The sequence below is a fragment of the Sturnus vulgaris genome, chromosome 3 (genome assembly GCF_052056855.1).
Source record: "Sturnus vulgaris isolate bStuVul1 chromosome 3, bStuVul1.hap1, whole genome shotgun sequence".
Lineage (NCBI taxonomy): Eukaryota > Metazoa > Chordata > Aves > Passeriformes > Sturnidae > Sturnus > Sturnus vulgaris.
In genome coordinates, this window is record NC_142245.1 from 39,954,941 (window position 1) to 40,027,029 (window position 72,089).

Sequence of the window (72,089 nt, forward strand, 5' to 3'; positions counted from 1 at the left end):
AGTGGATGGAGTTGTATGCAAACATGGAGATATAAACAGCACGTAAGCAAACCAAAAAGCATGTGGATGCTGACATTTCTGTTTGCTGGGATGTTTTTGGGTGACTCTCCTAATTTTGCTAAACCTGATATACGGAACAGAACTTTCCTGCTGACAGTCCCTCCCCTGTTTGTGTGTCTCTTTCGGATATCCTCCTTCTGTACCCTCCTTCATCCTGTCATCAGCTTCAGAAGGAATTTTCAGGGTGCTCTGTTCAGATCAGCAGCTTGGGTGGGTTTGGGGAAGTCTGCCAGCCTTCTGTAGAAGAGCTCACATCAGATGCTTTCATTACATTTCTCTCTTCAAAGTCCTTACCTTGTAAGAAAGTTCTCTCCAGCTCTGTGCCTTTCCTTTCTTTCCAGACCTTCTGCTACCCTGTCTCATCTTTCAGACAGGCTGTGGGACTTCCTTCTTCGAGCCACCAAAATGTCTATAGTGGTCTGCTTAGAAAGGCTTGTCAAGACACTAATAAAGTACAATTATTCAGGCCTGAGTCTCTGCTGACAAATGTACAGCCTAAAATTGTGGCAGCAATGATGGAGATTGAGCAGCAATGCAGAGGTGTGGTAATCAGATGTGTTTATCACTGTGGGGTAAGGGCTGTGTGTCAAAGCACCACTCAATCCTAGCAGAAGCAGGACAGACCTACCTGCTTTCCCTAAGCAGCCTAAGACTTGCTCAGTGTGCACTTTGTGATGAGGAGATCTTGACTTCACTTGGTTTCTGCCAGCTTGAGACTGGAGTTTTTACTTGCCCTGTAGTGCAGACTGTAGCAAACAATAAGTCTGACTCCCCATGAACATGAGCTTGTTCCAGGCAAACCCACACCACAGGCTCCCACGACAAAGGTGGTGGCTCATGCTGACTGGGAGGGAGGAACCCCAGGAACGAGCCCTCCTGTCAGCTGTCCTGTCAATTGTGATCGGTCAGCTGCTGCTTATGATGAAATGGGTCTTTGGGAGATTTCATTCTGCATGGCTGGCCAGCTGGTATGTGTTTCTGTCTGGGGTCTGACAGCCCTGGCCCTCATTTCAGGAGGGAGGGCCCTCCTCAAATGTTTGTTCTGTATCAGGCTTCAAATAGTTTGGCATCTGTTGGTTTGCGTTGTCTGCTCAACCATTTGTTGCACTAGCAAGCTTCCTTCTAATCACAGCTCCTAAACAGTCTGTCCCCCTGAATGGTTTCTGCTCTCAAAAATAAGAGTAGATGTGTTCTGGCTGTAAACACCCAAACCTGCTCTGGTTGGAGAGGTGAGGATACCTACACACAGGAGATTGAAACCAGGTACGAGGCTTTGCTTCTGATTAACTGTTTGGTCACACAACAATTTCTTACCACCAGGGCATGTTAGTGATGAAAAGTACAAGTTGTGTAATCCATACTTCCACTGCTTTGCAGGCAGCAGAGCTGATGGACAGAAAAGACTGGTAGTGATTAGATCTGCAGCAGTGATTCACAGCCCAGGATTATAGTTGTTGCAATTTGCTTGAGTTTGTACAACCCAAGTATCAGATAACATTGCAATTTACATTTTCCATGGAATGCTGTCTCAAAAACATATTGATTTATACTGCATCAGATTACTCAGGGGTTGGAGAAAGCCAAAAGGAAAATTTTACTTTTTTCCTCCTGACATTTGAAAAACAGGATTACACATCTTCACACCTAGCCCTGTGTAACCTTCAGCAACTAGCCTTGGAAAGTTGCATAAGAGTTACAATTTTTTAAGCTTTCCTTGAACAGTTAAGAACTCTCTTCAAATCCCTTGAAGGCAAGGATTAGTCTTTTCCTGCCACCTTTGCTGCAAGCACTGTGTGGAGTGAGGTGGGGGAAAAGATGGAAAATTGACCTTTTGGGTTCAGCATCACTGTCTGCCTCAGATGGATCCAGGTTTGCTCATTTGCATTCCTGGACTCCTGGATGACCAAACCTGACTAGAAAAGCTGCCATTTTTAGTGTCAGCGAGCTGCCTGGAGAAGTGAGGGTACTGCTCACACAGGGTTTCTGAGGTTTGGGTGTGATCAGCCATGCTTTGCCCTCCCTACTGGTACTATCTGTAGTAACACTTGGTTTGTGCCACATTGATGGGAAAGTGGTCCTGCCATTGCTCAGCCTGCTGCTCCCTCCCCCTCAGTGGTACTCAGTGTGGTAAATGCTACAGAAACTAGACTTTGATTTTTTAAATGATTTTTATTCAGTATTCATTTGCCTTTACTCTCAAATGAAACAATTTCCAGGAGAACAAATTAAATTGAGTCACTAAAAGCCTTAATGTTAAGGCGCCTTCTTGAATGTATCCAATTTTTAGAGGAACTGAGCCTCTGTGTTCCCCAAGTAACATAGTTTTGAAGCAGTGAAGTCCCTGGGTAGCACCAGTGCTCAGTAACTCCCCAGAATCAGGTCACTCTTGGTTGTATGCCTAGTTTTAGTCATTGGATTTTGGCCTTGAATCTAACATGTGTGTGGAGAGGAGTGGGGAGGGGGAAGCTGAGATATATATTTTTTTTAACTTCTCAGCTGCTTTGCTTAGAAGCCACAGACTACTCTTTGTAAGCGTGCAGCTGTGGCTAGTCCGTCACACAGTATTTTATTTTAGGATGAGACAAGCACCGAGCCAACGTAGCTCCTATTGTTACTTGTCTGTCACCCCATGTTAGCAGGATTCAATGCACGCACTGTTCACCAAGGAGATGTGGCATTAGAGACGCATATGCAGATGAAGGCTCTCCAGATGTGTTGCACTGAAAAGTTCAGAGCCCGGAGCACGCAGCAGTTACTTTTCCTCCCCTTGGACTCTGTATAATTCGATGAGGCACCACAGACTCGATAATCTCAAAAGAAGTAATAGCCTTTGCCACAGCAGGTCACTCTCTGATGCAATGGGAGGAGACATCTTTGCAGTGCTGTGCCAGGAGTTATGCAATCTGAAATGTCAACTTGAAACATGTCCAAGCAGTACTCAAGAAATAGCTGCAGCATTGGACACTCAGGTGCTAGAGATGCTTGGGTACTTGGAGAGTATGGATGCTCAGAAAAATTACTTTTGTCGTGCCTGAGAAAACAATGGCACTTGAAGAAATTGAGCTATTGAGAGATTCAATTTGCAAGGAAGGAGATGGAAATTACCTAATTGTATCAATGTACTAGAAGAGGAATCTATTTCTTGGTAGAGAGAACTCTTTTCTTCTTGTAATTGTGTTGTTAAGTCCCAAATCTCTCTTCAAGGAGGGATGCCATGGGTCTATCTGGGATTAGTGAGCTTTCTGCTCAGTTCCCAATGTTATTGTGGGGTACATATGCCATCTTTCAAGAAGTATGGTGATGTATGAGTTCTTGTAGCATTAATCTCGTGTCCTATGTTGCTTCCCAGTTTCATCCCCTTAACATACTCCATTGCAAGAGCCAAGCATTGGAACTCTGTGTGGAGAATGATTTTGGGGTAAGATGTAGATTGTAACAAGCCCAGATTTGATGCTCTCATAATATCAGTCTCAGTTTTGCAGCATAGGCATTTTCCTGGTTACAAAGGATTTGGCAGGGTAATGAAACTGCTCCATGGGGAAAAATGTTTCTGTGATACTTGCTTCTATATACCAGATATTACAGCAACATCTCTCACTGAAGTAACTATATCCAAATATTTCATCTCAGGCATTTGTTACCCTTCACCAGTTCTTTTACAGGGTGCACAGAACTACAGGCAACATTGAATTGCTAGAGAGGAGGGCATGGACAAAAGTCACTATAAAGTCAGCAAAAAACAAGAATTAAAGATTAATCCCAAGCTAAGCTGGGTACAGCTGGCTCAGGAAGCCAGAGGAAAAGCCTGGACTATGGAGGCCATTTAGGAGGTGCAATGGTGAATCCCAAATATGGTGCAATGAATCTTAGAAATAGTCACCAACTGTGGCAGCTACTTCATACACTGCCACCTGATTCTTGGTAATAATAGCTATAGCAGAAAGTCTGATTTTCCGTCGCTTATTCACAGAAAAATCAGAGAAAGGTGCTTCAGCCTGCTCCTGACAGTCTTGCAGCCAGGGAGTTGCCCATCTTTGGAGGAGGTCTCTGTAGTATTGCCTCACATTCAACAGCTCCTTGTCCAAGCTTGTTAAAGAACTAAAGGGAACTCCAGCTATGACAAACCAATTACTAGAGGATTTCTGGACATGGTAGATGGTGGAGGAGGCAGACCATCCAGGATAGTTTATTCATGGATGGGTATGTGAATTGGTCTGTGGCACTGCATGGACAGGCAGAGGGAGGTCTCCTAATTTTCTTCCAAAGCTTTGGCACAGGAACTTGGGCAATTAAGCATGCCAGAGTAGTTAGGTTGCATCATTGGCAGACTGCGCTTACCAACACAAATGACTTGAGAGGAAAAGAGAGGTAAAAGACACAAGTCCATAAATGTGATGTGCCTCTTCTCCCATGATGAGTTATAAAGGGATGCACTACTTGGGGATTGGACTGCAGGTAACAGGCTGCGTGACAAGGGGCTTTGTGTGGAAGGACATAAAAACCATGAAATGACATTTAATTCCTCAACTCTTCTCATCCCTTTTCATTATCCAAAGTGAACTTGAGAGATTCAAAACTCTGGTGGATACTTTTTTTACTTTGCGATTCAGGGAGTGAATTACCAAGTTGAGGTAATAATACATATGATTTTTAATTCCAATTGATTGGCAACTCATAGGAGCTAAGCTTTTGGAATGATTAGTGTATAAATGCATTGTCTAAATTTGTTTTCAGAAACAATCCCTGAGGCGATTAGAAACACAGGAATAAATTCATCGTTAGAACGACCTATTTGCAAATAATTTCTTTAAATAAAAAAAAAAGGACTTGATTTAAAGAGAAAACAACTCTCCTGTAGTGAATTATTTGCTCCTATCTGTTTCGAGGTTTCTCATCTCCTTCCATAGATTTCTAAGCCTTTATGCATGAGTCACTAGTGATATGATGAAACAAGGGATTTGCATTAAATAAAAATTTCCTCCATCTTTTAAAGACACGTTTCATCGCTTCTGTGCTTCTATCTTTTCTTTCTACAACAAATCAGAATAGAAAAAATATGTATGCACTATATACCTAATGATATCCTCTGCAGTTGTTTGTTCCCACCAGACATCCGTATTATTCATACTGTTACATTTGAAGGTGTTACTGATCAAGAGATTTTTAAATAATTTTTTTCATCAGCAACATGCACACTGTTTTAGGGACATATTTTGGAGACTTAGCTTTCTGTGACAAGGTTCCTCATCAGCAGATCTTTTAAAAAACTATAACGTGTGATTTTTATTCTTTGTCCAAGTGTCTTTTTTTTTATTTCATAGAAGACTGACAGTAACTCGGTCTCCAGTTATCTTTTTATATAGTTTCTAACTGCATTACTTTCATAATGATGTGCTCTATGTGCTATGCATGGATCCAAAAATACAACAATACAATAAATTAGAGAAAGATGATTGATTTAAGAGACCTACTATTTTTATCATGCTCTGCTACTGGCATACCAGGAATGCAGCTTTAACCAGGCATTCCACTGCTATCAATATCTTTTAGATAAGCTTTAAATAACCACTGGAAAAACACTCCGGACAGCTTTATGGAGATAATAACAGCAATTAAATCATGATTCTTTGGGGAGAAACCCTTAGCAAACCACAGATGAAAATTTCTCCATGAGCTCTCCTCAGCCACATGTGCAGAGGCAGAGAAACCCACCCCACCGGGGCAGGATCAATAGGGCCCCTTGTTGGGCTGCAGCTGGCATCACACCCCAGCAGGTGTGCAGGATTTGGGCCACGTGCCTCTGTCAGATCCCCGTGCTCCTGCCTGCCTCTCACCCCATCCTTCTGGCAGCTGGGGGGACTGCCCGAGGCATCTGCAGCTGTGCAAAGGCTGCAATGAACCCCACTCCCCCCACACACACGGATTGATCTTAATGGTAAAGGCTGCTTGAGCATGGACAGCATCCATGTGCCAAATGCTCTGGGCTGGGGCTTGGGAGCACCCCTGACTGTCCAGCCAAACAGGGTACAGAGCCTTCCCCAGGTACTGCCTCGCTGAGTGCCAGGGTGGTTTTTTTGCAGTTTCTTTAATTTAGGGATGGATTACAAGACAAACAGGTACATATGTCCCACTGCAGGGGTGCACCACTTGTTTTCTAGTGGATTATGCTGGGTTTAAGGCATGAGCAGCTCTGACTTGCAGGCTTGAGGACTGTAGTGGGACCCACAGCTTTGCGGGAGGCTCTTTCTTCACAAAATGTGAGGATGAGCACGAATGTTTAGCACCTTTGGGTTTGTCCCCTCTGTCCTCTTTGCCCCTACTCAGAGCTGCTAGCAGCAATATGTGGTGGTTCCACCGCAGTGACAGAGAGTGGACCAGCCACAGGGGTCTGTGCTAGCACTGGCTGGCACAATGGCTGCGAGAGAGGCGACATCTCCCTACCCTCCACACACAGTCCCAGGGGAAGAGTGTTGCTGTAAACAGTAGGTGCTGCATGTATCCTAAAATGCCTGTTGGACTGCCAGTGATGAGGCATGGTGGAGTCCTGTCTTTGCCTGGGACTAACGACCTGAGAGCTTTTCCTTTGGTAAAGTACTTGGCACTGTTCCTCCAGTGATGGGTGAATCCTGCCATTTGCTCTTTATTCTCCCTAGGACAGCAGTGAAAGAAGGACTCATCATCCGGTAATCCACAGGTTTCTTAATCCCCTGCTATCCCTTGCAGCCATCATTTGAGTCCCAAGACCAATCCACATTTCTTTTGGAGACTTCCAAATATGTGTCCTGCTGGCAAAACTTGATGGGCCTTGTTGGCTTGGACTTTTTACTGAGAGGCGCTGCCTATTGCAGCCTGGGCTGCAGACCACTTTCTCACTGCTGCCAGTCAGTGGCTACTGAATGGCTGGAATTTGCACAGAGAGCAAGTAACAGCTCTGGGAGCGACCCCCTGACTTTCCCTGCTCTGGACACTGCAGAAACAGGGAAAGCAATGATAAGTTGCAATCTTGTTTCAGGCCTTATGTGAACACTGAGAACTGTGGAAAGAGAATTTGTGAACCAGAAAAGCTTGGGTCGAGAAAGGAGAGAACATCACGAGCAGAGTGGGAATACCCCAAAAGCATGAATAGCTGTTCCTGATGGGTACAATTACCTAAGTCATTGCTTCATTTATATTCCGTCCATACCTAGCTGAGTGCTCACCACTTCATGGTGGCCTCCCAAATGTCCTAAAAGTTGTCACTTTGCTAGCTTCCTCCAGAAATAAATAAGCCAAGCAGTTAACATGGATTTGTGGCTATCCGAGGACTGCTATTTTTGTGGGAAAAAGCTCCGCATTATGCATGTAGACATCGAGCCAGCAGCAAGCCAAAGTGAAGAATAATGGTGCCTTTAGAGCTTCTTTTCCAAATGCCTGCCATTAGGGTTTTAAGTTCTGAAAGGAGCTTATTGCTTTCAGGCAGGACTGTTTTACCACAAGAAAATTGGAAAAAGGAGGAAAAAAGAAGAGGGAGGGGAGAGGAAAAAAGGAGTCTTGTATTGTATAAAAACAATTGAGACAGTGGAAAGTGGAATTGGTTACTAATGATCTGTGGCTAAGAAAGCATTAAACACATTCAGACTCCAGCCTCTGTGATGATAATACTCAGTGGGTGAGAGGAAGGCAACGTGAATGTCAGTGGAGTAGGAAAGAGCTATAGTCCTGCTGCAGCGTGGTGTGACTGACACCCTGGTTTCCTCGCTCAGCTGGAGCCTGGCTGCCTCATGCCCGCTGGGTACCAGTGATGGAGTCCTACATCAGCCATTAGCAACTGCTTTCCTGGCTGCTCCTTTTGGAAAAGCAAACAAACAAGATTTTGTCTAATATCTGCCCGTTTCCTCTGGAGTCCTGCCGAGGGTTCATTTGGGTTGTAAGGAGCCTCATTGCAGCAGGGAAGAGTAGGTGTTAGTGCTGCAGGAGCTGCTGGGTGAAATTCTATGGCTTGCATTATACAAGGGGTCAGGCTACGTGATATTGTAGTAATTCTTGCTGCCCTTAAGATCCACAACATTGTCTGCTTTGGCAGGGCTGGCTTACAGACTAGGGCCTGTAACACAGGTTCTTTTTTTGTGAGATGCTGACGTTTTGTGCTTCCTGCTGCCCACTGCCTGTGACTTTAATTTATGCTGCTCAGAAGTCTAACTTATGCACTGGTTTAATACGAACTGCTTTATTTAAATCTTGTTTTAAATATTTTTGACGACAATACTTTTGTGGCCACAGCCTCTGTGGACACAGAACATCTGTGACATGGGTCTTTGCACTTCATGTCTGTGGGACATGTCCCTCATCCTCTCAGTAGACCCTTTGCCCTGTACAGCTCTTCTGAGTAGTCTGTTCTGACAGTGTCCCTGCCTATCCCCAGTGTCCCTGCACTGCTCACCCCTGCAGCCAATAGCAGGGCAGTGGGAAGAGCAATCTTTCTGGGGTATTTATGTTTCCTGCCTGCAAATGTGTCAGACAGCAGTGAGGAAGGTGAAGGCAGGGGTGTCTGCTTTCCCAGCTCTGCAGACAGGCATGGCTGCCCTGGAGTTGCACAGGGACAAGTGCAAAATCTGGCTCACATTGCCATGTCAGCCACTGCATCCTCAGGTAGGAGATAAACTCATGAATAGGTCCCAGTAACACTTCAAAGTTCACACAGTGAGGTGCTGCCAGACAGACAGGTTTTGTGTTAAATCCTCAATCCAGTCCCAAAACCTGAGAACATCTGGATGATTTCTTGTACAGGGCTCAACTCTGCAAGCTGGCCAGGCTGGCTATATTTCATAAGCCAAATGTGAAAGAATACAGTGGTTAGGTAACCAGGCTCCATTTGGCGATTCTAATTTTATTATTTTGCTAAAATATCCTCTAGTTTGATGACTTCAGTCACAGGCTGCCTTGTTTATTTGCTCTGCTGCTAAACTGTGATTTCTGAAATCACTCCCTGTTGGGCCTTTTATAATTCCCAGCTTCCCTAATAACCTTAATTTTCTGTCACAATTTTCTTTTTCAGTGTTAACACCTGCTATTTTATTCTTCTTTGTTAACTGGAAATTCTTATGGCAAGCCTCTCTTTACTAAAAGTGGTTATGCTGAACTGACATATCCTAATAAAATACTGTGCTCATATGGAGCTCAGATACTGAGGAAATTTGAAAGATGTGCAAAACACATTTCTATTAAAACAATGAAAAATCATGTGTCTTCAGTAATTTTGTATAGGAAATTTAACAGTATAAAATGGTATGGTCATTCCAGTTAAACTACAGCTTTTGACCTTGCTTGTATATCTGAATATAAGGAAGAAAAGAAAGAATCCATTATATACAATTTTAATGTAATTAATATAAAACTTTATTTAATTTTTTAGGTGTAAATACTACAACTATATGATCCAGTAGACAGTGGCCTGTTCTTCCCTCACTAGGAAAGCACTTTTGCTGGGAAATCTCCTTATGCTGTCTCAGATACGTGAGGCCTAGCTGTGCTAGTTCTCACCATCACACCAGAATAAAAATTAGTTTTCCTTTAACAGACCTGACACTTTTTCTGTTACAGCTAAAACCAGCTGCAGTTTATGTACCATACTGTGCTTCTGCATGAAATTGTCACCATCTTGGTCTCATTTGTTCCTATTTAAATGTAATGAAAACTGCCTGACAGTCCCAGGCATCACTCATTTTATAGTGTGGATGCATCAGTCAGAACTGGCTCCCGAGATGGAATACTGCATCAGTGTAAATCTTGGCATGACATCAGTGGCATGACTGAATCTGCATCTGGAGGCTAGAGGGCATTTCCTTCTTCTTTGGAGAGTTCTCCCAGTCTTCAACAGAAGCACCATCCCAAGGGGCACTTGTTTAACTTCTTTTGCTAGCTCTGAATTAGAAAAATTATTTCCTTTAGACAGGGATTTTATTGTGAGTGGATTCCCGCTTCCAGTTGTTTTGTATCATAACCAATAGAGGAAGCAACTTTCCATGATATCTTCCATAATAGAAAGATGATACGAGAAATTGGAGTGCAGAGGATAACGCAAAAACAAGACATAATGAAAGTAGAAAGAAGCAACTTTCATCCTGTACAAAGACTAAGCAGGCATCCTGGAAATAGCTACTTTCAGCAAAGCTGAAACGCTTCATGTGTCTCTTCTACATGTTCACAGGTCCATCACTGATGTGCATGCATTGTGATATAAGAATTTACAATGATTTATGGCTCATCTTTTTATCATTTGTTTCTACCTTTGCCATTCCTTTTCTAAACTGAGACCAATATGTTATGATGACTTTGAATTTGTGCAAAGAGGGAACAGGAAGCTATGACTGGTCTAGTGCTTTGCTCAAGTGAATTTCCCTACTACGAGCTGACTCCTAAGAGTGCAATCAACCCAGTCATGAGGTAAGCTGAATGTGTACAATTAATTGTCCAGGAAGTCCAGTTCAAGGACTCTGCACATGAAGATGTAGATACAGAACAACATGAAGTCCTTGCTCTACAAAACAAACTCTTTAGATATCAAACAAGATATGCTAAGTGGTACAGATCCCTGTTCTGAAAAGGTCATCTCTTTTTATTTAAGTTTATCTCTAATAACTTTTATTTGACACTATCTGCTCCTTGCAGTGGATGGACAGTGAACAGTCATTTCCTATCCACTGACTCCACACCATCAGGAATTTTCAGAACCGTATAAACCACACCATAGTTTATCATAGTTTGTCTTTCTCTGAGATTTTGCCACCTCAAATATGTCCTTTGTGTCCTTTTGTTGAGATGAGGCGACCCTTACTGAAAAAAATATTCAAGATGCACATGAACAGAGCCACCATTATGTCTTGTGTTTTGTTACTGCCATTTGAGTTGTTTTTTTAACTGCTGCTGAACAGAACTGATGCTTCTGTGGAGCTGTCTATTGTAACCTTGAGCATTGCTCCCGAATGGTAATCATCACCTCAGAGTCCATAATTTTATTTCACTGTGAAGGGTATTTGTTCTATTGTAAGTGCTGTTTCATGTCTTTTGGCCCTTTATCTGTTCCTGCCAGGTCCTTACCACTTATGCTATGGCTGCTGAGTTTCTTTAAAAATTATTAATGGGAGACTTTACCCAAAGAATTTTGAATATCCAGTTGTATTTTATTTGATTGCCTCACCTGACCCATATATTAGTTAATGTCAAAAAACTCAAATGGATTTTACAAAGCATAATGTCCCACTACAGAACTGACATTGCCTCTTCCATATAAGTTGCATTCAGACACATATTTGTGTGTTATTGTATTTGTATTTATTTACAAGTTTGTGCACTAGTGTTACAAGCTTTCACATCTGTAGTTCTCCAGATCCTCACTGGTGTCACATTTGCTAACCCTCAATGTTCAGTGCCTAAATGTCAACATGGAAAGTTAGGTACCTCTATCGGTGATTCAGCTCTTACTTCCTTGAGTTTTCTCAGAACTCTTGATAAATACCATCCAGTCCAGACAAGTCATAGCACTTGTGTTAACATTACAACAAGCCTCTCCACAGCCAGTTATGTTTCAGATGGATCCTCTGTAGTATTGCCTTCAAAAAAAGCTTCTAGTGGAAATACCAGCAGTTTCTTCTACAGTGATCCTAGAAACAGAATCATAGAATGATTTGGATTTAGATGTTAGAAATTATCTAGTCCCAAACCCCCCCCCCCCCCCCCGCCATGGGCAGCAGTATGTGTCACTAGAGCAGAAGGTTCAGAGCCCCATCCAACCTGACCTTGAACACTTCCATGAATGGGGCACCCACAGCATCTCTGGATAACCTGCTTCAGTGCCTCACCATCCTCACAGCAAATAATTTTTTCCCAATATTTAATCTTAACCTGACATCTCTCCGTTTGAAGCCATCCCCCCTTGTCCTGTCATCACACACTTGTAAAAAGCCTCCATCTTTCTTGTAGGCTCCTTTCAGGTACTGGAAGGCCACAGTAATGCAGGTATTCACTCTGCTTTTCTGCAACAGCCTTATACCCTGAGAATTCAGCCTGTCAGTGGGCTCCACAGATTGCCTGGAGGGCTTTTTTGCTCTGATGCTGATGATTTCTGTGGAAAAGGAATTTAGTATTATGTTTGATTGCTCCAGCCAAATGTTCTTCAAACTTTTTTTTTTTTTTTTCCCTGGTCTGCCTAATTATATTTTTGCATTTAATCTGCCAGGTTTTATGATCCTTTTTATTTTCTTCATTTGGATACAGCTTCTGCTTTTTGAATGATGCCTTCTCAATTCTAATAAACTTTTTTACTACCCAAATCTTTAGCTCACTGCTCCATCATGCCTGCTTTTCTTTTATTGTTTCTCAAGTTTTCCTAACAGACAGCGTGCACTGGAGCTGTGCTTTGATAGTCCCTGTGCTAAGGATTTTGCTCTCTCGGATAATTCTTTTCTTTTCTTTTTAAATAAGTTTCCTCATTTTCACATATTTCCATTTCTTGAAGTTTAGCCCAGTTGTAGTGGCTTTTGGATCTTTGATGCTCCAAAGAGTATATTTGATCTAAGTACGTTATGGTCATTGCTTTTCAATGGTGGCTTTTCTTTGAACTTTTGAACCAGAACCTACATAGTCTTTACTGTCCTGTCACAAAGTATTTTGAAATCCTGATATGACAAGATTTTAAGGTGATAAGGAGACAGCGCAGGTACACGTAGCAGTGTCAATGGGATTGATTTAAAGGCAAAATGGTAGAAGAGGTTTAAAAATATATTTTGAAGTATTTAACTGTTATGGAATTTATCAGGGATCAGGAAAGAAGGTAGTGTGGAAATGGAATAACTTAAGCTAATATCACTGGAGGAACAGAGCTGGAGTCAATAAGATACCACAGAGTGACATCAAGCAGTATTGAGAAGAAGGAGAGGAGAGGAAATGATGGACCAGGAAGGTAATTTTTGGTAGCAGCACTCACACTGGATTTGAAGAGTAGTCAAGCAATATTTTGGTTGGATGGTATGGCATAAGAAGATAATATGCCTTTCTCCATACTAATTTGTTTATGCAAACAAAGCTGCCTCTATGTAAGCTAGGTCAATATCTTGAAGGCATTTGGGCAACTGGGCCCCTGTCTGAAGGAGTTCATATATTGAAAAAAGATGCAAGCCTCAGAAAAAGTTAATGGACTACTGCATGAGAGAAATTAAGCATTAGAAGTTGTGAGCAGTGCTGATGGTCTTGAAAATAGACCAGAGTCCTGCAATGCCATATTACTTGTGCCATACTGCTTAGAAGATTCTCTCAGAAAATTAGCAGAAGAACCTCAGGTCAAAATTGTGGCAAAAGGCTAATCCTTCAATTAATCAAATCATTGCGGATGAACTTTTTCATGCAAAGGGAGCAGGTAATTTTGCATTACTGTTTTGCACATGTAGGCTTTATTCACTGAGGAAATGTAATCATCAGTCCAGGCAATGCTTTTCTCCTTGCCTCCCAGCTGCTAGCTTAGAAATAAATGTGTGCAGAATGGATGTGTGTGGTAGTAGCTATATTCTTTCCCCCTGATTTATTTGGTCCCATACACGCTGAATACATCAGGCATTTGTTTAAGTGTATCTTTCTGGGTAACTGTGGACTGGAGGAATATTGAACTTGGTATAATACGAATCTCTCAATAAATAAAAAGTCTCCCACTAAATCTCCCTTTATAAAGGCTGAGAAGAGAGATCTGTAGCATTCCACCTGCGTATGAATCGATTTCAATCAGCCTTTAGGAGGTTTCAGGCTGTGTTAGCTGTAGGATAGCACAGCACAGCAGCAAAACTGCCCTCACATCCCTTATTGACAGATTTGTTATGAAACATGGAATATTTAGATTGAGGAGATTCATCCCAGTACTGCAGATGCTCAGCCCTGTTATCTTCATTTCGAGTCTGCCCTGATGCTATCCATAAGCACACCAGCTTCCCCATCATATGCAACTGGACACTAACTTCTCCAGACAGGCTTTTTCTGCAATTGTAAGAGCTCTTAGCTCTTTAAGGGAGAGAGACTGAGGGGGTTATTTGCTAGTTACTTTTTTTAAGGGCAATTTCTGTATTTAGGAAAATGGGCCAACTTTCCCATTTCAAAATCCTCTGATTCAGACATAGGCAAGGTGAGAGGTTAGAGGCCTCGTTGTTAATGAGTGAGGCAGCCTCTGATTTTTACACTAATTGAAGCATTTACATTTTTCAGCAGAACTAAAATGCAAAACTAACACATTCCTTGGAGATTTATAACCCCACAATGGATTCTCCTATCCTCTCTCCCTTAATTATCCCAAATTATCTGAACTCTCATGAAGAAGAAAGAAATTAATATTAATATTCCATTTAGAATATACTCTAAAATGCAGTGGAAAATGGAGGCAATAATAATGATAAAGAGGGTAGCTAAAATGATTTGGAATATATAATCTTTCTTCTCTTCATTGCAGCTTTCTTATACTAGAGTAAGCTAGGAAAACTTGGTCTTGCATTCATTTAGCAAAGCAATTTTTTTCTGCATTAACTTCCAGTATATAAGTAAAAGCTTAGTAAAATATTGTTCTGTCTGTTAAATGTAGTATTTTGGCTTTGTGCCTTGGTCAGAAAAAAAAATAGGGGTAAAAGAAATTGGATAACCCTTTTTGAATAGTGTTTGTACATGGGGGGCAAATATACAGATGTGACTCATCACTGGAAGGTAGACAGGAAAAATAGTTAGAAGAAAAGAGCAGCTATAAACAGGACATGAACTGAAGCAGAAATTAGAGTTTAAGTTGAAGGAAAGGAGGAAATTACAGTTACCAGAAGAGGAAAGAGTGGGGTCAAACTAATCAAAACCTGCAAATGTTGAATTTGTGTCTATGGACCGTCGGTCAGAGAGAGAGAGTTTACTTGCATGAAATTGGCAGAGAGGTGCCACAGAGACGGGTGAACGTGAGAAAGGAAGAATGTCTCTTCATTTGGGTGGGGAGACCAAAGTACCAGGTAAATGTCCAGCTGGCCACTGACTGACTCCTGTTGTGACCACAGGTTTGTAATTGGCCTTTGCTGCTCCGAGGTGGCCGCCAGCTGCTGTGCCAAGCTCCTCTCTCCCAGCTCTAGGGCATTGACTACAGGGCTCCCACTGCCCTGGAAGTTTGTAGTTACAAGACATGAGTGGAGGATTGGTTTACTTTAGCCTTACAAGTGTCCTTAGATGAAAAACATCCTTGAGAAATGGTCCTTGATGGTGGGATACCATTCACACTGAACACAAAAGTATGCCCAAGTTCAATTTTAAAATTGAGAGCAGATTATAGGTCTGAGTCCCATTACCACTTCTACATTTTGTTCTGTGTAAATTTGTTCAGTGTTCTCACTCACTGAGTGAAGTCAGGGACTTTGAAAAGACCCACCACTTGTGAGGATGTTGGCTTACATACTCTGCCTTGGTGTTGCATTGCGAACTATGATTAAAACTATGTTATCCCATGAAGTAATGTTTGATTTCTCAGACAATATTTTGTGTCAAAACTCTTAACTTTTTATAAGTGGGAGGGATATGGAGTAACTCTACTCTCCTAAGCTTCTAAACCCTTTTTTTTCTCACTGTCTTAGTACAATGTTAGCAAGTTGCTGTAAGGGTAGAAGACATCATCTACTGTGAAGCCTATTTGCAAAGCTATTGCATAGGACATCACATATTGGGCCTGAGGATTTTGGGTGAAAAGACTGACATATTAAAAAAAAAAAAACCAAAACCCCACCAACAGCAGAGAATGATACTAAAAATAGTGAACAGACTTGAGCTCAGCTGTGAATTAAAAAAAATTTTACTGTTTCTTTTTAGCTTGAAAAGAGCCTTTACTGTTTTTGTAACAATTTACCTGCTCTCTTCTGTTTGGTCAGCTTTCAGAGACTCAAGACATGTTTGTAAGAAGTATTAAGGCATGGAGAAATGTATAGAAACTGGTCATGGTCAACATGCAATCCAGTTGCTCAGGACTGTGCATTGCTGCACAGAGTGGTAGTGCTGTGTGTATATACAATTGTAGCGTAGCTGGGACATACTGTGGGTTGGATATTTTGGGTTAATTTTCAGTATAGAGCTTCTGTGAAAGGAATTTGTGTTTCTCAGCCTTCTCCAACAAGACAAAATATTTGGGAAGGAACACTAGGTCCCAAAGAAGTGTTTTGCTGTTTTGTTCAATATAGCAACATTCAGTCTCAGGAAAAGCAATTTTATGATCCTGCCTCCTTGATTTTATTTAAAAGTCAGAAAAAAACCCAAATCAAACCAAAACCCATAGCTCAAGATGTTAGTAGTAGCTACAGGTTTTTGGTGTGAATGTGTGTTTTGAATAGTTAAATAGTGGATATGTGACCTTTAAACATAATGGAATGGGGAAACTTCATTTATCCAGATGTAACAATCAAGAACTCTTGCAATCCACCATTGAGAAACAGTAACATGATAGATAAAGCACTGGACTGGGATTTTAATCTAGGCATTGCTATAGAATTGCTACACCAATTTGAAGAAAATATACCAGAATACTTAGCCAGGGCTTTCTTATCTGTGAAATGAATATGATAATCCCACATTACCAGTCTGTGACAAATCCATGAATATTACTTGTATTTACTGAAGAGTTTCAGATTAATGTTTTCTCTTCCTCAATTATTTCAAAAAATAACTTTCAAAAAAACCTGACTAAAGATATGAAAGATATTACATTCCATGCCTAATATAAATTGGTTGACACATGCTAGACTGTTGAATGTCTTTGGATGAGAAATTAAAATAATTTTTTAAAATAATTTTTTAAAATTATTGAACAACCAGTTGCCCAAACTATCATATGACCAGAGACATCTCTTAGTGACTTCATGATCACTGAAAATTTCTGCAGCAGTCAAAAAAAAATTATGCATCTTAGTTACATTCCTCATTAATTTTTTTTCATTAAGTAAGAGATAAGGGACTAAAATGACACAATTTTATTATTAAAACTAGAGTTTGATTTCTAAATATATTTTTATACAGCAAAAAGTTTATGGGCTGTTTTCTTGTTCATCATTTAATGAGCAGCAAAATATTCTGCAAACCGCCATAGAAGAAAATAACACATACAAAAGGATGAAGAAGGAAATAGAATAGCACATGCTATAAATTGAACAAAATAAATACAAGGTATCTCTGCATGCTTTTTATTACATGCCTTTTTCTCTATTAGTTTGGGTAAAAATACTCTACATTTCTTTATGGGAATTAGGATAAGACACTGAATTCCAGATGCTGCTTGGTACCTTTTCTTAATTTGGAGAAACAAGAAATGTGGGGTTTTTCCATTCTTGTTTCCATTTCCTTACAGTTGTCTCCTGTGCATCACATATCAAACCTGCAGTGGTGCTCATTTGCAAGAAGAGTGCCAAGTGTGTGCACGATGGTCTGATTGTGAAAGACTTGCCTTCCTTCCCTTTTCTGGAGACCCCAAAAGCCACATTTGTCTTATAGGCTCTTTGCTATGGGTGTAACTAAATGTACAGCACTTTGGGATGTTCAGCTGTATAAAGTATTGCCATTGAAATGCAACCTGTTTTTCTGCAGAAAAATACAAAAGGAAAAAAACCCAAACAAACAGCAACAGAAAGCAAATTAAAAGGTTTCCAGGGATAGAAATGTGAACACTATTAGATAAATAAAACATCAGAAAGAAGGGAAAATACTTCCGGAAAACAAATCAATAAGATTAAAAAAAAAGAAAATTATTTGAGAAAGTTGACAGGCTTGCAGAAATTTCTAGCTTACAAGGTATTTGCAGAGAGAAAATACGATGAATCAAGACACTATCATCAAGGTAAAAAACCCTAAGTATTAAAATTTTAACTCGAACTTGTAGAGAGTCCAAATCTTTTACTCTGTGACATAAATTTGCACAGGCAGTAGAAGCTTCCAATTACAGAGTTTCTTCTGTATTTTACATCCTTGGAGATAGTGTTTGTCCTTTTGTAAAATGAGTATGAGATTCTGTCCTTCCCAATTTATGACTTCTACATGACACATTAGGAACTGGAATTATTTATAAAAATAGAAAAAAAAAAGCTTAACAAGCTCATTAATGGATAGTCCTATTTATTCACTGCAAAAAGATACTTTTGCCATGGTGAAACAGTGACAGGACTTACCCTGAGTTGTTATTCAGCCACGGACTAAACCCAGGTATTCAATCTTTCAGGTAAATGCCCTGATAACAAGGGTGTAGAACTATAGGCATAAGCACCTATTTTTTTCTCTCCATTGAGTCTAGTGTTTTGTGCCCAACACAACAGAATAGGGAGCCAGATGCCCTTCTGGGGCAGCCCCCCAACCCTCACATTGCTAAGTAGCAGTCCAATAACACCATACTGAACTCCTCTTTGCTCTTTTTGAAAAGGTAGCCTCTCGCTAAATCCAGGAACACTCACCTGCTCCTCCTTTCATCCAGGTTGTTTTAGAAAGTCATGGCTCTACCTCCTTGTAGCCTTCCTCATAAGAGGCTCCCATCCCCACATGATCTTCTGGAGGAACTTCTCTGTTGGGAAGGCAGTGCTTGAAGCAGGGCAGAGGCGCACATTGTCTTCTGGCTCCAGTTGTGCTGAGCAGCTCTTTTTAGAATTTTTTTCAATTGAAAGTTTCTGGAAAGTAAGTGAGACTCTGACCAAAACAGTTTTGCTTTGCTAGACATCTGATATTTGCTGTACACATATTCTCCTGATAACTTAATAGCCCTACAAAAAAAAAAAAAAAAATCAATAAATGTTCTCTATTGTAATTCTAACTTTGTTTCAGTCTCCAATGATGGCTTCTCATCAAAATTCATGTTCTGAAGGTCCTGGGTTTGAGTTAGCTTTTATAGCTTTCCCATACCAGACCATATTAACTCCTGTTATAATCTACCAGTCTATGCTGAACTGAAACTAACGTGTTGATGGCTCTCTCTTTATAAAATGTTCATGCTTCTCAGGCTTGGATCGTTATATGTTGAGGAGCAAGGAATAACAGACGTGTGAATTGCCTTTTAAGGTTGCAGTTATCATCTGTATTTTAATAATTTATGTTAAAATGTTTTGAAGGCGTCAATTCATTTTGTTTTAGAAGTGTAATTTGATGAAAATTGGGTCTTCTCCCTGGTTTAAAGGATACATGTCAACAAAAATTTCCATGCCAGACGTACTTCAGAGTGAGAAGTTGGACCACTCTTAAAGTTGGACTATTTATTCATGTTTTTCCTAAACTAATTCAGTTTGCTTCAGTAATGCCATGCACTCCCACTTTTTTAGTGGATGTGTGAAATGGTTTAGGTAAGACTCGACAAATTCTGAATGTTAGTTTTACATTTCCCTTTGTTTGGAGAAGTAACCTAGTGTATTTGATTTTCTGAAATATATATCTATATGTTAAGAAAACATGCCTTGCACAGTTGCTTTTCTTCTGCCCTAGACTGAAATGCAGTAGGAAGGTGGGAGAAGGCCTCAGCTGAGTTGAAACAAAAGAGAAAAAAAGAAATGCACCATTGAAATCTGGATCCATAGAAGTTAGTTTTTATGGCAGCTTTATTTTTATGGGTTTCTAACAACCATCTTATTTAATCTGATTGTGAATAAGGGGAGAGGATGTACTGCTATGAATGCTAGTGCATGGTCTAAGCTCCAGCTTTCTTTATTACTTCCATTATCACAATGGATCTTCATTGGCCTGAATTGCTAACATCCTTATAAGAATGATAAGACTAAGATGGTTCTGCCTGTCATTCACTGATGTGTGAATCGACAATCAAATGATTGATCAATTTCTCTGTGCTTCAATAGCTACTTTCATCCTGATTTGCTGTATAAAATGCTGCAGTTTCAGCTAAGTTTTCTAAGGGGTAGGTAAAGTAAATTAGGCAATTATACATAATCTTAGATTTAAAAATTGAAAATCCATCAGCATCTCTGTCTTGCAAAGAAAATACATTTCAAAATCTGAAAATACAAAATCTTTTGTAAGGAAGAAATATCCTTACAAAAGAAAACTCCTGTAGTCCTGGCAGTCTGCGTGTGAATGGCTTTCATGAATTTCTAATATAGTTTTCTTTTGTTCATTTTTTCAAAAAAACTTTGGACTCTAGAAGCTTTTAAGAAAGAGAAGTTTTTAAAGTGGAGCAATAGGAAGTGCTAAATATTTTATTAGTGATTTGTGATAACATGCTTTTCCTTTATTCCTTTAATAGAAAAAAATCATGACAGTTAGTAAAATGATGAGGATTAATGTATGAAAATGTATTGCATGGCAGCCTCTGAGTAAGGTATTTATAAACAGTTTCTTTGGAAAAGAAAGTATGTCAAAATAGATTACAAGAAGACTAGGAAATTACTGTAGTCAGATCAAACAGAATACACAGTCCATGAGTTTTTTTCTGTAATATCTGCTGCATCCTGACTGAGATCACCCAGTCTTCATCTGCTTCCCTCTCTCACAGGAATGTCATGGTGCTTTTGTTCACCTCCTTGGTTTAAAACCGAGTAAAGTGAGTGACTCTCTCAGGAATTTAACGTAGGAAAAATGCTTCGTGATTTAAGTGAGGTTTCATCCCAAATCACTTTTCAGTTTATTTAGTCCTTTTTGCTGTTGTTGGTGAACCTGTGCCCTTCATGGTCTGTAAGTAATCATTCACTTTTAAACATTAATATGACCAGAGTTGTATGTTCTACATAATCTATCAAAACTAAGCAACAATGAATAGCTGCAGAAACAAAGAGACTCCAAAACAAAACACACAAATATAAAGACTAAAAACTGAGACAGAAACCATAAAAATAGAAAAGGTGAGGCAGACAAAGGCTGAGTAATAGTTTTGACAGGCTGACTGGAAGCCACTGTGCTTTAGGCTGCGAGAGCTTCATCCAAGTTTTACTGGTGGCAGTAGAATGGCTTCAGCAGGCTTTGATTCAAACCCAATTCAGCCAATTTATTGAATGATTTCTTCATTTTTGTCACACCAGTCTTGTTGCTGAGCAGGAATGAGGAGGAAGGGGACAAGGGGAGGCCAAAGGAAAGTTGACCACACAAATGTAATGTTGGAAGCATTAGACTGCATGGGGTTGTTCAGCCTCCACAAAGAACCAAACTTATTCCCATGGAAACCAATGTTCAAAGATGAATAAGTAGCCTGGCTCTCAGCAGCTCCTTTTCCTTTTTTCTCTTTTTTTCTCTCTTGGGATGTTTTGTTGTTGTTTTTGGTAAAGGGAAAGAAAGAGTCTCTTCACCTCCAAGCAGCTTGAGAAAAGACTGGCAACATTCATTCCACTAATAAGGTGTCAATTAATGCAAAGAGGAATGTCCTGGATTTCTCAAAGAGATGTATTTTTCAATAGGAGCTAGTCAAGATGTTGATGAGGTTTTGTTTCTCTCTCTTTTTTTTTGTTTTGTTTTGTTTAAATGGAACATACACTTTCTCGAAAAAGGGGGCTGCTAAACTGGTGTTGTAAGTCTGCCCTCACGTGTTGGATTTTAACTCTTCAGGAGAGAAAGTGTAAGTGAGCTCAAAGGAATCCACCAGATTTATTGTGGCACCACCCAGTACAGATACTCAGGTCTGCTTTTTTTAGTATTGAGGTTTAGATACTGATGTAGGTGTAGCAGTGGGTTACATATGCAGGAAATACACAGAGGTATGCACCATCCATTTAATGTAGCAGATATGGGTCATTGTAATTCCTACAGAAAGTATATAATTAATTCAAAGGGAATGTTACAGAGCTCTTACTGATGGTATCAGTGTTTTTAATGTGTTGCAACTATTGACTGTTATAAAAAAAGATGAAAGGTGGGCTGAAAAACATGAGAATGATCAACCAACTTTTAATAAGTAAGGAAGATAGTCTCAGAAATCTGAAGGGAGTCCTTTGCATTTGGCTCCTTGCGAGGAGGGTTTCTGAGAATAGGAAATGCCGTGGATATGGGAAATGTCTAGTGTGAGTCAGCATGAATCAGTGCTTAGATGGGGCACAAGTGATTCTTCGGTCTTTGGAATCAATGAAGCCAGGTCTCCTGCAGGCTTCCACCTGGGTCAATTGAGCCTGATGTCTCTGAAAGTGTCAGTGCCCACTTAATTTTAGGTATCATAAGCATCTGCAGAAGAGCTTTTCTGTCCAAAGGAGGACCTCTTTTGTGTGGATCCTCTAATACCTAAATGATGATCTCATGCTCCAGACTTTTCTTTAGAAGGGAATAAATTTTGGTTGCTCTCCCTTTCTCCTCTCCAGACATTTGTTTCTGTAAAATTTATGACAGCATAATGTCTGTCCGTCTATTCCACTTGGCTGACATCAGCCAGTAGGCTCAAAATTGCTGGCGAAACCAGCCAGAAAAAATGATTGCCTAAGCCTCATTTCCTTAGGAAACTCAGCTAAAAAGTTAATATTAGCAATAACTTGTGGATTGGAGCTACCACTGGGGGAATGCAGCGTGGCACTGAAGCTGTGTATGCCCTAGTGCAGTCTGGTGCGTTGCTCCTATTGCACTTTTGCTGTAACCTTTCTCCTGGGCCCTGTTGGCAAACAAACCTTCCTCCAGCTGCTGTGTGGGTGAACAGTCACAGCAGAGTCTTTGGCAGGGGGGAGTCAGAGCCTCACTGCTTTGCCCGCTGGTTTTTTGGGGTGTGGACACCTGCTCACCAGAAAGGGATAGAGACCACACATCCATTTAATCTGGATATTCCCTGGCCTTCTGCACATTGGGGATCTGCACTCAAATCAGCAGTTTGCAGTGGGTTTCAACTCCTGTTACTGAGTAATTAATTTCCATGGCATATTTTAAAAAGACCTTTGAAAAGACCTGCATGTTCTTCTGCTCCTGAATAGGAGAGTGTCAATTTGGTTTAATGAATCTATCTGGAGTCCTTAAATTGTTTTTTAATTTACTCTTTTAAAGTTTCATCTTTTCTTTCTAGATAGTGATTCATGGATGTGGAGTGTGAGAATTGTTTTCTGTTGCAATTGGTAGAAACCTGGGTGTCCATTCCTTCACTGCTGTCTAGGGTCTTCATTTTTACCTGCATGATGTTGTTCTTGCTGCATATCCTCCCTTACTTACTTTCCCTTTCTCAGAGTAGTGCTTATTAAATTGCATTTATATTTTCATAACACTGAAATTATAATCTCCATTAAAAAAAAAATCCTTAAAACCCCACCACATTTCACAGCATTTCACAGCAGACTCATCCATCTCCATCACATATGGTCAGTGATAGTTACTTCACTGTGATCCCTTCAGCTCCCAGTGTGTCAAGAAGTTCCTTATATGCTAAGAAGGGCACACAGCCAAAGCTGCTTGTGCTGAGATTTTTTTCTGTGTGGATATGAAGCAGAGCAATGGCATTGTAACTGCTTTGCAGCATGAGCTCATTTTCAGTATTCTCTTTTATCCTGAGGCAATGACCTTTCTATTACCAGCTCTCTGAAAGGAAGGAGTAAACCACGTCTTGTCTGTGTCTTCCTGTTTATGGTTCATATGTGGCTCAAAGTTCTGCCAGAAACGTAATGCCATTTTACTGCCTGGTTTTACATTCTGTCTGTGATGTACTAATTATCAGGGTGTGACAGAGCACTTATTTCCTATCATAAACCAGGGCTGTTACCCAGGAAGGAAATTTTGTTTGACTCATGAAAGGATGTAACAATATGAAATATTCTCTGAGGACCATATTCTGATGCTGTTGACATTGATGGGAATGTTGGTTTTGTCTTCACTGTGAGAGCCACATAATGAAAGACAAGGTATTTCTATGCCTGCTTCTATTTTATTTTTTTGAGAGCCAATTCCCCACAGTATTGTCAGCACTGGACAGTTGTATATCTCAGCTGAATACCTGGTGGAGCACTAGCATGGGATACTCAGTATGCTAGAGAGCCACAGTCTTTGTGGATGCAAATTAGTGTAACTCCTTTCACATCAGGGCAGTGCACTGTTTTATATTATGTGGAAGTCTTGCTCTCAGCTTCAAGCTGACATTTCCTCCTGTTTTTAGAAGGGGAAAAGCAAAGAGTCTGCACTTTTAATCCTTTTTTACTAAGGGGAGGATGGAAGGAAAGAAATAAAACAATTTGGAGACTGTGTAGCAGTTTCCTAGTTCCCTACTTGTAATACACAGTTAATGCCCATGACTTAATGGGAATACGCTTGCACCCAGCCACACTTGCCTACGGCAAAAGAGACAATGAAGTATTTCTGCTTATACCATCACAAGGCTTCACTTGAACAGCAGAAGCACAAGTAGAAACCAGATTCAGACCAAGGGCAAGGGTGAACAGAGGGCAGTCTCCAGCCTGGCCAGGGCTCTGAATGCCATGCTCAGCAACACTGGTTGTTGGGCACTTGTGCATCAAGATGAAGCCTTGTGCTGCTGTTGCTATCAGTTTTTCATACATTCAGTGCCTGATGGCTATTTCTTCCTCCTCTCTGGAAGAGATGGTAAATTTAAACACAAGTAAGAAAGCGGTCTTTTTAGACAATTACAGCAGATTATACAACCCAGGGTGTTCGAATATGTGCAATATTATATTATAGACATTTCAGGTTGTAAGAGCAGAATTCAGCCCTGAACTAATTTACGTGATTAACATGGAGACAGAATGTCCCACCATACTTTTATAGCACTGGAATGCAAATTTTAATTCACATTCCAACTCAGTTTCTTTTCTGACTGATATCCTGCCCCTTACCCTCCTCCTGAAAAAAAAAAGGACAAAAAAAGAAAAAGAAGCATTTTCATCTTTTAACTTTTATCTTAGGTATCTTCTTCTGATCTTCTACAGACTGAACCTTGACAGTTTGCAAGGAAATAGATAGCCCCTTCTGTTCCACATATCCCATAATTTATTGGCGTCTTGCACCTGTCAAATGCCACATTTCCTCCCTCTGGGAACATGCCCCTGTTCACATAACCCTTCTTTCCTTGTAACTAGAGAGAGAGGTACAGGTGTCAGTTAAGCCATGAGTATTTCTTTGATCTTTCCTAGATATTTTTAATTGGACTTTTTCTTCCTAAGGATTTTTCCTGTGTAACTCTACTTTCAAATAGAGCAGCATTTGTTTTGTTTTCAGTAAGCCTGGAGCCCAAATTCTGCTGGTGCATCAGTGAAAAACGGAAGTGATTCCCCTCATTTTGGCAGATCACTCTGCATTAAACCCTATCCACAAAATAGTTTTGGTCTCCCTTTCATCTTTCATTTCTTGTTCAGAAACAAGATCCCTATTTATGAATAGCCCTTCAATGAGTGCTTCAAATCCACCCCTTATTTAAGAAAGCACTCAGATAGTTTCCCAAATCAGGAGTGTAGAAAATATTCACTCATATAGAAAATACTCACTTCTCCATCTGGAAAATTTCATGATAGAAGAAAAAATCAGGTATACTGAAGGAAAAACAGACACTAATTTTCTTTGGAATTGATTTACCCTTTGTCAGGACAACAACTCTTTCTAACTGGTGTTCTGCAGCTGAAATGGAAGATGAGAGTCTAAAGCACATATTACTCGAGAGACCATTTCCTTGTGCTATCCAAGAGACTGGATGTAGTCACTGCTGGCTTTCTCTGCACCACTGATATTCAAACTGAAATTGTCCTCATCTCTGTGTCTTCTTTCAGAGATTTTAATAGTAATAAATCCTAAAAACCGCGTTTTAAAAACTAACACCATCAGCCATAGCTGGCATTTTAAACAGCTCAGTCTGGATATCTAACCTGACCACTTTCGTTTTTGATTCTGACCCTTCCTTCTCCCTCTGGTTCTCCTGTCTTCGCAAAAAGACTCTGCTGCCTGTGTGAAATGGTTGGAGAGTGTCTGTGTTTCTAAAATAATCCAGTACCTGTGAGGATTCCAAAAACTCTGAAACCATTTTATTTCTTGGTGATGCTTTCCTTTCTGTCGGAGCATTCATGTTGGGGCAGAGCCCAGACCATCCTGTTTCAGACTTTCTTGTACTGCAGCTAGCGATCCTTTTACTGTCTGCCCTGCCTAAAATGCCCCTGAACAATACTGCAGACCCAGAACAAATCTCTTAGGCTCCCCCAGCCCCCAGTCCCACATCCCTTACCCACCCCACTCCAGCTTCTGTGCTTCCACGGGTCAGGGGGACCACACAGCACCTTCTGCTTCTGCCTACAGGAGCCATTCAAGGTGTATATATATGTATGTGTGTGTCTATATGTATGCATGTATGTTTTAACCCTCTGTATAACAAATTTCTGTGTCCTTCCAGTGTGACATGATAGAATTTAGAAAAGTTAGAAATTAGTTCAACTGTATTTTCCTATACTTTAATACCTCTCATCCATCAGGCAAGGTTCCTGTAGTGTATGTTTTCTCATCTCAGCCTATTGAACTATTGTCTTTAATATATTTCTTGCAACATCTCTTTGGAAGTACATGTTTTAAAAATGTAAGGCGGATGCGTGAGCTTTCTGCTATGTTTATTCAATTCTCAACTCTCCAAACACTTGAGAATTCAAATTATTCAGCTAGGCTTAATGAGGCTGACTTGGAGTGAAGTTATGTGCATAAAAGTCAAGGATAGGAGGCCTTGATGTTGTGCATTTTTAGGTGGTTATGGGGTTTTCAATATTAATGTTTATTACTGAATAGTCTGAAGGAGAACTCAGGCTGTACCTTTTCATCAGTGTTTGCTACTTGTTACCTTGCTGCAAAGGAGCTCCTTGGGGGCATCTGAAATGCAGAAGTTTGTTTGTGGAAGCACTGCCATCTGCCAGTGCAGATCTGAGGGCTTCATGTCAGCCACTCCAACCTCAAACCTTGCCAACAGCTAAAGCTGCAAGCTCTGTCTAGGTTTGTGATACTCACCTCTAAGCTCTTAGACCGATGGCTTTCCCTTTGCCTCCATTTCCCAGCTAGTAAAATGGGAAAAACAATTTTGGTTGTTCAAAATGACTAGCACGAAGCATCACTGTGCTGTACTGTGTTCCCTAACACAAACCACAAAGAAATGGTTAAGAAAATTGGACTAGTCTAAAAGCCTGGCCATTTTCCCATCCCAGCTTGTTTGGGCATTGAAGGTTGGTTTGAGTTTTTTTTTTGGGTTTTTTTTTTTGTTTTTTTTTTTTTTTTGTTTGTTTGTTTGTTTGGTTGGTTTTTTTTCTTGAATTGTCTTTGACCCTCTTTTTTTATGATCCTGGAGAATGTGATAAGGTCAATTTGCTTGTGGCCTTTGCAGTTTTGGGCAATGGCACTGCAGGATGGACTTCTGGTCTCACGCTGGAGACCTGGAGAAGACAGGTTCCCATAAAGCTCTGGAGAAGAGATTGTTCAGATAGTCTGGCAAAGATGCACATGAGCATGGGGACATTTTAGTGCTGGTCTGCATTAAACAGCCAGGGACCCCTCACAACTAATCCAACAAGCTTCTCTGAGGTTTTATCCTGACCTCATCTCTGCTCCCATTCATAAGTAAAGTAACAAAAATTGCTGTTGAGTCACTCTAAGGAAATGTTTAAAAGAAAACTCATCTTTTTTTTCCTAGATGTGCCCTTTGCTCTGCTAAAGCAGCTGCTGGGTAAGACCAAATACCATCCTAGCCTAAGTAGTAGATTTTTCTGAATGCAGCTGTGAGAGCAGTGGAGCAGGTACCTTTTATTTTTGTAATGATTTTTATTCTGACTTTACTCAGACTTTCAGATATGCATATTTGCATATCTGTCTTTACAATTTTGAGCTGGTACAGGGATTTGGTCAGAAGATGCTGACTGCAGGAAATGGAAGACTTTTTCAGGAATATCTCACTTTAATGAAGTAAATATCATGTTATACTCAGATCACTCCCACAAAGTTGAGTATTTGTCCTCTACAGCACAGTTTTGGGTTTTACACCATGTTGCAATATTCATACTACAATTATAAAAAATGCATAGCCATAGAATTGCTTTTAGAATATTCTATTTCACAGTAAAAGTATGAAATTTTTGATTTTTTTTCCTCATTCTACTTGAAGGAATATTGAAGAATTTGAGAATTCCCCACAAAATAAAAATTCCAACTTTTAATTAGCTTTACTAAAATAAATGTCATCCACACTTAGCACTATGGGATTTTGGAAATAATGTCCCACCTGTTTCTTCAGAGCATTTTGGGGAAGAATGAAAATTGGAAGTACAGGAGAGGGAAGTATGCCTGTTGGTGATTTGAAACGTAAGCAGGACTTTCCATTCCAATTTTATCTATAAAACCCTCCCTAGTGTGAGACAGCTGTTTCCTCTGAAGCCTTCTACATATCTCTCAAAATCCCAAGGGTCCTTCTTTTTTTAACCTGTATTGTATCCCCACTGCCCTTGAGATCTTATATTACACTGCTTTCCTCAAAATGATTTGATAAGAATATCTGTTTTAGACCATGTCAGTGTTAGAGAATTGCTGTCAAGCATCAAGAGATGCTCTCTCTCTCTCTCTCCCCGTGGGGCTTTAAAGATGCTATTCTAAAATTAAAGTGTTTGGTATAGATAAGATGCTTAGGGTTATAATGAGGTCAAGTGTTGCTGGTAGTTTCCAGCAAGATATTTTTAAAAATAAGTTGATCAGATCTCATTTTGTGGTTATTTCCCTTTTTCAACAGAGAAATATAGACAGATCAGGTAGAGAAACAGGAGCAGAAAAGTTCAGAAAGATATTTGGAATTTATTCTGATTGCATTGTCTAATTCAAGTTGCCCCATTTTATTATGCTGGCGTCCTCTGCAATGCAATGTGACATGGAATATGTGATGTAATGAGATATGCCCACCAAATGCAATGTGCTTTGTTTTAGTCAGAATATATTAATCCACTTACTGAATAATTGACCCAAAGAGATTCTGTCAAACAGTATTAAATTATTCACTGGATTTCTAAACCAGCAGGCAGTGTCCTTTAAATATTTAAGAATAATGTCAAATAATTTTCCACACCAAAATTATTCTTTTTTTTTGTGTTTGTTGAGGTTCCCTGGCTGTTCTCTGTTGTTTAAGGAGGGCAGGATAATTAAACAAAAGCCAGTGTGCCCTTCAGGTTCTTTCTCACCTACCAGCACCCCAGAAGGGGAAGGAAATGCTCACCTGGTTCAGCTGTCAGACCCAGCCAGATCCATTAGCACTTTTTATACCTCATCCATGAGTTTTTAAGGAAATCCCAAACTCTCCACATACCCATACGTATTCCTATACCTATACCAGTACCTAGTTGCCTCGGCAGTGAGTTCCCCCAGAGAGGGTGCAGCACAGAGGCTGTGAAGTGTCCTCCTATTTCCTACCCTCAGGCCTCATAGAACCTCTCTAGGTGTGCATTATGAGATAACAACCTTGCCGGATCAATTTTGGTGTGGAAAATAGGTTTCCTTAAAAAAGGGGCACCAGTACAGCAGCATTCAAGTTCTACCAATTACAGTGTCTGACACCTTTCCCCTTGAAGGTTGCATGCTGAACGAGTGCAGGGTATATTTCTGGCTTGTTTAAAAAGGATGAGGACAGGCATCTGATAGCTTACCTTAATTATTCCATTTCCTCCTCCCTATATACATTTCCAAAATCTAATTATTGTGCTCATGGCCCCTGCTATCAGCCAGTACCCAGATTAATATAAAGCCACGGGAAGGACGGCTACCTCCCTTCACGCTTTCCACAACATTGCAAATCTATTCCAGCAGTCTTTTGATACCAATATTTTGATACATTCATCATTGTGTTAGCATCAGCAGTGAGCAATATTTACAGTCTATAAGCTCTTCCAGGACCAACTGTTCATATTACTCCTGTTAAGTCCATTCAATTTTCCACCTGAAATACCACATTTATCTAGTCAGAGTTTGACATCTATTTTCGGGGGGGAAGGGGGCTGCTTTTAATAGCAAGTTTTATTTAATTGTATGTTTTGCTTCTCCTAAAGAATATTCTAAGGCAATCTGTTACGTATTGTCAATCGGGAAGATGCACTTGGCTGCATCCTCGGGTTTATTATCTAGGTCCTGATATAGGGACATTTTTGTGCATATGCATCAGTGTGTGTTGTGGTGGAATTGCTTATCTGTTCTGTAGCTTTATTTGTACTGGAATTTGTTGCAATGTCCTCACAAGTGCAGGAATGTTATCCAGGGTTATGGTCTGTGTGCATTGGGGGACAGTGGGCAGCCCTGCTTGATAAGATTGCTATTGCAAGCCACAAGTATTGTCACACTCTGCTTCTTTTAGTAAACAATCAGACTCCAAACACACCAAATATTCTTTATTTGTCAAAATTAATTAATGATTATTTTTCAACTGGTCTACCTTAAAGGCATTTAAATCTGACTTTAGGAGACAGAAAACCCTATGACTCTGCTCAGCCGCAGTGGAAATAAAGCCCAAATGGAACAAAAATATATAGGAAATTCTTACCATCATCATCTTCTTCTTCTTTGGACAAAGGAGAAAATTGTATCAGCATTAAAAATAAACTTTGCACCTCCTGCAAAGACTTACATAGCTCCAAGACTGCCACGGACATCATGGATTTCAATGTTCTGGCACTTTGGAACAGCAACAGCAAACCAAAACTTGGCTAAAGAATGCACTGCTCCATTATTTTGCCTGATGGACTCCCCTGCTATAATCCCGACTCATTGCACAGGGACATTTACCTCCAGAGCAAGAGCTTGTGAGAGACTTCTTTTGATATAAAACGGACACCTTTTTCTCGTAGTTCATGCGTGCAGAAACACCAGGGTTTGTGCATGGTACTGGTGCGAGAAGAGCATGTCCAAGACTCCTGTTAGCAGTCACCAATGCAGTAGAGGTGATGGATGGAGCTAATTGGGAAGGAAGTAGCGTTTTATGAGAAATTCTACATTGAATTCTGTTAAATAGAACAGGAACAAAGAAACCCATAGTAATTTCCAGGAAAAAGAAAAGAAATTAGGCTCAAACCAAAGGCTTAAGAGAATCAAAATCGTTGATTCTATTTTTAACCTTTTAAAAAATCTGTATAGTAAATGTGCACATACAAAGGAATTAAAAGCCATAACTTGAAGGAGAAACGATAAATCTTCTCTTTTAGAAATGACTTTCTAGAGCGCTGTGATCTTCCTCGGATGGTTAATTTCTCTGTGCTCCAGGTTTAGCTTTTGCAACCTTTTCCCTTGTTGGTCTATGATAGTTCAGGTGGGTCAGATTTTCCCCCCAACATGCAGTTCATACTGTGCCTGTTGAACAGGGCAGCACAGAGAAATGACTGCTGTTTTGAGATATAATTCCTCAAACAGCATCCACCACTGTGGAAGATCAAAAAGCCAGGACAGGAGGTGACCGTGTCCCAGGGACCTGCCCCAAAGAATATATCTTCCTGCAGGATCTTGTCAGGGTGGAGGCTCTCCTGCAGACACAGCAAGGAGAAAAGTGAAGGAGAAAAGGAAGAGAAGGACTGGTGAATGTCTGGATATGGTTCCACTTACTGTTCCTTTGGGTAGAGGATCACAGGTGCTGTGCAGATACCCTGCTCCTCCAGTGGAATGGAAGGGGAATTTCTCCTTTTCAGCACTGGGGAAAGCCCTGGGGCTAACAGACACTAAAACCTTGCCTTGGTGGGGTTCTTACAAGTGAAATTCTGCCTGTGTGAACATAGCAATGTGGAATGCTTTGCCCAGATATGCAGCTAATGGCTATTAGAACCAGGGTAAGAACATTTCCCTTCAATTTCCAGTCTGAAGCAAGTCTCAGTTTCTCCCTATTGCAGTGTCTGTGGTGCGCCGCTCTGCTGGTAACACGCCCTGTGCTGACATTACTGTACAGCTCACACAAAGCCAATGAAATGAGTGGGGAGAACTTGCTTTGCCTTGGCTGCCGTGCCAGCAGGATGCTGACAGGCTGCTGACGTTGTGCAGTCCTGCAAACTAAGCTTTTTGGGAGAAAGGCTGCCAAAGCTCTACAGAAAAGCATCTTAAACCTCAGGTGCTGCAGCATCATCAGGCAGGGCAGTGATGTGCTGGGATGTGCTCTGTGTGTGCTGGGGGCTAACACCAGTGTGAAGCAAACGTCTTTTGAACGAATTGGTGCCGGAGGGAACATGCACAGCATCCCGAGGCAGCCCCAGCGAGACATCCAACTGATTAGATATTGAGGTCAGGCGCTGAGATACCAAGGTCGTGCCACGTCCTGCTTTCCTCATCCAGCTGGGCCCTGATAAAATAGCAGCTGGTAAGACCACCAATCAGATAAGGTGACAATTTTCAACAGTCTCAAATTATTGTTGTAGCCAGGGAGGTCCAGATAAGATCCATCAGATGCTGGAATGATTTAGCCATTTCTGATTTCTCCCCCACCCCCTTTTTTTTCCTATTCTTCTTTCTGAAGACACAGTCATGTGAATGTAAACACAGGGAGAACTCACAGAGTCTCTCACCATTCTCAGAACAAAATGTGAGGGCTGATTTATGGGATGGATTACTTGGAAATGGTAATTCTTGGCTCTTTATGATGTTTTGTCGGAAGGTGCAGTACCCTCCAGTCAGAGCAGCTGGATTGCACTGAGGTTTTTACAAAAGGGGTGAGAGAAGGGGGGTGGTGGTGAGTACAGAAGCTTCTCTAACACAGCAGTTAATAAGACACCGGCACATTAATCATGTGACAGATATTGAATCTAACAGGGCAAGGCAATAGTTTTTAAAAACAGCCAGTTAAGCTACTACCTGGTAGAAAAAGGCTGACTGAACAGCACAGGTTTTATGCCACTATTTAAAACTAGAGTTATTTTTTAATCCTTTTAATTTTGTCCCCTCCCTGTCTGAAAGTTTTAAAGTGCCTTTTTAGACCCGTAAGAAAATAAGAGATAGACCATTCAGAGCTGTAACAGAGGGCTGCACAGTCCTTTCCTCCTTGACCTGGGCAACACCTCCGGTGTTTACACAGGACCCTGCTGTGGTCCCTCTCCTGAGCTGTACTGCCAGGGCTTGACATGGGTGAAAGATTCCTGAGGGTCATGGCACAGAAGAAAGTCTCTGGTGCTGTGATACATCCAGGACAGACTCCTGATTAAAAGAGACATGATTATCAACAGCAGCCTAGAGATGCGACTGTCTTCTTTCATGTGACTCTCCAGGCAGCTTTATCCTACCAGACCATGTACACCTTGGCCTCTTTTATGACCTCTTGCCTGACTAGAAGTGGCAAAGTAGGGGAATTTTGGTGCACAGCTACAGACGATTCCACACCTCCTTGGTGTCCTTTACTTGAAGGTGCTTCAGTCATTTTAATGCTGTGGTTATCAATGTTATAGTGAAACTTATTTTTCATCGCTAGATACTGTTTCTTATCAGAAACACTATAAAATGAAGGAAACACTACTAAATGAACCACTCACATAAGTTTTTAGGCTTTCAGCATATGCGTATGCCCTTCATTTTGAGCCTTGGTCAAACTGCTTGGCATGACAATTTTTGAGCACTGGGCAAGACCAAAGCAGACAGAGTAGTCATAAGTAGAATCATAGATTTGTTAAAGTTTGAAAAGACCTTTAAGATCATCTAGTCCAAATGTCAACCCAGCTCTACCACCCTGTTCACCCTGAGTGTGATTAAACTCCATCACTTCCCTTGGCAGTCTGACTAGGTAAAGTTTTGTCTTGCTTCCCATATGACAAATATAGATTTCCAGGGACATGCCTCTTGGCCACTACTGTATGATGAAATGGGCCCTCTAAGTAGGATGCAAACAGATGTCACCACTGTAAATGAATCATAAGAATTGCCTTCCCAGAGGACATCTCATGTCCATCTTGCACATTAATCAGTCCCTGACAGTGATCAAAGCCTGATGTTACTGGGGAAGATGAAAAAGTAATTGTAATAAACAGAGAAAAGAATGCTTCAAGCCAGTGCTATGGGAAAAAAATTTTCTCTTAACTCTGGAGAAATCATTAGCAAATGCCAAGAAACAAAAGGCAAATAGGTTGTTCTGCTGCTGAGAATCATAAAATAGAGTTTCATGGTCAGCGTTGGCAATAGCTACAGTAAGTGCAGCTTCCACAGCTGGCTGTATTTGTAAGATGAAGTCCATAATTTTTGGGGGTAGATCATTTAGGTAAGAGAGCTGAATTGCTGGAGAATCACCAGTTCCAGGAAGTCCTGTGAGGAGTTTCCTTAATTTTAGTGAATACTATAACTGATGCAACTCATTACAGCTTTTTGTGGTTGATGTGTGGGAACTTTGCTTCACTGGACTCAAGGAAACCACAGTATTTCTCAACAGCTGAACACCTGACCCACAGTTTTCAGATGTGATTTAGTTTTGTTTTGCCTCTTAAAGGTTTCAGATTGCATTTAGAGGTCTTTGTGTTTGGTTTTATGGACTTAAGAAGACATTTGATAGTAGCAGTACTGAATAATGTCTGCATGGACTTCCTGATGCTAATCAGATTAATCCTTTTTCGTTTTCTTTTTAAGATAATTTTTGAGCTAAAGAGGTGAACTGAGACTGGGAAAGATGTACATAGGAAATAATTTCTCTTGCAAGTTCTGATTTATTTTTCTGAAAAATAACTTTAAATTTATCTTATGGTTTCCCAGCTGTTTGCTCTCTGAAATTTCTCTCCATGTCATAGCATCAGAATATACTGCAGGTTACAAGGTAACCGAGGGAGATGCCTGAACTAGTTCTAACTGAGTGGGAGTTTGAAATAATGCTGCTGCAGACATATTTCTTCTGGTATCTAAGCCAATTTAGAGTGGTTGGCTATCTTCGCCTCACATTGCTGTCTGGGATGTAGACACATGCTTTCAATCCTTTTTCAATCAATTAACAGAAAATATTGACAAACACACACTTTAATATTTGTTTCTCAGTGAAAAATCCTTCCTTAAATACAATACAGTGTATCTCACTTGTAGCTGACTAAACAGAAATATAACTCGTGCAGATATATTTGCCACCCACCTCTGTCTCTGCAAAGCTCTGTGGGCAAATCCAGGAGCACACCAGTTCACAAGAGCAGTGTGGTTGGCTGAAGCTGCTGCTGGCCAAAGGAAAAATCTTTGCCCCATTGAACTCACTGGCAAAATTCTCGTTGACCATATTTTTGAGAGCAAAATATGTACTGCAGCAAACAGCACATAAAGAACAAGACTGCTTGTCTTCTCTCACAGAGGCCACTGAACTTGGCAGCTGGACTGTCACTTTGAACAGTGCTAAACAAACCACCTCCTGTGATATGTTCTCATTCTAGAGAAGCACAGGTCTTTCTTCACTGTGTTGTTCTAGAATATGATATAATTACCAGCATTAAGGTAGGTTTTGTTTCTTTTCCTCCACAATTGGCACTTGGATTGCATTTGCTTTTAGATGTTTGGGTTTTTTTTCCCAACACAATACAGAAACACAGGCAAACATGAGGTTGCTTTATAGTTGCCAGAACACATAACTTGAAGAGTTTAAGCCTACCTAACTCCCACCCATACAGTTTGCATCTCACCTAGAATCCCCATCTGTGGTCCAGCACTGACTTCCTAGGAGTCCTTTCTCTGCAGACACTTGCAAGTGTTAGATAATTTCCTTATTAGCCTGAATGCACTGTGATGGCTCTGTTTTAGTTGCATATCTATTCTTGGAAGCAGATGTTCTGAGGCGACAAGATCTTTCTGTGAGCCAGAGCTGTGGTGCAGTGAAAGCAGCGATGGACAGGCAGCTCAGTTCCACCTCCTTCCCCAGGGGTGTCTGTGAAGCTTCCTGAAGGATCGTGCTGTGACACCAGGCAGGAAGGCAGAGCCCACTGCTTCAGGACTAAACCCAAAAGGCCATCAGGCACATACGAACTCCTGCTCCTTCAGTGTCTTCTCTTTTGCAGAGAAATATTTGTGGCTTAAACCTCAGGAACAGAGTGAAGACTGAATCGGTGGTTAAGTTATATGGATAGATCGCCCTCACCTGTGAAGGAATTTAATTATTTGTAGAAATAATTAATTTTCTTGCTAGAAAATGTAGGAGTCATCTGACAACAGACACCTAAAATTTTTGGAGGCAGCACCTAAACAGGACACTCAGAGTAGATGGATTGGGTTCCACTTTTGGTTAGTAGGCTGACAAATGGTCTATAAAGAAATAATACTAATAACAATAAGAGATAACAGTAATAATAAAATAAAAGTTAGAGAAGAAAAAGAGAAAATTAAATCTTTTAACAACAAAAGCCACTTCATCTTTTTTTATTCTCAGGCCTTTCAAAACGCCTCAAACTTTCTTTTGCTAATTGCTATGCAAACATTTTTGATGTCTGTGCAAAAACATCTGGAAACTTATGTTGGCATCTGGACATAAATATTAAAAGATCAACAAAAACATGATGTGAATTCGCCATGTGGATAGCCATAAAAACCACAACCACAAAACCCTCCTCCACATCTTTGGCTGCAAACGTGGGTGCTTTCTCACTCAGTTTTAATGTGTTTATGAGCCGACATCACAAAGTGAGTGGTCATGACTAATGATTTGGTTTCCTTTCATTTTAACTGCTCTTAATCACACTAGAAATTACCTCGCCTGATTTAATAGGAAATAGGATAGGGAATTTCCCTCATTCTTTTTCCAAGCCCTCTTCTAAATTTTTGGTGTTCTATTATGAAAGTTTTGGTTCAGTTTGCAAAACATGTGCTTGCAAGGCTCCTTCTCCTGCCGGACACAGCCTAGACTTGCACTGATTTCTTCTGTGGTGGGCAGAGCTACTTGAGAGTAGTTGCTGTGGGCAGTCACTGCTCTGTGTTACAAGAACACTTGTTTTAGTGTACTCTGGTGTTACACTAATGCCCACTCATGAGATGTGCTCTGACAAAGGAAAGGTGACTCTAAGGTCCAGCTTACACAGGGCAGCTGAAGGAAAAGAACAACCTCCATCCAGCTCTCACAAAGTCAAAAAGCAAGCTAAAGTGGCAATTCCATGGTTATTTTTTAGCTTATGCAGTCTGGTCTCACAGCTTTTGAGCCTCTCAGATTGGCAGTGCTGCGAGTCGCTTTTTCAAAAGTGGCAAGGACATGAAGGCACACAAACCTCTTTGGTTTTTAATGAGTGTGTGGTGCAGGCAATCAAAGGTTTTAGAAGCTAACAGGAGTCAAGTATGTATGGATTTGATAACTTAGGTCTTATTACCTTGATTTTCTCTTGGTAAAAACCTACATAAAGCTTTCTTCCTCCAGAAATAAATACATTGAAAGATTGAGTAGTGCTAGTACAATAGAAGTCCTTTAAATTTTCCAAAGAGAACTGGAAAATGCACGGTTCAGTGATATGGATCAGTTAAGCAATGCTGCGTATTCTAGGTGACATCACTTTTCTTTTTCACATTCTTGTTGTTTTCTGCCTGGTTTTTAGCTTTGTTTGCCTCATTCATAGCAGACTTCAGTGCTATTTACCTCATTCTAAGGAGAGTGTTCTGCTACAGGTCATATATATCCTACTACCCAATTTGGACTGCTTATGGAGTGGACTTGTTTTTAAATGGTACTTCTGTTTCTTAATTATCTGAAGACATGCATAGTTTTTAATGATGGAAACAGAAATGCTCTAATTGGCTGTTGCTTTCTCCAGTTGCTAAACCATTGGGATATTCTGGATAGGACCAACTGCAAGGTGAACAAATTTCTCTAAAAGACTCTCAAGAATGGAAACACACAGATGCTTGTATTTGATTTCTGCCCTAATATTTAGTGAGGACTCTATAATTTAAATAAAAGGGCTCATTTTTCCCCAATTTAATCTCCTTTAAACAGTGTGGGAGTTATAAACATTATAATAATGTTACCACTTTCATATTTAAAAATATGCCCTCTAAGCATTTACATTCAAGATTTGTTTTTCTTCAGATGTGTAAATAACGCATAGCAATTTGCATCTCATGCATAAATCTTTCTCCTGTTGAATGCAAATTAAAAAATAAAAATAATCTGGCCCCCAACCCCTTTCCTTTGCTTCTTTTTCCATCTCCTCATATTTACAGCAAGTTAGCTGGCTAATTCTTCCAGTGAGAATTTTGAGAGTTTATGTGTGTTTAAAAAAATTATCTGACTGAAGTTTTCTTCCATGGAGTAAAAAGAAGCCTAGAGCTGATTAATAGTATTTCCTTTTCCAGTCCTAATGAATGTTTTTCAGGTTTTATACATCCCAGATGAATCTATTTTAAATGGTGTGTGTCTGTTTGCGTGCATGAATGTTGCTCTTTCTTGGGATTTATCCCAAATGAGTTTAGCTTCTCTGCACCTTGTAGGACAATATCGATGCTGGCTTAATCAATTTCAATTTGCTGTTAAACCAGAAACGAAGCATTTATCAGGATGAGCCAGGAAGGGCTGAATGGACTTTTCGTGTTGCTGAGGTCTCTTTGTGAAACCTGCTCCATGAAGTTTCTGGAGCTCAGAATTGACAGGAAGCTCTTCTCTGACTTGCCCTTACCACCTAGTCTGGATGCACCCTCGGGGTGGTTTTACTCTACACGTTTCCCTCACTGGCAGCGTGTGTGTGCGCCTACTGCTGAGTATCATGGGACTCGACCCACCAAAAATAACTTCTTTAGATAGTCTTGCTGCCTTGGTAAAAATGCAACCGAAATATCCCATTGAATCATCTTGCTCAGCTCAGCCCGGCTGTGCTATTTCTGATGCAGAGTCACTTCTGCCAGCCCCAGCGGGGCAGACGCGAGCGGTGCCAGCAGCAGGAGCAGCAGCAGGAGCCAGGAGAGCTCTGGTGGGTGAGACGGAGCCTTCTGCTCGCACAGCAACCCTGGCCCCGAGTGCTGCAAACTCCCCGGCTCCTGGAGGCAGGCGCTGCTTTAGTGATCAGCAGTGGGTGAGCATTTCTTCCGCTGCTGCCTGATCACAGCGGTGCTAATTTTAAAGTGGTGAGGAAGCGCAGGGAGGTGAGAGCAGGATGGTCCCAGCTGCTCATCCCAAGGACATGAGTGGCACTTCTATCTGAGAGAGAAGGCACGAACTCCCATTTCACTGCACAGACTTGGGAGAGTGGGGAGAAGAGAGTAAAACCTTCCCTAGATTCCTGTTTCACTTCAGAAAAGTGTTTTCAAAGGCTCATCCTCTCCTTCCCTCCTGCAGGTTATATTTAGTTTTAAGCTCTCCTGGCTGCTGCACTGATAGCTCCTTATAATTTCCACTGCAATTAATCAGAACAGGGTTGATTATGCTTTTGTCTCTGATTGTGTACATCAGGATCTTTCTGTCTCAAATGAAGAGACCTTTGCTGCCTGGGTGCCCTGCTTTCTATCCCCTTCCATCCCATGCCAGCCCATCTCTTCAGCGTAGCCAGGCATTCCTGGATTCACATAGCATATGTTGCTCCTGTGTTGAAATCAAGCTGAGGAGGATTTGAGGTGAAGGACTAAGCAAACATCATGGCTTTGGTGAGAGGAGCTGTGAGATGGATGAAGTCACCATTTTAGGGGGGCTGTTAACTCACTTCCATGCTGTGGTGCAAGAGGGGGATGAGAGGGGTCAGAGGGCTTTGGCCCACTTGCTCTGCAGCACAGCCAAGCTCATCACTTCAAGTACACTTCTTCAAAATCTGAAAGTAGTCTCTTCTAACAGCCCACAGCTGCCATCCCTGCTTCACACAAAACATCATAAGGGCTTTGGCCCTCACTGTGGACCTGTCTGGGTCACCTTGAGGCAGCCAGGCTCTCACCTGAGATCACTGGTCACGTTGGGACAGCAGGAGCACAGAAAGAGCAGTGAGGATGTGTGACACCTTCTGTGTGTTTGGGGAGGTTAATTGAAAGAAGAAACTGTAATTGTAGGGGTCCCCAGCGCTACAGACATCAGTGGCTTTGCTGGCTGCTCAGCATTAGCCCACAGCCCATGAGTCTGGCCAGAGGGTATCTTCTGTTTTAGAGTAAGCTGTGCCTGCAAATCGAAAGGCTCTTTAAAAATATGTATTTAGACTCAGCACTCCTGTGGGAGCGACTGCTTCACAGGATTGTAGTTTCAGGTGCAGAAGGGTTAAAATTATTTGCTCAAATACTTAAGATGCAGAGCTGAGCAGGCAGCAGGACCTAGGAGCTGCAGTCCTCAAGAGGCCACTCCAAACACTTGTCCATAATCCCTCCTTTTCAGTTAGTAGCAAATGATAATTTGTAACATTGCCTCTCAGGAAAGCAACTCCAGCCTTGCTCTCCAAACCAACCCAGGTCAGAAATCTTCTAATAACAATAGCTAAAACTGCAGGAAGTATTTCTGAAGGACAGACACACTATGCATCTTTTTCTTCCACCTGCCTAAACACTGGGCTGTGTGTTTCTGTTCTGGGCTTAAAGAGGAATGATGAATTGCAACTCCACCTTGCAGGGTGTAGCATTGGAGTTTGCTGTATCTGTGGTTAGCAGATCACATTCTTAATACGCTCTTACTTGTCAAACAACAGCTCTGTAGGCAGAGATCAAAGGAGCTGGAGAGAACACGTTTCCTTCAGTCATATAGGAGAAGATGAGAGGTAACATGATCTTGACCTCTGAGAGTCAGGGACAGCTCTGAGAGTGGGTGACATGAGCCAGGACTTCTGTTGATCATGTAACAACAACAAATACCGGTGCCATATCACAGACATGGATTAATTCTTTGGAGGGAGTTGTATTTTTGCAGGTCCTAACCCCTGTAAAACTAGAATTAACTGGATAAACGTATCCTGTATTGTTTGTAATTTTAACTATTTTTTACTATCTGTACGTGAACAAAGCCAGCTGATTCTTAGTAGATTGCATTGCTAAATTTTGGGTGGAGAAGAAGCAACTCTTTGAGTGAATTACATGTTCAGATTATGTCACAAAGACTGTCTCTGCAGGATTTTATTGCTCCCTAAGTAATGTACCGTCTGCCCTTTCTCAGGAAGGTTTTACACCATCAACAAACAGCAGGGGAGTGAAAAATATCATCTGTAGGACATAGTAAACTCACAACAGTAAATGTGGCTATAAACTATAAGTAAGCTAGCACATTTACAGATGTTCATTCTAATCCAGATGCAGTTACTGTACCTCCAATGCCTCACAGACATAGTGCAGAAGCTGCTCTTGCCATATTGCATGGAGAATTAACGAAGTCACATGGTAGTGTTGTTGCTATCTTTTTTTTTTCCCCAGCTGCTAAATTACATTAAAAAGCACTAAATAATCACTCAATATTTTCCTTAAATAAATTTATCGTGTAGCAATTATTGCAGTTAATCTCAGTGCGGGTATGTGACTGTAAGTGGGAGGTGTCAATCAATGTAATTAGAAAAGATGTGCCTGAAAAACAACCTCTGCATTACAATATTGCCCCCACTATAAACACCCTACCACATGGTGTGTCCCTTCTTAGTTACACAGTGTAAGTCCTGTGTTGATTCAGGCTTGAATTTCACAGTAAATCTTGTTTGTGAATTTATAGACTGTCCCTTTGAAGGCAGAATTGTGCCAGCCTATTTATTTAAAGTCCTTTTTTCGCTGCAGCCACATGCTTTGGAGTTGTAATACCTTATACGCAAAATCCCTGAGTGACAGCGGCTCTGCAAGCTCATGATACTTATAATACATTACATATTATCAATAAAATGTTGCAAGACATGTCATAGATCTTATTAACATAACTTTAAATTATGGGTACAAGTTTGACCTATCTGTTGATGGATTAGAAGTAAAGCTTAGATTATTAAACAGAATTAAAAGGCTCAGGGCATCATTAAACAAACTGTTTCAAGTAAAATGTCTGTATTTCACCATAAAAAGTCAAAGCATACCTGAAATTCTAGTTGTCCCCAAGGCAACTTACAAAGTTTAAAGATACCCATTAATAGTTCTCAAGTATTTTTTTAATTACTTTTGCCATTGCCCTTATATTAATTATGATCCAAATTTCCCCCAGAAACTTTGGCCACCCTAAAACATTTTGATCTGTCTCTCTCCCAGTCCCCCAAAGCAAACCAGAGAAAATAAGCTCTGAACTGCCAGGAGATCTAGACAGCACCCAAACCTTTGGTATCAGTGACATGTAGATTGCCTGCCTGTTGTGTGCCATTTCTGAGTTGAGATTAATTCTGTCAAGACAGGAGAGTGCAGTGACAATGAGGCTCCAAACAGAGATTTACAAGTGACTCCTCAGACATGCAGGAGTCTATGCTGGCAGACCCAGCTGAAGACTTTGTACATTAGCTCACAAATGACTCTTCTGCAAATTTTCAGAGACATTTTGTAGGGTTTGTTTGTGCATGATTAGGTAGCTTGACTAATTTTTATTTATGGAGTGGATTTTGGCATTTTAACTGTGGATTCTTTGCCACATCTTTTTCTCTTTGTGTTAGCACTTTGGCAACAGGGAAAAAATTAAGGCAAGTCATTTAAGTGACTCGCCTGAAGTTATGTAGAAAAACAAGGAAAGGGCCATAAACAGCTCAGAGATGTCCTGTTTCCTAGCCCTCCACTTATATCCTGGAAATATTTCTTTTTTTTCTTCCCTCCATACTTTAATTGTTTAAAACACTGAATTTTATTTTTAGGATGTGAACTTCTGTATTGGGGGAGTAGTGGAGTGTGCTTAGTCTAGTAAGCAGATGGAAGGCAAGAAGCCCAGAAACTACTGCTTTTCATTATTTCTATAATATAATTTCTGGATTAAGTACAAAACCATGACTGAGAGAGAAAGAGAACTTTTCCATTGACTTGAGGGGGAATGGAGAGAGACATTTAAAAGAAATATGTCGAGCTGATGAGTAAGCTGGCATGCATCACTGAATCTTTAGTTTATTCTATTAGAGTGGACAGCATTTTACTGTTGATTAAAAAAAAAATAAAAATTACTCAGTCCATTACACATGCCCCATAATCACAACTCTCTCTCCCTGAGCACTGATCAGTAATAGTGACCTTTTGGGTAGGATGTGGAAGGTGGTAGCCTAAATAGTTTTGTGTTAATTAGTACTCCTCTGTTCTCTGGAAAATCCTAAAATTTTAACAACTTTGCTCTGCCTCAGGTCCCTTGAGACTTGACATTGGCTACAACAAAAGAACATATTTATTTGAACAACAGTCCTATAAGTAATTCTGCTGCTTCGTGTTTATTTTGATTTAGGTTTTTGTTTGTTTGTTTGTTTTGTTGTGATCTCTCCTAGAGTGATAAAAAAGCTTTATTTGACAAGTAAAAAAAAATTAGTTTTTATTCCTATTTATTCAGTCTCATATTCTGAATAAAGGCACAAGAAAGAGCAGCTTGAGCTCTACATTGGATTTCCCTGACTCTTTCAGTTAACCTTAAAGTTCACTGTGCTGAAAACTAATAGCATTTAGTTGTCAAGAAGCCAGAATAATGACATTTTGTGCCATTATTCTAATGCATTTTTCACTGTGCATTTTCTTTAATTATTTCCATGAGTAATATCATTATGCATTCATGCCAATACAATTCTGATAATTAATTTACATGATGGCAATTTCTTAATGATTTTGATGTCAAAGTTAATAGCAACATCTGATAGTTGATCTGTTTGAGCTGACATAAATTTAACTTTTAATGTATTGATGCCAAAACCAACAGCAGCATCAAATTACATTGCAGAAAAATAAACATCCACAGGGCAAAATCCTCAGTAGAAAAGTCTTGATCCTTACCCAAGGTTTATAGGTTCAAAATAAAACCAAGGCCCTTAGACATGATGCATGTCATATTTTTACTTCCTCTTGGTTTATTTATTTATTTACACAGTAATGGTATTGATGTCTCATATTTAAGAGATCAAATTACATGCTATCATATAAAAGATGTTGTACTCTTGCCTCCAGCTTGGTGAATGTATTCCATATATTAAAAGGAAAAAAATGCATTAATTAAGCTTTTATCTTCTAGTTCTTGAAGCATAAAGTCTAAACTGCTCTGAAGGGGAGGAGTTTAGGACTGATGTCTGAACCCAAATTTGTGTCTTGGTTTGTGATTTCAGTTTGCATCATGCGGTAATAAAATCAGCAAAATAGACTTTATGTGGAGGCAAATTATTGTTAATATCAATAATACAAGAAACAGAGCAATGCAAAATAATGTTTGAGATCAATATTTTTAGTAATTTTTTTGCTATATGGAAGTGATGCATAGATAAAGAGATAATTGTATGTGCTACTATATATATATATATCTATCTTTTTAATATTGACTCATGTAAGTATTATAAGACAACATAAAATAAACCCAGATTCTTCAAGTCTTTGTCCAGGAGATTGGAAGATCTCTTTACAAGTCTATAGGTATTTTTATTTACCGTTTAAATATTTTAGTACACCTTAGTATTGAAAAAATGTATGTGAAACAAATTATGATAGCCATAAAATGGTGATAGTTGTTTTCCCTTTATTTTTTTAATGAAAAGCAAAGCCTCATTCCATAACACAATCACTAACCTAATATTTATTTCCCCCTGCTTCAGCCTGTTAAATATATAGATGAAATGTTAAAAACCATTAAAAATAAAATTGATCCTGCTGTATATCTCAGCCTTTTCCTGAACTGGCTTTTCATCAATGATATCCACCAAGGGAGTGCACATTTCATTTTATATGGTGAGGAGATAATTATACAGCCTCAATTAGACCTTTCATTGCTGGAGCATAAAGGGCTGCTAGTGCAGATCCAGGTCATTTGCCTCTAAAATGCACTACTATTCCTTCTTCACACTCGACAAGCAAGGTGTCTGCCCCTAGCTGCTGAACAGGAAGAGATGTCTGATTGCTTTTAGCCTTTCCTAAACTTGTCTTCACAAACACGAGGACACATACTTGCTTAAAGCCAGCTCTCCACGATTCAGGCATGTCAGTATCCATTTCCTGTGTCCATCCTGTGGAGAGGAACACTGCTCCGCCCAGAGACAAAGTTTGTGGAATGATTTTAAGTCGCAGTGGTGATGGCGAAGGTGCAAACAACAGCAATAGCTTGCATATATTTCCGGGGAGCTGTACTTTGGAAAAACCTGTGGGATGAGAGGGACTTAGTTTGCTCAGAATTTTTAACTTTCTTGTGCAGTGTATCACGAATGCACATGCTCAGCTACACACCTGCAAGTTCTTGTAAATGTAGTGCTGTGGTGGAGTACATGAGAAGAACATGGATGGGAGGAGATGTCTGAGAGCCCTTGAGTTTCAACCACCCTTTGTTAGGACACGCACATCTTCCACACATTTGGACATAAGCTGAGTCTACCTCAGCCTTTTGCTCTCAGAAAAGCATTGGTTTGAGGCAGATACTAGTCATACAAGTAAGGACAGTGAGAGAGGAGACTGGAAAAGGATCTGATATATCAAATGGGGATTTTTTTTGTTATGCAGGCTTTGTCAAATGCGTTTCCTGCTCACACATTTGTGATGAAGATCTGGGGTGCTTCTTCTAACTGAACAATTTAATTTCAGAGCCTTTTTTGGGGGGTGGAGAAAAGGGAGATTTCTTTCTCCATAACATTACCCTATATTTTATTTATTTACATTTTATTTATTTTAATTATACAATTTTAAAATAATAACATTTCATATTATGGAGACTGAGAAAGGAGTGGAATATTGACTGTCCTTTTTCCTTCGTCTGCAGAAGGTATGGGTTTTAGCTGTTCAAGTTTCCTTTGGAAATAGGGTAGTCAAGAGGACATCTTGGTTTTAAGAATAGGTGCTCAATGAGAAAGAGCAGTGTAAATGTTATCTTTATTCCAGGTGAGTAGAAAATCTCTGAAAAGCATTTCTGAGGAGTGTTAGCTTTGTGGGTTGATTGTTGGAAGGTGTAAGAAATATGACTGTGATTGTGGTTTGCACACTGAGAGACTCTCCCCCACAACCCAAATGGCTTTCTTGTGTGTGGCATTTCAGAAACCCTTTTTTTCTGCCTTCAGGCACGTGGTATGCCTGTGCAGAAAAAACTTTTTTTTTTTTTTTTGTGCAGGGCTTGTCATGAGTTGGACACAACCTCTTTGGAATGCAATGTAGGAGTGTGAAAGGGAGGTTTTAAAAATTCAGAGCTGCCTGAGGATTGTGAGCATTACTAATGAAAATATGTTTGAGTTTAATGTTGAAACTAAATATCCCATAGAACAGAATGAAATTAACTTCTTCCCTCCCCAAAACTCATACTGAAGTTTCCATAGCCTTAAATCTGGCCCAGATAACTTGGCCTCTGAGTCAAAAACTGCTCCCTATGCCTCACATAAACACCCACACCCAGGCATCTGGTATTATCTTCCATTTCTTCAGCCCGCCAATTATTTGCCTCACCCTGTTATTGTGGACCATCTTAAATTCGCTCCTTAGTGACTGAAACATTTATTAACTGCTCAGGAGCCAGGAGTTCATCATGTTAAGAAGCTCCCAGGCCTTAATTGTTGCAATGGAAGTAGTTTGGGACGCTGATGGTGGCCGTGAATCATAGCAGGGGCACCACCTGGCAACAGGGCTGTGTTTCCCAAAGCAGGGGATGTTCTACTCATCCCCTACAGCCGGGAGACGTGGAGTGCTCTACAGATGGTGGGATGCATCTTGTAGTAGTGTCCCTTTGAGTCATGAAGCCCGAGGGAGATGGCAGCAACAATCCACTACTGGCTTTCTTTAATCAGGTGTGAGCACAGAGGGGTGGCAGTGGATATGATCTAACTGCCTTGGTCCTTAGTGCAGGGGCAGAGAGCACAGGTCCTTTCTGCAGGAACAGTAAGTAGTCAGAAGACAGCCTAGCTACCAAGTACAATGCTCATTGTTTCTCCCCTTGACAGCTAGTTCAGGCTGGTTATTAACACAAAAAAAAGCTTTCACTTTGAAAGTAATTTTATTCCCTCCATCCTCCACTCCTACATTTCCTTTGCAAAAACCATGCTGAGTCACATTACACTGTGGCTAAGGCTGTGGGGCCTCTTCAAGGTGCCACTTTGGTGCTCTGGTTCAAAGATCTCAGACTGGACCCAGACCAGAAAAGCAAGCAGTGGAGTGGAGGTAGCCTCCCAGTCCCCATGGCATGGATGGCTGTACGGTGAGCCGGGAGGAAAGTTTTGTGGGAGAAGCTCCACAGCACATTACATGACAGCTTTTTAGCAAGAGGGAAATTGTCATCTGTTACTTATTGTACTGGGATTGATTACAGAGTCCTGTAACCCTCTGGATATCTTAAGTCTGCAGAGCACAAAGAGCTTTCACTGTAACTGGACAGTCACTAATGTCCATTTACTGCACTGTCCCTGCCATCTGAAGCTTTCAGTCATACAGTTACTGACTAATTGTATCAAGCAATGTGTTTTTAACACAATGGGTATATACAATCTGCAATAGTTATATATAAAGCCTTAAAAAATATGCTATGTCTGACTACTAAATCATACGATTTTAAAGGAGATTGTGTATATTTTTACATCCACTTTAGACTTATACACAGAGAGTATTTCCAATTGTTTACATATGTTAGAATCTCTTGCATTTAAATAGCTCATTATGCAAATATTTACAAAATACATGGATATTTATTTTTACTGTACCCTCTATTCAATCACTGAGCTAAGATTTAATGTCTAAACATTGTCTGCAGAGTCGCATGTGCAGTAATGTATTATGACTAATTATGTACTATATACAGTTATACAACAAAAATAACAGATTCAAAAAATATTAGCCTTGCAAAGGCAAGCACTCAAATTTATGGAGCATCAGAGGTAAGGTGCAATCCTATTTCATGCCCCAGTTATGCACATGTGCTGTATACCATGGCCTTCACTAGCCATGCTCTGCTTGTCCCCCAGTTGCCTTCAGCTGTGATGGGTGCGTGTGTCCCAGACTGTGTCACAGGCCAAGGCTTGGACCAAGGCTTCAGCCAAGCCTTGAGATCAGACCAAGGCAAATTTATAATGTTTCCCAGGCAAGGAATTTTTCCTGGATTTGGTCACCTAAGCAACTGACCTGGCTCAGCGAGCTTGTTTCTGATTTTCCCACTCCAACAGCAAGAGTTTGCAGAAAAAGAATGCCCTGCACTAATTCACCTCTGTCTGGGGCCATACACCAAGCAGGACTAATTTTAGATTTGAAACATTTAAAAGAGCACTGCGTTCTCATATAATCAAAGACAGCCTGAAGTAATTGTGTTTAAGGGTTTTGCTGACCAGAATATCTTCCACCAGGAAATGCTGCTCTGTCAGAAGTGAAGTACTTCATGGAAACATTTTGTTTGTGATGATATTTTTGACAGAAAAAAATGTGACCAATTCAAAATCTGAAGAAAGTTCTTCTCACTGCTGGTTGCTTCAATGTAGGCCTGATTTAATTTCTTTTGGTTTCAGACCATATATTATTTATATTTACTATTAATGAGTAAAATATTATCAAATCCCCTGCACAATATCTTTGGAACATTTCAATCCTGTTAATTCTGACATTGACTAGTTTGATTATTAGAAGGCTTCAATAAGTTTGGGTTTTAACAGTTATGTGTTTATTGGCCCTTCTGCATGCATGATGCTTTCCTGTATTTTAAGAAAGCAAGAAAATTCCAGAAACTTAATTTCAACAGAATTTATAACTGCTATGAGGATGACATCCAATCTAAAAAAAAAAAAAAATCATTTCAAGTGGATAAAGTTTTCCCAAGTTATAAGCAGCCAGAATAAATCTAGAAATTATTGAGTGATGTCAATATTAGATGGCAACTTTTTTTCCATCTATTCCACTGCAAACAATTTGTCCTTGGAAGTTATTCTGAAAACAGTAACTGTATTTAATTTTTTCAAAATACAGTTTATAGAGAATTTGTAGCACAAAGAGAAGATACTTGAAGCCAGGTTTTTTTTAGTGTTAGCTGAATCAGTGATGAATATGATGTATACAATTGCCGAAAGTTAAAATTTACTAAAGCTAATTTATAGCAATATACATCCTGCATATTGATAATGTCCTAATAAAAATCAGACTAAACAGAAGTTATTTTAAACTGAAGACAGTTTGGACTACAGTAATATCATTTGGATAAAGATTTCTCAGGATGATTAAATGAATCTGATCCCAAATCTTTTATTTCCAGTTCACAAAACATTTTGTAACTTCCTGGGTATTTGTATTAATTGATGTGTGTCTCACTACATTCTGATTATGGGACAAGGTAAAGCAAAACAGTGATGAAGGAGACTCACAGAGACAAGTATCAGGAAATGTTAAGAGTTTTATTAAAAGGAAATGCTTTCATAGCATTTCATACTAAATAAACAGTGTTTGGCTAGTGTCTGACATAACGGATCAGGATTCTTCAATTCATTACTCACTTGCTCTCTTTGGAAATAGGAGTGCTCACAACAGGCTTGCTCACAAGTGTAACGTGGGTAGTAAGACATCCACCTCCATACAGTGCACTGCAACAAGACCTTGTTTGGCTGTAGTCTTTTTCTGTCAAACATTAATTGGTTGGGCAAAAAGAGATCACCCTGATTTTCTACAGGCCCTTAGCCTGAGGTGGCTACAACACTTCCACACTTTTTTATATTTAGCCTCTTGTTTAGGATCTTAATAGAGAAATCAGTTTCTAATCTTCCAGGGACTGGGTTTTTTGAACAACCTTCCTACAGACACACTGAAGGGCAAGAAGGCCAAGAGGGATTACGAAGTGGATCTCATAAGTGTGTTTATGAAAGGAATTATAGACCAAGTTTTCTGCAGCAGCAGACAGCTGTGGTTGGTGGCTCAGGAGTTTCTTTTGTTTGCTGAAGCAGATTTGTCCAAACTCAAAAGGACCAATGTCTTCTCAAAAGCTTCAACTCCTTTCTGGAGGCCAGCAAAAGCTATCTGAGGCATAGGCATAGGCATGATAAAATCCAGGGCCAGATCTCAGACCAACCAGTCTTCACTGAAATGTTACTGGGGTCCTGTCTCTTCTGCTGGCTTCCTTCTCCTCCTACCCCCACCTCAGTTTCACAGAGTGGTCTTGGGAGAGCCAAGCAATGCACACTTCACATTTTCACATCTAAAACAGTAGGTGAAACATTGCATAAACCACTCTGATGAAGGCAGTGATGCCTGATTAAAATATGGTAGGTGTGCCAATCATTACTGCTGTAAGGCTGCACCAGAGTCCATTGCTTGGAAGGCACCAACGCAAGAAATTCTACAATCTCAGCTTATTCTGCTCTAAACTTAAGACTGTCATTCTCTTCCCATGACCCTCTCTTCTATCACTAGAGATATATTCCATCACACCAACTCTGTTTCAGGTGGAAAGCAGATTGTCTTTAAAAAGAAAAAGGAAGGCGAAACACAGGACACACCTATGCATTTCGCATGTGACTTCCACCCACTTTCTGCCATATAGCTACAAAAATGTTGGGTTTATTTATATATAAATAAATGTACTTTTTCATCACTGTAACTTGTAAATAGGAAATGAAGTCACAATCCTCGAAATTATAATGGCAGGCACACAAAGACACAGTTGCTGGCACGGAATTCAATTAACAGATAGCAATCACCCTTGGGTGACTGTGTGAGGTGGAAATATACAGGCATGCTAATAAGTAATATCTTAAAGCCAAGGCGTTTATCAGCCAGCAGCCAGACATGGGCATAAGTGTGGGCAGACAGCACTGCTCTGGGATATTTAATAAAACCTGCTCTCTTCACTTGAGGATTTGCGTTTAATCATTTGGTAACATTTTAGAAACATCTAGCCTGGGAAGCTTCTCAAATGGAACTGCTTAGGTCAGAAAAGGTAGAGAGTTATTTACTGATACTAAAATAGCCAAAGGAACAGAGTGGATTCTAGGTAATATTAACAGAATGCTTTGTTGCCATCTTTTTGACCTTTTAAGTTTCTGGGGTATGCCCGCTATGTGAATCACAGCCTTATCTGGGTAAACATGCAGGAGGCGTTCATTAATACTGGAAAAGTGAATGATTGAACTGCTGTTTGAAATAAAATTTTAACTCTTTTTTGCTTGGTTGAAAGCCTAAAGCTAAAATAGTTTTCTTCTAGGCTCCTTGAACTTTAATTTGCATTGCATTTTGGCCTTTCAAAGGCTTCAGGCAGGCCAAGGTTTGTCATCAGCTGAAAGATGTTCAATTTAAACTTTCTCATCAGGGCTCTTTTTGCATCATAGCAGTAGGGTGAACTCACAGGGCTGTTTTGCATGGCTAAATACCACTGCTTGGAGGAAAGGCAAATCCAATAGCAAAGTCACAAGTTTCTTTAAAGGAAGGCAGTTCAACTTTGGGAGATATTTGTTAGGGCCTTCCTGAAGAAGAAATGTAAGGGGTGGTGTTAGTACATCCTTGGGTAACTCCCCAGGGTTAAAGGATTCATAAAATGAAAGTGGTTTGGAGCAGAGCACAGGAGCCTAGTGATGGGACACGCAGGGAGCAGTGTATGCCAGCCATTATCAAGGAAGGCTGGAGGGTGTTGGCTGTGAAGCAGACAGTGTTGCTGGTACGTACTCTCGCTACTTTTGGTTTTACCTGGGTATGCAGTCATACCTTTTGTGGTCATTGGCTCTGCCCCGACAGCAAAAGGTCTGTCTCCTCTACTCCTTCCCTGAGAGAGGGGAACACCCCTCTGAGCACATTGCCTCAGCAGCCTGCACTGTCCCCTCACCAATGGGGCTGCCTACTTTGCTTTCTTTGGAATATTTCTAAGCTCATGCAGACTCTGGTGGCCACCAATAGTTGTGTAGCAGCTGAAGCAGTGGAGTGATTGTCCAATTTGCAGAGTCTTAGTCATTTTGCTTTGTCACAGGAATCATTGATAGGTGGGCTGAAACAAATGTTACGGATGGGCAGTGAGACATGCAGCAAGCTCCCTCTAACAGGTGCTCTCAGTACCTGTTCCCTTTTCCCCTGGGGATTCACATGGCCTACAAATCAGTGGCCAGAGCCTCTGCCAGCCATTTTCCACACTGCTGGCATGCAGCCCAGCCTGGGCTCTGCTCAGGAAGCTGCAAAGTGGCTCTGAATAGCTGCTGTGAAGCTGTCCCTGTGCTGCTCCTGTCACAAAGGGTTTTCAGTGCCCGCCTCACTAATGGATGGGTTTCTCCTATACAGAGTGCCAAACAATGCAGTGATACATTCAGGTTTTATTAGTGTGAGTTTAGCGTGGCCGCATTATTCATAATGGAAACAGCACAAGAGAACTGCACTGTTCATCCCAAACGCGAGACCATAAATCCTGTGAGCCACGCAGCACCGCCGAATGATGTGTTTTCACCACTTATTTAGCAGGAAAGCTATTTGTAGTCCCTCTGTGTGTAAACCCAAGCTGTCTTAATATTGCAAACCCAAACTGTGTTGGAGGAGGTAATAGCAACAAAAAAATAGCAACCAGTACATTTTAGAAAACTCAGTTGTAACTCTGCCCTACCAGGCTCAGCCCCCGTGGCCAAATGAGAGGGGAGCAAGTGTTGTGGTCGTGCGCTCTGCTGAGAGGGCTCAGCCCTTGCCCTTCTCTGGGCTATGATGGTGGGCTGATGTGTTTGCTTGAGGTCTGAACATGGTTCTGCTGTGCTGAGGAGTGTGTGTGTGTGTGGGACATGGGGAGACCATGTGCTGCTGCTCACTTGGTTTGCTTTCACGGAGAGCAGCTGCAGCAGTGGCGTGTGTGAACTATGCCTGCAGGAGGTGCATTAATGGCCTGAGTGTGGGTAAGCTGGTCAAGAATTAGAAACAATTGTAATTTACTGGGATGAGGACACATCACCTGCCTAACATAAATCGGGCTTTTAGGTGTCAGGAAGCTGTACCAACTGATTTGCTGTAATGTGTTCCTTGGGAGGCTGTCCCAGAGGGAGTCAGCCTGGGCTCACGATGGGAGCAAGCAGTGGCTTGGGAGGAGCTGGGCTGAAAGCACTGACTCCCTTCATGTAGGTACCATGTGACTGCAGAGAGATGAAGCTGACTTTTGTGTGCTTCTGCATTCGACCTAGTGACCCAGAAATGAAGGGCTACAGAAGCTATTACTGGCCTTTTCAAACACTGCCTCTTGCAAAACTCCTGTCACGCTGCTTCCATCAGCCCTCACAAGGCTTGGAAGCTGGGCAGTGGAAACCCCCATCACCTTGGCCTAAGTCTCTTTGATGCTGCACAGCACTCACTGAGGGAAATGTTCATGAGAAGATTCATGAACATTTTAGATGTGAGTGTTACTAGTTGACTCAGATGCAATGGCTCAAGGAAATTACTGAGCATGTATTGTTATTTTTGTGGGAAATACTGCTTGAACTTGTGGAGACATCTCCCTGTCTCTCTTCCCCCTTTCTCTCCTGCATCCATACCCTCTCCAGTACGGCCATTAAAGCAATTCACCCTGGGCTGAGAGAGGAATCTCTGATTTCCTAACCCTCACATCTGAAGCAAGCTCTCTGCGCTCCTCCAGCTACTTTGTTCACTGTTGGTAGTAGCACTGGAAATGCTGACAGCAGCTGCTAAAGGTTAAATGTGTTTGTAGAAAATCAATAGTGTGGTGCCCTGTTCTCCCTTTCCCCTCAGCTTCTCAGGGGGGGAATGGCCCTTGGATACATGAAGAATATAAGTTCACATTTCTCCATCTCAGAACACATGCATTTATGCAAGGGGCTTAAAGGATATCTTTTATGATCCTGGTACAGCGGCACTTCTCTTAATTCAGTGCTTGGAAGAGTGACAGAGGCTTCTGGAAGTGTTGGTTATTATGCAGGGCATGTGTTTTAAAACGTTAAGTACCTTGATTGTCTCTCACATAGCTAGTGCTGTCAGCAGTTTGCACAGTGCTTTTATGTGCCTTTTTCCTCCCTGAGACACCTGTGTTAAGTTCAGAACTGATTCTGCTTCTGAAGCAATTTATTAAACATCTTCAGTGCACCACTTCTGTGAAGAGGTCAATTTGTTCTTTCTGCCTAGAGATGCAAAACTCTGGGCTTCAGTTGGTAAATGCAAGTATTAGATGAATTTCTCACTGTTTAACTTAAGCTTTCCTTCAATCTACTCTCTCTAGTGATCCCTTCCTTTAACATAGGAATTTATTATTCATGAAATGTGGAGACATGCTACTGTACCAGTCCAGGGCAAGTGCAGTTGGTAGCCTGGCATGCACACAGTCTGCTCTTCACCCTCCTCTGGAGGACACATTTTCCAGATGACTGAAAACATCTGTTTCTTTTTCTTATGTTCCTTTGTCTTGCTTGCAAGGTGCCAATGTGGTGGTGGTGGGTTTGCACATGCTCATGTCATGAGGCTCCTGGAGCACAACCAGCCTGAAGCTGGTCCCTAAAGCAGCTCATGCACAGGCTGCTGGACACATGTGAGCAGCCTCTAGCTTTTGGTCGTCTCTGAGGTGGCCTCCCTGGAGATTCAAAACAGGACTCAGGGAAGGAGTCCTGCCCCAAACCCCAGTTTTGTAATGTTTTTTCCTTGTCTTACTGCTTGAAGTCTTCAGGGAGATGTTGTCTATAAATCCTCACCCTCACAGGTCCAAATGCCTCTATGTATCCTTGTTTGTGGGTGAGTTTTTATGTTTGTTTGTTTGCTTTGTTTTTAATATGGATATTTCTGATACGCAAATTGACCTGGATCACATCTGCACATACTAGATACGACAGGTTTAATATTAAAATACAAATTTTAGGTGTGATGAACTGGATCCAAATTAAAATTTACTTTGCAAGGCTTCTGCATAGATTTTTTTTACCCTCCTTTTTTCCGCCATCCATCATTCTTATCATTGTTCTGGGATCACTTTTATTTTGCCATTCCAGCTGGGAATATGGCTCATGGTGTTTGAGTCATGGTGTTTGACTAGCCCACCAGTTCTGGAGGGAGTATATTTGCTGAAATAAAAATTGGTAGGAATTCCTAAAGTGACCCCTAGGACCTTGGTCAGTTTTTACTGAGTAGACCTGAGACAGCAGACCCTGAAGTAAGAAGGACCATTTCTATTGGAATATCAAATGTACTAATTAAATTGTCATCCCAAGACAATTATGGACATACAAAGTCAATATTTCCCTTGAACAGGGAATATTTTGGTAAAATCCTTATATTGCTTATTACAGAAGTTATAACTTTTTGGAAAGATTTTTATTTAATGTGATATAATTTTCTGGACTGCATTTTGCATACAGTGTAGTTGCTTTCAAAGTTTTGTTGGTTTTTTTTTTTGTTATTTTGGGTTTTTTTGCGGGGAGGGGGTTCTGTTATTTTTTCTTATTTTCTTTTTAATTTTTTTTTTTTTTTTGTTAGACAAAGTCAGACTGCAAATTTAAGAAGCAAAACTGATTAAAAAAAGTACCTGGAGAGCATAAATTAGTGAGAACTTGAGAAGTAGCAGACTGAGAGCTAGTGATAGAGTAGTATTTTTCTTCTTTCTTTTATCATAGAAAGGGTCTGTAGAAGTATGTACTTGAATCACTAAAAATGTTCAGTTCTCAAGGATGCTGACCAACTTGGTATTCTTAGTTTTGATTTAAATGAAATATTTTCAGCATGTGGTTCATTTCCAAACAAATCAAACCAAAAAAATCTTGAACCGTTAAGTGATGCTTCACATTTCCTGTTGGAAAAGATTTCAGAAGCTCATAAAATGTCTCCAGCCCTTACAATATATCAAGTCATATTAATTTATGGTAGTCAATGAACAGTCAGAAACGGTTGAGGAGAGAGATGGAGAGCCTATAATATTTACTTTTTTCCAGAACAGTATATCAGAGGGCTTTCTTTTTTTTTTATTTTGCCTTTATACGCAACTCAGGCACAGCATCTCTTCTTCCTTGCTTCAGGAAAAAGAGGGAAAAAAAACGAAGGAAAAAAAATCTACATATTTGTATTATATTATGTTCTCCAAGTAGCAAATTCCCTCTGCCAGCTATCTGTGGGTGTGCAGCCCTTCCTCAGGAACATGCTGTATCTTCTGAGTTCCTGTGTTTGTGATATCACTGTGCTTTTGCTCTGAAGAACCATGAATGGGGCCATTATGAGGGGCCCACAGATAATTAAGATTCTGAGAGTAGTAGGCTGCTAAAAGCGTGTTTAGTGAGGAAATTACAAGGCCAATAAAAAAATGTCTTTGCGAGTTCCGATTGTATTCTTTTCTTCAGTGGGTCTAATTTTTCAAGGTCTGGCTGGATCATGGTGAGGTTTTCTTTCATCCTTTTTTTTTCTCTCTGAAACAGGAGCTGCGGCTGGAATGTAAGTCCAAGTTAATGAAGCAGCCTCAAAGTTGAGGAGGAAGAGAATAATCTGCAGCTCTGAGGCACAGAGCATTGGAGATTCCTCTTTCAAACCCTGCTTTTGCCACTCACTGGAGTTATTTGATTTGGGAACAAGATAAGAATTCACAATATCTGATTTGTAGAAATAACCTGGAGGAAGGAAAAACAGTCAGAAATACTAATTTCAGATCCAATTTTCATCTCTCCGTTTCCTAAAAGTCTTTCTCATCTCTAATAACATTAAGCAAATACAAAGCACAGATTTTGGGGAAGTTGTGCACCAACTGACAAATGCATCTCCAAATAGCCCACAGTTCAGCACTTCTTTTTCTGTCAATACTCCGTGACCAGTAAAGGTTTGGAGCATAATTCTCTCCCAGCAATCAATCTTCTCCCTTTCTCTCCCGCTCTCTTTTTTTTTTTTTTTTCCCTAGTAAGAAATAGACCTGGAAATTCATTGCTGATTTCCCAGGAGTGTTATTCATGCCAGTTTATTTATGTATTTATTATTCAAGTGCAAACTATTGCAGTTCCTTGTGGTAAACTGCAAATCAAACTGATGGAGGCAGAGGGCTGGCTGTCACACTGGTGCTATGGCTGTTACTGCCCCTAAGTGATGAGGTGTGAGGACAATTCAGCCTCCTTAGTGCTCAGGTCTGCCCAGGCCTTGGCTAGAGCTGGAAGAGAACAGTATTCCTTCACAAGGATTGAATTGTCTTCAGTAGGACACTTAATATAACTATGTTTTAACATGTGAGTGTAATAGTTTATTGTGTTAAAGTGTTGGAGCTGCAGGTAGGAGAAATCTATATTAAGGCTGATAAGAAAGGGGCAACTTCAATTTGGAGTGGGGTCAATTGCAAAAATTAAAGGTGTCTCTAATGTAGCACTTCTTTCTAGGCCTCCTTCCTCTTATTCCCGGTTTTTCATGACCATTTCTCATAACTTATTCACATCCATGTACACAGTCCTTTGTTACTGTGTGAAAAACCTACACAAAGGCAGTTCATTGATTACACAGAGGAAAAAGTGAAATTCCTGTCAAATCCTTAAAGAAATCAAATTAAAAGAGTTGTCATTTTACTTTATTGACTTAATATTGTTCCCTTTCATAGCAAAAGATAAAAATGTGAGTTTGAAATGGTTGTGTTCCTTTGTGTGGTATATTGATTTCCATACAGATATGCTGATTTACACTAGCAGAAGTCCTAATTGCTTATTCGAATGCCATCTTCCTATGTCATCTTGGTAGAGACATAATGTTCCTGTATTTTTCATGTGACCTTGTCTCATCTGCAAAGCTCGAATTTCATTGCCACTCTGGGAAAGGTTACCGATAAGAAATGTTTGAGCCTTAAATGGATTCTTAAATTTGAATAAGACCCATTTTTTTATGTGTTGAAAACCAGGCTTAGGTCCAAATACCTCAGAAACTTGAGAAGAGTCAAACTTAGATCTAGACTGAATTGTGCAGCTTAAATCTATTTCAAGTACTTAAATAATTCTGTGTGCAAATAATGTAAATCCACATGTACATGTGTGTGTGTAGACATAGAGGCACAACATGTATGTTGATATGTAACCACACAAACATACATGTCTTGCTTCAGTCTCATACTGGAAATAATAATTGACTTTCACTGGAATGCCATCAGTGTTTACTTCCTTAAAGAAAATTTAAATTTTAAAAATTTTAAAATAATTTTTTGAGTAGATAAAGTAATTACTGATGGAAAAGAAACCAAACCAAAACAAAATAAAGGAATCCATTTCAGTTTTTTGTAAATTTCTCTCACTGGCCATGAATTAGATTTTAGACATAAATGTGAGTATTTTAAAATGTTTATTAGTTCCTTATTGTTGTTCTATACCAAGGTCAATATAGATTTCAGTTTGAGTAGGACCATGATAAGAAGAAAACCCCCACTGTACGGCTAATACAAGGTAAATAAATTTTGGAAATGCGAAGTAGAGATTGACAGGCAGAGGGAAAGGATGTTGTGTGGGATGGATGGCAAACCAGGGAATCAAAATGTGGAAATGAAGTAGACACAGAATCATTCTGGTTGTTTTGGAGACGATCACTGTCTGACTCCTGGTTCTGCAGAAACAAAGACAGGGTGGCCTGGATTCGAATCCTTTTTTACCAGCAAATCCAGTCTTCAGGATAGTTTGCATAACCCATTCCAGCTTTGGCTCATGTCTGTTCTGAATAAGAAGTTAGACATTTTGGGTATTTTTCAGTTCCCTGTGGGCTGGCAGAGAAAAGATATGCAGCACAGAGGACTGAAGGAGATGATTTGTTTAACTTTTTCTGGCCGGCATGGATGCACCTCCCTGAAGGCAGCAGCGTTCAGCCACTCTCATTCCCAGTACTGACTGGTGTACCAGGTAAAAGCTGCTGGTCTCATAGACAGAAAATATTTGGTGCTCAGTGCTTCAAAAACCTATTTACAGAGGTTTTACATAATTTAGGAGCATAACAGAAAACTCGGGGTGCTCTGAATCTGGTGCTGGTTCCAGCTTGGCAGGAATGGCTCCAATGAACACAAGAAAAACAGAAAAATCAGCCAAGTGTTATATGCCTCCCCAAACCCTTGTTCATAAGTTGGTGCTAAACCTCTGCTGTACTGCAGACTCTTCCTATGAGAGTATCCAAACATGTCATTAGCACACCAAATCACAGGAGCCAAATTTCATCAGCAGGTTTGTGGCTGAAGCAGATTTTTATGTGTGTAATTTTTTCCATATGGATGTGGCTTTAGAACAGGACACAAGCCGTTAAAAGGGAGAAAATCAAACTTTAGCTTAATTTTGTCTCACCTATGGACACATATAAGTTTAAAAAAATTGATTGAGCTGTTGAGAAAGTGCAAGGCTGGTGTTCCTCAGTTTACAAAGATAGATATTTGGTTAATGCCAACATTCCAAAGCCCTTTGGTGCAAAGTTCCCTGCAAATCCAAGGTATGAGACAGCTCCTGTCTCCAGGAATTTGCCTTCTCTGCTCATAACCTGCAAGGAGGGAGGATATCCTGCCTGAGGCACTGTAAGTGGCTAACTGGAAAGCTGAATGCAGAACCCAGTTCTCCAGCCCAGTGCCTTGCATGATGAGCTTCACTCTGGATTGGTTACTGTTTTCCCACAGCAGTGCTCTGCTGCACTAATTGGGATTAGGTCCCCATTGCACTTAATTCTTCCTGAGCACAGAGGAGGAAGCAAACTCTGTCATGAAAAGCTCGACAGTTGTAGCTGCTTAATTGATGGGGTTATTTTAAATCCAGTCAGTTAAATTGCTACGGTCACCCTTTATTATAGCCTAGGCAATTTTATTTCAAGTTAGCTTTAATCAATTAGGAATTGATTTTAGCTAAGTCAGTATAAGAACATCTGATCTGGTTTAACAAAATTGGTTTTAGAGAAGTGAAATGGGTGCAAATTCAGCATGAGCCCAAGGAAGGCTTGCTTTCTCTTTTTGCTTGCTAATGATGAGGTACAGGTTATCCCAGTAAAACCCCAGATCCTGCACAGTCTCAGCTATCCTATCCCAGTCGTAAGCCCTGGCAAAATAAAACATACAGAAAGGCAGATAATGATGGCTGCCTGAATGAAGGACTCTTTCCTCAGCAACTTGCACACATATGCACAAGCACATCCTCATCCTGACTGCACTGGTCAGTAGAGGAGCTTTGGGAGCAGCAAGTGAGATGTGAGTTAGGAGCTTGCTAACTCTGCCTGCCCAGGCTGCAGCTCTCCAGGCCACTGAGGCAGCAAATCTCATCTTGACCTTCCACTATGTGCTTTTAATGCATTTGTTTTCAGCCATTTTAGTGTTTTGAAGAGGTTTGCAAAGATGGCTGAGCTGGAGGCATGGCAAGGAAAGTGGCTGGGAGCAGGTGGAGGTAACAAGGGTAAGCAGCAGTTCTGTTTCTTGGCAGAGATGTGGCACTATATTGTGAAAATGGAAATCCCTGGAGAACTGATCATTATCAATGGAGAATTTTGAGCTGTGACAATATCTAATGATGTCTTGTTTTCAGACCTATGAAACATTTGCAAGGTTTTATTACCCTTTTGAAACTTTTTTCTCCAAATGATTATTCTGATATTTTTAACATGCTGTAAATAGATACTGTATTTAAAAAACCCTATCTCGTTCTCTTCAATTTGCTGCTGTTGTTTTTATCCTGATTGTTATGAGTTCTCATATAGGAATTCTTTATCACTGAATGTTGGGATCTTTCATTTCTGTTCTCATAAATGGTAAGAATAAAGCTACTGCAGGCAAGGACCTACTATTTCTGGTACTATCAGAAGAAAAAAGCAGTATTTCTGCCTGGGACTTGTTTACTTTGTGCCAGAGCCATTCCCATGTTTGACTTCTTCTGTAGGTACAAGTAGTGTTAATGAGGTGTTAATGTGTATGTAGGCGTCGAAGACATAGATTTGCCTTTGATCAGTTGGTGTTATTTCCCTTTTTTTCTTCCTTCCCCCCCCCCCCCCCCCCAACCTCGAAAAGCTGTTTGCACTATGAAAGCCTTTTGACTTAACAGAAATTTCTCCAGGAGCTGAAAGAACTTCTGAAAACAATGTTTAGTGAAACTCCCACTGACTGCAGTGGGGTCAGTACTGCTCCTTTGATTACAATTGTTTGAAGAGCAAAAACGTACTCCCGAGGGTTTGCCTACCTGCAGTGTTTGTACTGCTTTAAATATAGGCTTGCCACTAGTATATTGAAAATATATAAACTCTAGTACAATGCAGTTGTGCTATTATCAGGAAGTTATGTTGATCTTGTTTGATCCCACAAATGCAGATCAGATCAGTGTCTCCCTATCTGTTATTAGTATAGCTAATGAAGTGTATATATATATACACTATAGTGTAGAGTATATATATATATATCACTTCAGTTTTTTTAAAAAATGCACATCTAAGGGGATAACTTGGCACAGAGACTGGGTGTGTTAGTTTCTTGGTTTATAATTATTATCACATGAAAAAATGAAAGCAATGCATTTAAAGTGAGAAGGCTCCAGAAAATAGAAAAAATAAGCTTTCATCTTATTGATGTGGGCTTCCTTATCCTGTTGCCTTTGTTATCTCTCTTATTCACTCCTGCTGACTTAAAGCAGCATCACCTCCTGTTTATCTGAGCCTCGTGAAAAAAACAATTGATTGGGGTGTGTGTGTGGTTTTTGTAAAGCGAACACGTACAAAGTGAAGTTGAAAAGGTGTCCAGTTCAATGCTCACGTCTCCTTCCCCATCTCTCTAGGCATCCACTTGGGACTCTGAGGCCTGGCACAATCATGTATTTGAGTGGAAGACTGTGTGGGTTTGTGCATATGTCTCTGTTGGGGCTGCAGTCGTGCCTTAGCAGCGGCCAAGAGCAGGCTCTGCTGTCCCGGGTGCTGCACGGTCCAGCCAGCAGACAGGTCCTGCTCTGCACAGCCCCTGAGCCCTGCTGTTGGCCTGGCCACACACAGCAGAAGGGAGACGTGGAGCTCTCAGTGGGAGACAACGCTGCACTCGCAGCAGCCAGTGTGCTGGCACTGAGGCTGGAGGAGGGCCGAACATGGGAAATTTCCCAAGAAGAGAAGCTGAATTGGAAAAGGAGGGAAAGTGAAGTGAGAAAGAGAAGCTGGGAAAGATGTATGCTCCAAGAAAACTGTGATGCAGCCTGGAGGAAGCAGCCCACTAGCACAAATTGACAACCCAGTCAAAACTCTATAAAAGGCTCCAGGAGCAGCTGGAGGCTCCCAGTGATGATGGCTCTGTAGCTTTCCCTCCTGGCTCTCTACCTTTTCCTCCTGGCTGAGGTCTCATTCTCAATTCAGTTTTCTCCCACAGGCCACATGGCAGGAAGGGGAATCAGGCTTGAAACATGGAGAATTGATTTAAATCAGCCAAGCGGGGCTCCTGTTCCAAAATCCTACTTTAGAGGATGTCTGTCTCTCCCTTGTAACTATAGAAAACCCTGGTTTGATTATCTTTGCCAAACTTCAGTCAACCTTTGGAAGTGCTTCTCTTCCTCCTTTCTCCTAACTCTGAGAATGAGGTAGGAGGGTAGGAGAGGTGGCTCATTGCATAAAGCTACGTCCAAGGGTTGTAGAATAGCTGGAGGACTGGGTCCCAGCCCTCTGGGTCCAGAGGTTTCTGCTTTATCTGCCTGTAATGACTCCAGTTCTGCCTATTTGTGTTAGGAAGAGCACAGCAACCCCTAAAATAGGAGAGGGGAAGTGTAAACATACTAGCAAAGGAGAGGCACAGCAAACTATGCACAAGTCTGTGTACAACTCTTATTTGTAAGGTTTATTCCCTGAACCTAAGCAAGCCTGCTGCAGCAGAGGTAAAGCATGTGGCCCTGGAAGCATTTGCTGTTTCCTACATAAGCAACAGCTTCTATTTCTTCCTCCCCCACCCCAGTTTATGTTTTGCTGTCCCAGCCGGAGCTTAATGTGCTTTGCAGTTTCCTCTGTTTTTCTTTTTGAGTGTGTTTTGATTTTTTCATGTTGGAGTCTCTGCTGACAAAAGGTGCCAGCCCATCTAACAGCTGCTGGGAGACAAGTGCTCAATGGATACAGACAGCATGGCAGTGTGGGAGGTCAGGCGTGACATCCTTTGGGCAGGCAAGCACCATGTGTCCATGGCCTCTGTGTCCATCTACCCTTTCAGCTGAGCTGCTTAGAGCACATCCTGGACCATGCTGATTTTTGGAATGGGAGCTTAGTGCTTTGGATGTGAAAGCATGCTGTATGTTTTCACACCTGAAAGCTCTTCAAGGAGAGATCTGAGATCTTTCCTTTTATGCGCATATATTGAACTTTCTTTGACTGGCTTCAGACTATTTTTTTTTACCACATATGGTGATTGCTTCCAATGTGTGCTTATAGAAACTGGAGATATTTACATTCCTAATTTAGGGAAGACTTGACAGATATTTGATTTGAGTTGGTTTGTTATTCCTAGTTCTGGCTTATTGCAACCACAGTGCCTACTGCTGTACTCTATTGATTGCAGACAGACATCCTGAGGGATAACTCTGTCTTCCCTTTCATTTAAAAAGTAGAAAAAAAGGAATGTCTTCAGCCCTAGTACTTGTGAAGACAGACAAAAATATCTAATGCAGACTGTTTGAGACTGAAAGTATGTCACTGTGAGTTCTAAAACATCATCATTTGTTCACCCTGACTTCTCTGTCATTCACTGAGGTGCCCACAACATGAATATACAGAACTGAAAAGGCTGCAGAAGAAGAGTACCTGCAATTTTTTGGGTTAAACTAGAGAGAGAGTGTCGAAGTTAAACCCTGAAGGACACCCAATCTGAATCCAAAACTCTGCCAACTCTAAAGCAAAATTGCATCTGACACACTACTCACACTCCCTTATTTCTGATCAGTCAGGCAAATTCAATTTGACCCCTGGGTTTACCAGGTTTGGGATAGTTTCCTTGAGCCTCATCCAAAGAAGAAACAAGGAGATTTAGTTTATATTTGCATGTCTAGAGCACAAGAGTCCCTGGGAGTTTCTCTGGCAGCCCAGATGTTTTTTTTAGTAGAAAAGGTCCCTGAACATGTTCCATCATCTCAGTAGACCAAGGGTGAAGGCCAAGTATGATTATCTGCTGGCACTAAAGATCTTGCTTCTGTCATTATAGAAACTTAACCAAAGAGTCTGTTCCAGTTCTTCAGCACTGCATTCTCTTACCTGACATAGCTGGGCTGCTGGTCTGACTTTCCTTTAAGACACTGCAGGGGTTGACTGCAGTCTGAAAATGAAGGCAGCTTGCACAGGTAAAAGGGGGCCAGAGTAGAATCCTGGAGCAGAGGTAAAATGGGTAGCAGAGGCAGTACAACTCCTGTTGCAGGACACTCAGCACAGGTGAGTAGCCCAGGAGTTTACCTCTGGCCTCTCTATTGCACATTGCCTATGCATTTGTAGGGGTCTCTGATGTATTACCCCATGCCTCCTCATTTAAAGCCAGTATGGCCAAGTTCCTAAAATAATTGAAGATTCCCACAAATGCAGGACTCTATCTCACGGGATGAGAAGACAGCCAGACTTCAGCTTTTGTTACCTCTTCCCTACAGCTCCTAGAAGTGAAAATGAGGCTAGGAGAAATGGCAGACATCATACTCCAAGCCCTAAAAGTTTGCAGTTGCCATGGTACAAATCTTTTAAAGCAACACACTTGCTCTATTTCATTTAATGAATTGATCTGATGGCTCGTGCTCCCGTGAAGCCACTTCCTCTTGCTCATTTAGTTTTCCTTCCTCCCTCTAAGCCCCAGAATTTAGACCTTTCTCATCACACTCGCTGTCTGTTGGAAGATCTCTGCTCATTCCTGCCAAATGAGAGAAAATCAAAGTCCGTGCTGAGCAGCAGTAAAAGAGCAATGTTGCTGCCTTGAATTGCAGCAGGAGCTCCTTCCATATTAGACCATGTAAGTGCTACAGCAGGGAAACAAGTAGCTGAGCCTGTTCAAAAGCCTGTGAATTCTTTCTTGCATTAAGTTAATTAGTAAGAAATGAAACAAGAAGCTGGTGCATGAAAGAAAAGGATTAGGTATCTTGTATCTTAGTAGCTAAGTGGAATTGCGAGAAAAAGAGATCCAACTTGTCAGTGATAAGAAATAAGTGTTTTATCCTTGTTTCAATTTTGAGCAAAATTCACTCTGTGTTTTACCTGCTGATGGACAGAAAACATTCAGCTGCTGAGGCAAATGTGATAACAGATAATCCAGGGAAATTTGTGTGACCAGTTAATGCTCAAGCACAGTCCTGTCTGAACCACTTCCTACTGACTGAGAAGCACCATCTAATTTCCTTCTGTTCTCACTCTAACTGGCTGATTCAGGGAGCAGGAAACTCAAAAATGAACACACTCCTCCCCAGCACTTAGCAGCACCAGGAAAATAAGGCAAACAGATGGGAGTCAATGTATCATCCAAATGAAATCCCACCCTTCATGAAAATGTGCCAGCTGAAGAGGAGACAGGATTCTTATTGGTGTCCTTTGCCATAGATAGCAAATGTGATTTTTTTTGGCTCAAAGATAGCAGCGAGTGCTTTGCTTTTTTCCTCCTTTGGGTGCTTGTCATCTTGGCCAGGTGGTTTTTGAAGCTTGGGACATGCAGAAGCATAAGACTTTCCAGAGAAAGCTCCAGATGCCCCTGGCAAACTTGTTTCTCCTAAATCCTGCCTTCCTGCTGTGTCTGTGGCTGGGGCTGAAAAACTAGCAGGGTAGTTAAGAAAAATGGAATAGGCTCTTGAGCTTTATTATATGTGGACAAGATGTATTTCCATCTGGAGCTGGGGTGGCAGCTTTTCCTTGCCTTGCTGACAGACTTCATGTTGTCATGAACAAAACTTGCTTTTTATGGGTGTTGGGATCCCTTTCCCCTTCATGTGTTTCAATTGTGACATTTGGAAATATTACTCAGGAAATCTTTCACCATCTGGGTCTCCAGCAGCCTCAACACCTGCACTACTGACGCACCCACCCTTGTCTCTCTCAACAGTAAACCCATCTCTTCCCCTGCAGCTGTCCCCTTCAGATTTTCTGCCTCAGTCTGTCAGCAGCTTCACCAACAGAAACCAACTTATGGATCCTGGTCAGTCCTTTTTCCAGCCTAGAAACGTGACAGGAGACTTCTCTATTTGCTCAGTCTCCATTAATTGGCATGAAGTGGAGAAGGTTCCTGCAACATTTGAGGAGGCACAGATTTACCTGGAAGTCTCCTGGAAGTCTCCCCTCTCACCTACTCATAGGGAGCAAGATGTTCACTTATCCTCAAAATTCACAAGACAAGTACTTCAGTCTGAGTTTTGAAGGGGACATCTCTTCTCTTTCCCTCCTCAACTACAGTGCAGCCTCACTGTGCCCATACAAAAAGCTCTTACCCTCAGCTCTAGGATGACCTCTGCTTTGCTGAACATCTCTATCAGCAGCAAACAGCCTGCTGAACAGCCCTCTTCCTCCCCTTCATCCTCTGAGGGATCAGGTGAGGGTGGCTAGGAGGAAATTCTGCCACCTCTGGAACAGCACTGCTGATCTCTTCTCAGGGCAGATGGTGCAGCTGAGCTCACCCCACGAGGTACAGCTGCCCACTCGTGCACTGCTGCTAACCTGGACAGCCTGCTGGCACCTTCACTCACTGTGCTAGCTTCCTGGCCTAGTTCAGCTCTGAAGGGCTTGTTATCTGCTCCAAAATAAAGCTGGGGACTGGCAGCAAGTCTTGGCTAGCTGTGCTCCTTGATCTGCACTCAGGGTCCCAAGCAGGGGAAGCTAACAGACTAAAAGCAAGTATGTGGGCATGTGCAATTTTAAATTTTATGCATCTTCATAATTATATGTACTATACTTTATATCTATATATGATTATAGTTACATACATGTATAAAATATTTGTGTATAGTTACTGAGAAGAACTATGAGGGTATCACTCAGAAACCATCCAAATTATAACACCACAGCAGAAAGCTGGATCAGCCCTACTGAAGCCAAGGGAACAATGAATCAGATTAATGTGCCATTTTCCTTGGGTAAAGAAGGATATTTACATGAAGTACAGCATTTCAAAATGGTCAAGGGTGCTTTTTAGTCTGTGAAACATTGTTGTTTAAATATATGTGTAAAATTTCCTTTTCTAGTTGGTAAGACAGTTGCTAGGGAGTTTACTAGCATGAGTGGTCTTTTCCAAATTAACTTTACACTTTAATTAGGGTAAGTACTGTAAAGCTAAAAGACAGAGAGAATATGGAAAGAGCATTAAGTTCATTCCAGTTCTAGGTTTCACAGGTAGGTATTATATGTTGAAAGGTGGACATACTATGGGAGTCCTAAATACTGCTAGCAATTCCATCTAGCTAGTGAGTTTATGTAAAATCATTGACCTTGATCTGAGGATAGACCTCTTTAACACAATCAATACAGGTGCAATCAGATAAGAACATTCTACTGTTTTATTAAAGTGCATCTAATTCAAAACTCAATAACTCTCACAAATCCTTAATCAGAGAAGACATCCTGGGAGGTATTTAGGTGAGTGATCTTATAACTCTTGCTCTCTCCTTGTTAGGATGGCATTTTACAAATAGACTTGTCTGTTTCCTCTTTACCCTCCCTGCCATAATTCTTTCACTATACAGTTGTGTTGATTATCATGCATTTATCAAGTATTTTTTGCCTTCATTTATTTAGAGAGACTGAGTCAAGTGACAGCTTCTCTTTACCCCGTCCCCCGGCGTCAGTGTGGCCAAGCATACAAATGCAAATGTGGCTCGATTGCTGGCACGCTGAGTCCTGTGTTCTAGTCCTTGGCTTGGATGTGTGACGCTATAGGAGGTGTAGTGTTAATGCATGCTCTCTAGCTCAGGGTGGCCGGGGATAATGAAAGAAAACAGTCCATGTGCAGCATTATGTGATAGTTTAAGCAGAATGAAAGCCAAAGGCAATGACTGTATTTTTAGAAATTATTTTAGATCAAAATGATGCATACCGAATAAGACAAAATAACCACATGGTAGAGAGCTCTGAGACCACTGCTTACAGTGAGGTAATTATTATTCTTTCCAGGTGATCCTCAGCATGATCCAAAATAATGCAAAACAAATTGTAATTTGGAGCAATTGAGCTGAAGGCAGATTTCTTTTTAGTCATTTAAGTTCATATATGGCAGACTGGAGGGGATCGGATTTTTAATGCAAATGTGAATGGCTACACATGCTTAACTAGACCCCTGGTTCCCTGGATTACACAAAACAGCACTTAGCCAGTCCATAGAATAAAATAAGAAAAAAAAAATTGCTTTGCAACTATGTACAGCACAGAGAGGCTCAAGAGGCTGCAGCATTGCAACAGTCTCCCTAACATACATGTCCAATGAAAAAAGAGGATGTCTGTACTGCAGCTCCTCACAGTTAGGAATCTTCCAGTTTGATTCTGATCCCTTTACTCCCTCAGACTTGAACCTAGTTATTTGGAACTTTTATTCCAATAACTACATATTAGTTATTGGAATTAATTTTTATATTATGAAAAATTACTGTGCAGACATTTAGAGTCTTCCTCAGCCTTCTTCCTCACTCTATTTCTACCTCAGTTGTCTTAAGACCTAAGTTGTTTGTTATCTTGCTCAAGATGATGTCTACAAAGGACAAAACTACCAAGTTCCAATTCCCACATACACAAACACACCAACGTCTGTTCTTTCCAGGAACAGTATTCTGTCTCTCCTATTCCAGGTGGGCCGAAGTAATTTCTCCTGTGGTAGAAAAAGGATTTGAAAGGGGATGGACCAAGCTGTTTTGTTGTGCTCTGCTCAGGTTTCGCTGTCTGGGAAAAACTCAATTATCATCTTTCCATAGCTAGGAATGTGGCCTGAGTGATCTTCTGTTCTAAGGAGAAAGATTGAGGGTAAGAGTGGTGAATGGCAGAGAGCCAGGCAACCCTCTTAAAACTGGTTTGGTAATGCTACTGCAGCTGATGTCAGCAGAAGGAAAGAATTGATCCTTCCTGCCCAGCCAACACAGTAGCAAATGCCATCATAGTTGTTCTGGCCTTCCCTTCTGGTCACACCAAGAGCATGAATTTCCAGGGATCTGGTGTAGGCAAAGCAGGTTCACAGTTATTTTGCTGTTTCTGGCTGCCTACTAACTCAGATGGCTTTCTGCTTTACTTGTGCTTCATCCCTACAGTCTCCATTGTTCTCCATGTCCAGAAGTGTGCTTGCTCCATGCAGTGATGATGACTCAGTGCTTCCTGAGGCACTGCAATACCTCAGATACAGCATGATGTTGTGTTGGCTTAGCTTGGGTCCTGAGGTCACTGAAGCATTAGCACTGCACAGTGCAAGACCTAGTCACTTTGTCATTAACATCTGTCTTAGGTTGCAATACAGGATGTGACCAAAAGTATGTATTCTATCACCATCTGTTGAAACCAGGTGGAGCAGTCATCCTTATCTTTTCCACAACCCATCCTTCCTCAGGAAGATCTCTTCTGTTAATGGGCCATTGAGTCCCACTATGTGACTGATAAAGTTACATCATCCCATTGGGAGATGCCCCAGCCAGGGGGAGGAGCCAAGCCTTTCCTACCTAGATAAACACTGAGATCTGGAACACCAAGACAGCCTTTTTCCATTGGATTCCAGAGGAAAATCAGACCTTTCCACATCATCACTGGACCTTGGGAGGAAAACTGCACCCTTCTACAGGAGCACTGCTTCAACTGAACCCCATCTGTCATCCAGGAGGACTGCAGGCACCATTTAATGGGACTGCTACCAACACCCTGACTGACAGGGTGTCAGGTTGTATTCTGGCTCTGTGTTTTTGGGTTTGTTCTTTGTAATTCTGTATTTCTATTTTAATTTTCCTAGTAAAAAACTGTTATTCCTATTCCCATATCTTTGCCTGAGAGCCCCTTAATTTCAAAATTATAATAATTTGGAGGGAGGGGGTTCACATTCTCCATTTTAAAAAGAAACTTCTGCCTTTCTTGGCAGACACCTGTCTTTCAAACCAAGATAGATTTATCTTCTCCAAAATGCTGAGGTGATTTATCAGATTTCACACAACAACTAGAATTAAAATACTGACAAAAGTGCTATGTATTTGTGTTGGGTTTTTTTGGTGTGTGTTGTTTGTTTGTTTATTTGTTTTAAATTACTGAGCTTTTGATTAAGCTCAAATATCTCTTTGAAACACAGTTTTGAAAGAAGATGTGCTGGACATTGGAATGGTTAAATGCTAAGGCATGCTAAGTATCTTGGCCTTTGCCACAAAAAGCATTCCTGATTCAAGACATTGCATAAAAGCTTCTGCTGCACTGCAGTCTCTCAGTAGTTACTCTAGCTAGCCTTTTCACTCTGCTTCTGCAAAGCTAAACAATACCCTTTTAATTTTTGTAATCAGAATTTATTTAATATCATATCTGAAAGGTATTTTTTGTGTGTTTCAACTTTGATAAGTGCAGCCCCCATCACCAGTGGAACAGAAATAAAATTAAAATTTATCTCTGCACACTTCTGTGTGCTGGGCCTGCAGTTCAAAAGCAGCTTTATTTTGGAGAGTTTGGGGAGGGGGAGGTGCTGGTGTATAGATGTACACAACACTTTAGATGAAGAGTTAAAAAGGAAAGTGCTATTTCTTAAGGCTAAAGGGAGTAACAACAGTGAAAGAGACTGAAAAACTGTGCAGATGCTGTATTACATCCACAATGGTATGTAACTATTCTGTATTAATGAAGTAAAGCCATAGGCTCTGAGTAAGTTTGTGCTTTTTACTGATTTGTTGGGCTCTGAAGGATTCCCACCCCCAATGGAAAATAGGGATACAAGAGATCTAATTAAAAACAGGAGCTTGAGAAGCACAAGACTTTAAACTCTTCTTCTACTTAATGGAATTTGTTGTGGTGCTAAAATAGTATTCCCTCCTATCATTCTGATATGAAAAACATTAGGGAATATTTGATTTTATTGTGGAACAAATTATGGTAATAATTAGTCTTTGAGGAAAAAAAAGTGCTCAAAATGGTACAATCTCATTTAAAATGTGCATGTGTAAAATAGAGCAGATACACAAAGTGTTGTCTGCTACTTCACCAAGAGACTTATTTTATGAGCTGCATGCCCTTTCAGCATAGTGCTCAACACTTGCCATTTGCCTGTCTCAACCCCACTCTTATTGCAAACTCCTTTCTTTATATAATTTGGGCATTGGGAAGGTGTGAACCTGAGCTCCTACTCAGCAATCCAAAACTACAAGGTCAGCTACCAGTGGGCAGAAAATTCTCCATATCTTTCCAACTGATTCTCAGACATTATGGCATTAAAGACCGATCACTTCCAGTCAAAATGTGAACAGCCAAGCAACCATTTATGCTGGATTTGTTAAATTTATTAATTTAATTTGCACTTACTCTTATAAGAATGACTGAACTCCTGGCAAGAAAGTAAGGAAGATACACCAGAGATGAAGAAGGATTATTTTTAAATCTTTTTTTTTTAATCAATGCACCCATTGCTGAAGTGGGTGCTGTCCAGAGATGTTCCTGCTTTTACTTTTAATGTTGCACTGATTTTAGAAAAGTTGGTGAGAAAACAACTTCAGCTTGCTTGAGGATGAGATGAAGAGTGATTAAACTTCCAAAATCCAGCTCTGGCAAGGACACTCTCGATACCTTTGACCTAATGCCTTTTGACCTCCCTTTGACTTTTTCCTTGGGAAAATGAAAATAACCCTGTACTGGCAAGATTTATTAACAGGAATATGTCAATGAGGATAAGAGGCACTTTGGTGTATGCTGGGATCAACAGGAAAATTTTCAGTCATTCTGGTAGGTTGGGTCACATTGTCAATTTGGGAAGCTGTAAAATAAGTTTTCTTGTCCAAATGAAACCAATGGATTACTTGGGACATTTTCTGGGAAGCAAAGAGGTGACTGTCCTGTCTCATCTTCTCAGGAGCAATGGCTTCAAGGTTTCATGGGAAGTTTCTGTACTGAATTTATATTCTAGATATATTGTTTCTACCTTGGAACACTCTCTTCATCTGACCCTGCCCACTTTCCAGAGCGCCCTGGCCCCTTTAAATGTCCATGAGTATGACTTGAGGAAGGTATGTGTGACAGAGGTGGGGGGAGAGCTGCTTTTTACCCCTATAAACTCTTTGTCATAATGCCCTTATGATGGCCTTTATCAGAGGACATCTCCAGAAAACTCCAAGGTGAATCTGGCTCAGCCTTTGCAAATTTCTGTGTTCATCTTCAGCATCACTGCTGTTTTTCTTTTGCTGGTTATGAATGAAGATTCCCACAAGGTTGTA